The 70,433-nt window shown below is 42.2% G+C and overlaps 5 protein-coding genes and 2 non-coding genes across 7 annotated transcripts in view; 5 read left to right on the top strand and 2 right to left on the bottom strand.

The window, feature by feature from the left end:
• Positions 1 to 194, top strand: part of serpine3 (serpin peptidase inhibitor, clade E (nexin, plasminogen activator inhibitor type 1), member 3) — a 6,964-nt gene extending 6,770 nt beyond the window's left edge. Inside the window, exon 9 of the mRNA XM_085764287.1 lies at positions 1 to 194. This exon is cut by the window's left edge and continues 28 nt beyond it. Coding sequence (XP_085620413.1) covers positions 1 to 25 — 25 coding nt within the window. The 3' untranslated portion in view covers positions 26 to 194.
• Positions 195 to 264: 70 nt separating this feature from the next.
• Positions 265 to 22,697, bottom strand: ints6 (integrator complex subunit 6). Its single transcript, XM_085764286.1, has 18 exons — positions 22,246 to 22,697; positions 22,040 to 22,117; positions 21,219 to 21,368; positions 16,201 to 16,290; positions 14,338 to 14,521; positions 10,106 to 10,231; positions 9,586 to 9,737; positions 8,590 to 8,742; positions 8,097 to 8,229; positions 7,887 to 7,981; positions 7,682 to 7,792; positions 6,846 to 7,061; positions 6,379 to 6,505; positions 6,131 to 6,273; positions 5,844 to 6,030; positions 4,575 to 4,979; positions 3,533 to 3,626; positions 265 to 2,249 (listed from the first exon to the last, which is right to left on the bottom strand). The coding sequence occupies exons 1-18, from the start codon at positions 22,354 to 22,356 to the stop codon at positions 2,150 to 2,152; spliced, it is 2,655 nt and encodes an 884-aa protein (XP_085620412.1). The 5' UTR covers positions 22,357 to 22,697; the 3' UTR covers positions 265 to 2,149.
• A 4,865-nt stretch (positions 22,698 to 27,562) lies between these two features.
• wdfy2 (WD repeat and FYVE domain containing 2) lies at positions 27,563 to 47,928 on the top strand. Its single transcript, XM_085766133.1, has 12 exons — positions 27,563 to 27,853; positions 30,028 to 30,095; positions 32,233 to 32,306; positions 33,886 to 33,940; positions 35,739 to 35,889; positions 37,395 to 37,507; positions 38,844 to 38,970; positions 39,526 to 39,631; positions 40,573 to 40,674; positions 43,219 to 43,349; positions 43,468 to 43,576; positions 44,964 to 47,928. The coding sequence occupies exons 1-12, from the start codon at positions 27,717 to 27,719 to the stop codon at positions 44,991 to 44,993; spliced, it is 1,203 nt and encodes a 400-aa protein (XP_085622259.1). The 5' UTR covers positions 27,563 to 27,716; the 3' UTR covers positions 44,994 to 47,928.
• A 738-nt stretch (positions 47,929 to 48,666) lies between these two features.
• dhrs12 (dehydrogenase/reductase (SDR family) member 12) lies at positions 48,667 to 53,252 on the bottom strand. Its single transcript, XM_085766135.1, has 10 exons — positions 53,071 to 53,252; positions 52,133 to 52,266; positions 51,782 to 51,864; positions 50,947 to 51,039; positions 50,769 to 50,850; positions 50,572 to 50,633; positions 50,325 to 50,429; positions 50,132 to 50,222; positions 49,300 to 49,437; positions 48,667 to 48,855 (listed from the first exon to the last, which is right to left on the bottom strand). The coding sequence occupies exons 1-10, from the start codon at positions 53,124 to 53,126 to the stop codon at positions 48,743 to 48,745; spliced, it is 957 nt and encodes a 318-aa protein (XP_085622261.1). The 5' UTR covers positions 53,127 to 53,252; the 3' UTR covers positions 48,667 to 48,742.
• A 273-nt stretch (positions 53,253 to 53,525) lies between these two features.
• trnal-caa (transfer RNA leucine (anticodon CAA)) lies at positions 53,526 to 53,635 on the top strand. Its single transcript has 2 exons — positions 53,526 to 53,563; positions 53,590 to 53,635. It is a non-coding gene; the product is annotated as a tRNA-Leu (tRNA).
• Positions 53,636 to 55,116: 1,481 nt separating this feature from the next.
• trnal-caa (transfer RNA leucine (anticodon CAA)) lies at positions 55,117 to 55,226 on the top strand. The gene is made up of 2 exons: positions 55,117 to 55,154; positions 55,181 to 55,226. It is a non-coding gene; the product is annotated as a tRNA-Leu (tRNA).
• Positions 55,227 to 56,368: 1,142 nt separating this feature from the next.
• On the top strand, positions 56,369 to 70,120 carry LOC146965329 (uncharacterized). The gene is made up of 7 exons (XM_085764331.1): positions 56,369 to 56,636; positions 57,298 to 57,411; positions 57,504 to 57,610; positions 57,730 to 57,928; positions 58,246 to 58,331; positions 58,404 to 59,449; positions 68,959 to 70,120. Exons 1-7 carry the CDS (start codon positions 56,450 to 56,452, stop codon positions 70,118 to 70,120), a joined length of 2,901 nt encoding a protein of 966 aa, XP_085620457.1. The 5' UTR covers positions 56,369 to 56,449.
• The last annotated feature ends 313 nt before the right edge of the window (positions 70,121 to 70,433 follow it).

Raw genomic sequence — 70,433 nt, 5'->3', positions numbered from 1 at the left:
GAACCCAGCGGACCAAGCGCCATAAAATCCTCATACACGAACACACAAACTCACACACACACACACTCAAACCCTGACCCCTATTTCACTACCGGTATTTATTTGTGGACCAACAGGAGGGTCCATGGACACTTCAGGAAGAGGGACAATATTTTTGTATATATCTGTAAATAAAATTTTAATACATGTTTTTACATTTTGTGTATTTTGATGCTTCCTTTCGTCGACGTGGATTTAAAAGAATTAGAGACCCAGAGTCACATCTTTACAGAACACTTTATTTACATGGCCCTTCACAGTGTAAAATAGAAACTTTATTCATGGAAATACTTACAAAAAGGCCATTTTCCACTGAACATTCTCTTTAAATAGTACTCTAGGGTTATTTACATCTTTACAGTGTATTCAAAATACTCTTTTGGTAGCGGCCTCTTCACAAACAAAGACAAGTATGGCAGATTTTGGTCCCTGTCCAAGGAGGGAGGGAACGGAAGAGGGCTGCCCTCTGAATCGGAAATCAACCCTTGACCTCTAGACCTTCATTCGGTTTATTTGTGTATATTTGAGAAAATTCAAATTTGAACAGGCCTTAAAGGAAAATGTGAGGATTGTTGTTGTGGGGGGAAGAAAAACAACAAATCTGCAACATAAAAAAAGGTAGTTTTCTCTTTTAAATTACATTAAATAAACATTCTCAAATTTACACAAGTGCATTCACGGTTAAGTGACAAGGAGTTGGTTTGAGATTCATGGCGAGGAGGAGGGAGGGAGGGAGGGAGGGGGGAGAGGGGCAGGTGAGTTGGTGGGTTATGTTATTTGGCAGCGACCAGCACATTGGGACAAGCTGGCATCCGAGACCTTGGTTCATCAGCGCTCCGGGGGGGACAACAGTTTGTGTTGCATATCGGCTGTTTCAGGCTAAAATAAGACAAAGATGGAGGGATGGGGTGGGGCGGTAAAACTATCTCCAATGTTATTGCTGATCGTGATGCATTAGTATCAGTTCCTGAGCTTTTTTGTCCCTGTATTTCAGCATTTGTAACCAATGATGTTGCATCATTCATAAATGATTTTACTTTGTACTGCGTTGCCCTCTTGGAGAGCTCGCACTGCAAAAAGACACTTTTTAGAGTTTACCGTCTCCAAGTGTAATGAAAGCTGTGGATCATTACTCCCTCCCTCCCTCCCTCCCTCCCTCCCCCTGAGGGGAACAAATATTATTCATTCTTTAAGTTACTACTCAGTTATATAATAAACTGTCAGTCTGGTAGTTAAACCACAAGTTTGACAAATTCAAGATTTGAATTGAAGCATTTACCCATTTAAGAGCACAGCAGCGGAGTGCTTCAGTTAGTGGAGTGTAGAAAGTGAAAAGTTCAACAGTCACACACAGAACAACAGACACGTCCTCCCACAGAACCAAACGCAAAGAAGAAGAAGAATTGAGAAGACCCAACATGAAAACCGAGAACAAGAAAACCAAGAAGAGAACGAATGAACAGGCATGGGTGAGCCGAGCGTCTCTGCTGGATCCCATCCGCCCCTGAGTTGGCTGAGAAACGTACACACGACTTGAACCCTTCCTACAAAGAAACTGAACATAAACATCTGTGTGTCCCCCCTCACTCCCACCACCCCTCCCCAGAGGTGTCCCCCGTTTAGTCCTCCTCCCCCTTCGTTTGAGAGATCATTCACTCTCATTCCTCGCTTTAAAAAAACAACAACGGACAGTCTATTCAGGGGAGGAGAAGTAACCGAGGTGGAGACGCCTGAGGACGGGTTCACAGGTCGGAGAGCAGGCCCAACAAATCTCATTGCATAAGGAAACACTTCCCCTGCAGCAATAAAATGCTCCCTCACCCCCACCCCACTTTTTTTGATATCTTGCATCATCCAGGGTCAACACTGCTTTTAATTCATACTGTATGGAAACCAACACAACCATCGCTGATGTGGATTTAATGGAGAAGAAGTGGTGAGAGCCGGAGAGCTGGATGCTGCCACGTCGTCTCGTTTCGTCTCCGGATTGGGGTCCCCCAGCCTGGTACGGGAGGGTTTTTTTCAGGTGTTTGGGGTGTGGTTGTTTAGGAGGATGTGGAGGGTTGTCGGGTTTCACTATCAGTAAGTTCAGTCTGGGAATGAGCCGGTCTCAGAGCGTGTCCACGTGGTTCAGGTTCATGTTATTGGATCTGTTGTGGATCTCCTCGAGGAAGTTCTCCAGCTGCTCGATGAGAACTCGCTTCTTGAACCTGTGCAGAGAACAAACACAACAACACATCATAACTCAGACTTAAAACACATCCACAGTCAACAGTTCACATGTTTTTATAATTATATTTTCTTATTTAAGGAAGAAAATACAGATGTTTTGTTGGTTATGATGTCAGCTCATGCACTGAAAAAACTCAAAATCTTTCCAAGAATATTTGTCTTATTTCTTGTCAAAATATCTCATTTCTAGTCAAAACAATCTCTTTCCACTTAAAATAAGACTCATCACCTAAAAATTAACTTGGTTTTGGATAATTCTCACTTGTTTCAAACTAATTTTCACTTGAAATAAGTAAAAAAAAATCTGCCAGTGAAAGCAAGTTTTTTTTTGTGCTTGTAATAAGAAAGAAAAAAACTTGCTCCACTATCAGATTTTCTACTTATTTCAAGTGAAAATATGCTTGAAAGAAGTGTCTAAAACAAGCTACTTTTTTAATGTGACTAGTCTTACTTGAGTATAATTTGATTTGTTTTGACTAGAAATGACATTTTGACTAGAAATAAGACAAATATTCTTGGAAAGAGAATTTTGGATACAGAGGTTCTGTTCACAGCTTATTACATTATATTACATTGTATCAGCTGTGTGTGTTGTTCTGCCTCCTTGATTTCCATCAGTTAAATTGACCCTGGTTTGTTTGGCTAGGGGGAGTTCATTTTCTGATGTGGTGGCTGGTAACAGGAGAACACCTCAGGGGACTGTCCTGTCTCCGTGCCTCATCACCTCAGACTTCCAGCATCAATCTGAATCACGCCCCCTGCAGGCGCTCTGATGACTCTGCAGTGAAGCTGCTACAGTAGTGGTAGTGCTGTTGAAGATGGTGTTTGACTTGAGGAGGAGAACTGTGACAAAACTGCGTGAAGCACTACGAGTACCGAGGTCTCCACTTGAAAAGGGCCGACTCTTCTTTCTGAGGAAGTGCAGATCTTTTGATGCAAGACGGCGAAAATCTTCCACCAATCTTTGGAAGTGGGTGTAATCCACTGTGGTCTGGTGGGAGAGCAGCATCTGTGCCAGACAGGCCAGCACGATCAATACACTCATCATTTGGAGATGCTCTGTTTTTTTTATACCGAACTGCATTTTGAGCAGTTCTTATTCCAACTAAACCTTATTTAAGATTGCACACCGCCCTACCATTCGTGATGAATATCTTTTTTGCAGTTGTGGTGGTTTTAATATTTAATTTTTAATTCCTTCCTGAACCTGAGTCTGATGTAACGTGCCCCTGTCTGTCAGTCAGTCAGTCAGTCTGGTTACCTGGCCGCCTCTTTGATGATGTTTTGGAGGAAGATGAGCCGCGTGTCCAGAGTTCCCTGGATCTGCTTCAGGAGGAGGAAGATCTTCTCATAGTCTGAAACAGAAAGAGGGCGACTGAGGATTAATGACAGCTGAAGCCCTGGGTCCAATTCTCAAAAACACTGAAATCATACAATAATGTAATTTCTTAGAAAAAGTCTGCTTATTGAGGTGTTTGTTTTCAGTTTGCAAATAATGATTATTTTCATTTACAGATTCTCATCTTGATTAGTGGTAAAAAAAAATTACACATAAACTTTGATTGACCATGGTGACATCTTAAAATATTCCTAGTTGGATTAACAGTAGTATTCAAGATATTTACATGATATAAATAAAATCCTCATAATTTTACAGTTTTGCACAATAAATTACTTTGACATTTCATTAATTTTTTTAGTTTTCTTTCTGTCTGTTGACTGAAGCTGATACTAGTTCATCACAGATGAATTGATTATTATTTCATAACATAAGATATGTTTAGACAAGGATCTTAGTTAGTCATATGTAAGGAGAGGGGGTGGGAGTTTATAAGTTTTACTTCTTCCCACTCCTTTTCGAATATGTATTCTATATCTCATGTTTAAATGTTTTGTCTTATTCTCTTTTTTTATTATTTTATTTTCATATTCGAAATAAACACTTCAATCAATCAATCAAAATCAATTATTAGTCCATGTCGGACAATAGTTCATAAGAAACTGCAGAAACAGATCTATTATGATATTAAACTGTAACTTAATTGCATTTATGTTTTTAGTTTAAAATGTCTCACTACATATTTTAGTCACAATTTTTATTGATCACATCTAAGTAATATATTTACCACTAGTTGATGCACAGACATATATAGTTGCCATAAGAGACTGTTAAACATTTTTAAGCTCATTTGGTAATTTTTCTAAGATTATTTTTGTTAATATAAAAAGTTAAAAGCAAACACATGATGATAAATATTTAAAAACAACATGCTAGGTGTTGTATAGGAAGCCTTTCTACTCACGCCTGCCGGGTTTCCTGATCTCCTTGGTGATGAGCGCCCTCAGCTCGTTGTTGACCTTCGCCGTCTCCGTGTGAATGTGCTTCTTCAGAGCTGCGGGTGACAGGTAACGCGGCGGCTGGTCCTCCACCAGCACCACCTCCATCCCCTCCTCGCTGCCCGGCGACAACTCTCCCATCCTGTGCCGCCCGTTCTCCTCCTCCTCCTCCTCCTCCTCCTCCTCCTCCTCGTCCCCGTGCCGGAGAAGGTCCTGGGGATCGGCGGCCGTGTGGTTCTCCAGGTGGTTGACGGGGCCCGAGGGGTGATCGGCCTCCGAGTCCGAGCCGCTGTCCGAGCTGTAGTGGTTCTGGTTGAGGTGGTTGATGATGATGATGTCTGGTTCAGGTGCTCCGTCACTCATGTCCAAGTCTGTGAGATCACAGATTTAAAAGATGATTGTTTTGTTTTTTTAAATTTTGGTGATAAATTAATAAAAACACATTGAGCCAGAAAGGTTTGTTTTATGGTGCGTTCCAGGCAACCCGTAACTCGTGTTTTTCCGCCCCGTTCCTATGGTTACCCGTTGGAACGTACAGTCAAACTCGTAACTTCCCACCTGTGAACTCGTACTAGATCGATCTACTCCCAGTTCCCAGTTCGTAACTCGTAACTTGCCTGGAACGCTACAAACTCGTAACTGGTGACTTGAAGTCGTGACTTACGGGTTCAAAAGCCTGCCTGGAACGCACCATTGTTTACTGTTACGTTAAAGGTCCGGTGTGTAATAATTAACAAGGTTTATTGGCAATATCTGAATATACTTCCAATAAATATATTTGAATAAGTGTATAATAAAATATAAAATAAAATTTGTTTGGTTTTCGTAGCCTTATAATTATTCTTTTATGAATACATTTAGCAAGGGGCTTGATTCAGAGAGTGTTGCCATCTTGCGCCGCCATGTTTGTACGGTTTGTTTCGTGAGTTTCGCATTCAAAAATTAACCAACGAAGAGGAAGGTGGAAGGAAAGAAGAAGGAGCAAGTAACAGCAGACATATCGTAAATCGATTTAGATCTTCACCTCATCGCTCCATGCTCCTGAAATACTCTCAGTCGTCCCAGTCGTGGAAGACAAGTTTTTTTGTCCTCCGAGGCCACCGTCACTTTGCCGTCAAGAGGGGTATGTGTGAGCGAGCAAGTAATTGCTGCGATCTAGAATCTGAACGCTAGATGTCACCCCCTATTTTACACACTGGACCTTTAATGTGTTGTTGTCTCATTATAAATCTCACCTGCTGTGGGTCGAGGGCTGGCCGGGGGCGTGACCGGAGGGGTGTAAGCCCGGCCCTGACGCAGCAGAGGCGACATACAGCGGCGTCTCTTTGGACCTCCGCCCTGCATGTTGTTGCTGTCTCCCGGTCTCTTCCCCTTGTTCTGCGGGCCCGTCACAAACTCATCCGCCTCGTCGATCATCATGCCCTGAGAGAAAAGCGAGAGAGGAAGACGGTTAACGATAAAGTGCAACCGTCGATCTGCGCGATTTTTCCTCATAAAAAGATGATCGGTCTCTGGGACTAACCTTCTTGTCCAGTTTGAAGGGGTTGCCGAACGTGTGCAGGCGTTTGGGCTGCTCGGGGTCGGCGTCTCGAAGAGGCTGAGGAGCAGCTTTGAGGAAGTCCTGGTAGTTGCCCATCTGGGCGATTGGCACGCTGTGGAGCTGGTCTGGACGGGAGACAGGAGAAAGTCACCAACATGGAGGAAGAAGAGCAACTCTTATCTGATCTTCTTATGATGAAATAAATGTGGCGAAACTGCACGGCGACTTACCCGAGTCCTGCCCTCGGACAGCACAGACGCTGGTGTTGAGCAGATTCCTCCTCATTCGGCTCAGCTGGTCCAGCAGGTGGCTGCGGGGGATGTCGTAGGGATTCCTGAAGCTCTGAGGCTTCAGGCCCTGATGAAGACACACGAGGCGGAGGGGAGAGGAAAGTGAGCGATGTGAGTTTGAAGGTTTTCTGTTGATATACTGTCATACTAGCTCTAACAGGGAGGATACAGCCTGAAAGAAGACGGCCATCTTTCAAATGACAGAAAGCTGAAGCGCTCAAACAGGCTACATAAAACATCCCAATAAACATATCAGGAGGAGAGTGGGATGGAAAGACGGGAAGGACGGAAAAGTCTGACACATTCACGAGACTGCTCCAAGGCTGGAAATCAAAATTGCTGTAAAATCAGTGTGGAGACAAACTTTGTTATATGAAGGTTGAATAATAATGTAAAAATAATCTGACCTTGTTGAGCAGTGCCAAGTGAAAGCCTTGAAACTCTTTGGGGTTGAGCTCCAGGGGCAGAGCCGGCGCCTCTCCTGTGAGACTCTGCAGCTGCTGGATGAAGTCTCTGCGCTGGGCCAGAGAGATTCCTCCGCCTCGCCAGCGCACCTTGATGCCGGCCTCGGGCGACGGCTTTTTACCAATCGAGGCGATCAATCTGTCGTACTCGATTTTTGACTGGAAATATGAAAAAAAAAAAAAATCAGATGTTGTGAGATGTAATGCAGTGGAGGAGTGGCAGTAGCATCATAAAAACAAAGCAAACACTTTCCTTTAATCCTCCTATTTAGCTTTTATGTGCAATTTATAAACTAAGATGATTTGTAAGGGTTTATAGTTTTAAGTGTAAGCAGATTTTTGTGTTTATGTATTTGAAGATAACTAGAAATCTGCTAGTTGACACTTATGTGGTGACTGTATACAACAATACAATAAAACAGTTGTAGTATAAAATGTGCTTTCACATGAGGTGGTAAAATTTTAAATTTTTAAACGTCCTTGCTGATACCTTCATTACAGCGCTTTATTAATAAAATATAACATTTTATATACCATTTATTATTGCCGAAGAAGACCGATGATAAAGTATTTCTGATAAAAATACAAAGGTACTATTGTTAAGTCTTTTAATATAGTTGTTAAATTTCTCTAATTATCAAAACAAGAGAAACATGTTAAATTAGTATTAGTACATTAGTATTTAATTTTGTATTAATAAAACAGTCATATAAAAATAAACAAAAGTTCTAATCAACAACTTTATAATAAAAAACGATTCGCATAGACCAACAGCTCACCTGCTGACTGAGCTTCTTCAGGTAGGAGACCACACTGTAGCTCAGGCCGTACTCCATGTTGTCGGCCAGCAGGTTCGGAGCTCCCATGATTCTCAGAGCTTTCCTCAAAGACTGGAGAGGAAAAACAGAGATTGTTTAATGTAAAACCAGATTATTTAATGTGTCAAATCAAAAGCTAAAGAGCTGCAGAGGGACCCCGACTCACCCCAATGTAATACGGAGGCATGGTCTTCAGGTAGTTCTCGAAGGATTGCCGCCACTTGATGGTTGGCTTGAACTTGTGCACTTTGATCAAGTCATCTGCAGAGAGACAAACGTTAAGTGGAATAATTGAGCGCTGTAAGAGAAATAATTGCAGAGGATCACGTACAGAGAAACTGAAGAGGAGGATTAGAAATCGATCCATCTCTCTTACCCAGAAGTGGCAGAAGTACGGGGTAGTTGTAGGGCATCACAAACAAGTTGACACAGTTGAGAGCCGTGCTGGCCTTTAAGTAGCCGAAGGGTTGGCCCAGGTCACTGTACTTGGCACTGTTACATACAAACACCTACGAGACAGAGAGCGAGGGAAGTCAGCACAATCACAAAACAAAAACAACCTTTAACACGTCCGCTAAATAATAATAATAAATGTATGAACAATCCTTTAGAAGAGAAACCTGCACTTGAAGCTGCTCAGCTGTTAATATTCAGGTGTGCACCGCAGGTAATTTACCATCAAACCACCAGGAGACTTGAATACAAATAATGTTACACAGCGTTTCACCTCGTTCCGCTTTAATTCCACCACTCAGAGAAAAATGAAGTAACTAAAAACAAAATGGATTTCAGCTTTTGTTCTAATGCCCTGTCTCAAAAACAATTTCTCGTGTGTGAGTGTGTGTGTGTGTGTGTGTGTGGTGCTGTACCTGCCAGCAGGTGTGTGGGGACTTCCTCTCTAAAATATACTGTGTGAGAGGCGAAGGCTCCAGCTCGTACTTGTCGAAGGGCACCTTGTCTATCACCATGGGCTCAGCGTCCAGGCAGGAGAAACGGACGTGGGGGTGGGCTGAGCGAGGGGGCTGGAGAGAGAGAGGGGAGGGGGTAAATACAGTTATAGTACATGTTAACACACAGGAACAATAAACACTTACTAAAACTGACCATCTAATTTTAGATCTAAATGTCCTTTTTAGCCCGTCTACAAAAAGACTGAATGTTTAAGTTTATATATCTTGAGCGTGGAGTATTGATCTCCTAACATTTATTATAACCTAATGCTGGACAGTTTTACTTTATAAGAAAATGTTTTTAGTTTAAAAGAACTCAAATAAAGGATTATATCTTATTTTAAAATATACACATTTTAGAATAAATAAATGTTCAGCGTATCCATCTATCTATCTATCTATCTATCTATCTATCTATCTATCTATCTATCTATCTATCTATCTATCTATCCATCTATCCATCTATCCATCTATCTATCTATCTAATCTTTGTATGTAGATAAAACATGTGTATAACCTGTCCACTTACTTCTTGTACCTTTATTTACAATTTGTTTGCCTTTATTAATCTAGTTTTGACCTTTGTTATTCTGGTTTATTACCTTCATTACTTCCCTTTTAACTCGATTACCAAGGTAGGAACTGTTTTTTTTATGCTGTGTCCATGTAAACACATAAATAAGCCTGTTATGTGTCTGTTCACTCTTGCTGCTGATTATGTACCGCTTCAGTTTCCTTTTAAAAATGAAAAATAAAAACCTCATGATTTCTCTGCTGTTGCTCTAGTGGGTGATGATAAAAACAAAACAACACAATTCTTGCATTCATATCTTTGACATTCACAATGTACATGGTTGGAACATACAAACAATCTACTTTGATTTGGTTTGGAAGATTCCTCTACAAGTGTCCTACCAGGGTCGGGGAGTTCTGGTCCGGCCAGAAGGCCTCGGGGACGGGCCAGTGGCCGATGGGAACTCCGGTCTTGGGGTTGGGTCGTACGTAGATGAGCTTGTGACAGCAGTGCCACGGCTGCGGGCCAGACTTGAGCGCCTCAGCCGGAGCGTCTGTGCAGCGGGGAAACATAACAGGGGGGGAGGAGGTTCACTTTACAGCGACTACAGCAGCTCCGACAAGAAGGTGTTTGTGAGATGTGACACAAAACAAAACTGTTTTGATAAACTGAAAACAGCGCGTAGGCTGTTAAAGCACGAAGGTGGGGGTTTAAACAGAGACATCCACCAGCTGTTTATGAACAACAGTGAAGAAAAGCTCAAAGAGGATTAAAAAAAAAAAAAAAAACAGTGAGTGGGAGAAAGCAAAGAGCTTCTCCACTAATCAAACAGATGCAGTGCAGCGAGTTGTCAACGAGGTCTTTAGAAAAACTAAAAGCAGGGAATAAATATCATGTAGACAAACAGAGGCGTCTCTTTACCCTCGAGCGGAGGGGGGTCGGGCCCGGTCTTCTCGAAGTTTATCACCACTCCGCTCTGAATCTTCTGCACCAGAGACTCCAGACACTGATTCAACATACGCTGAGAAAACACACTGTAGGAACGACCTGCAACACACAGACACACATATTTAAGTATAAACACTGAAAAATATGAATGAGTGTGTAGGATTGCACTTTACTGAATCTGATGTAACTTAAAACAGTTTATACACTTGTTAATCTGGCTCCTTTCAAATCTAGTTTAGTTTAAAGCAGCATTAATTTGAAACAAATCTAATATTCTGTCTCTTTTCAGCTCTGCCAACACCTGAGAGAAATATCTGGCTCATTAGCTGCTAAACGCTCCACTTTCTTCTCCCGCTAGTCTCCGTCTTCGTGTGTCTGCCGTTTGAAGCCGAGCAGGTAGTGCACGGAAGCGCGCAGGGTTTATCAAAGCTTGTTTGTTGGAAGCAGCGGTCTGCGCTGGATTCACAGTGTTTTATGAGCCATAAAAACAAAAGAATGAGCTAAAAGAGGCTAAAAAAAAAGAGACTCCACAGCACTGAGGGGAGCTACAGAGACGGGTGGGAACTCTCTGTGGGTTTGTTGTAAAGAGCAACCGCCTTTACTGGGTAATTACGTGTTATTTCATCCACACTTAATTTGGAAAATATTCAAAAGTGCAGATTTAAAAGCTGCAAATTACATCAAATTTAACATCTTTCTTGATTTTTTTCATTTAAGTGGGGAAAACACAACTGATTGTTGCTCAGATGTCTTGTACTAAAGAGGCATGTTCTTCCTACATCTGGAGAATACATGTAATTTATTTTACTTTATTTAATCAGGTTATCTCATCAAGATTAAAATCTAATTTCCCAGAGGCCTGAGGGGAAAAAAAGCAGCCGCAACAACAAAGACAACAGAACTACGCAATACAAAAAACAAAGAAAATGAAATATAAAGAAAAGTATTTAAAATACCCATAAAAGACATCAAATAATGAGGATTTAAAATCTCTAAGAGAAATATGGGACTCCAGATTGAGGGTAGTTTGTTCTGGACACTGAGGGTGAAGTAGTTACTGGATCGTGTGCTGATAATATTAGAGATATATTAAGATTTAAGCTTTAACAGCGGAGCTTTATCAATGAATAACACGAGATGCCTGTTTTGTTACGACTGTACTGAGGTCCAACCCACAGTGTTTTTAAAAGCTGGAGCATCTATGTCGCAACTACAGCGCTTCACCTGTGACACATTTTACCTTCAGATAAACAACTTCATCTCCTGCATGTCGGATATTGCACTTAGTCATACTGCGATTTCAATAATATTCAAATTCATTGTTCATTTAAAAAGTCAGGTGCAGACTGTGGTTAGGTGCAACAAGGGCTGCACAGACAGTAAAATCTTCATTTATGAATAAAAAGAAAAATGAAACTGAAGGTGAATTCTGGGAAGAATCCAAAATGTATGATTCAGTTATTATTGTGTAATCCTGATACTTGGATGACTAACCCATTGTTTTGTTTGATACTTTCCTTGTGTGAGAGCGGGGATGGGGGATTTCAGATTAAAACTTAAACCCATCCAGGTGTTTTACCAACTTGAAACCAGGACCCAAACCTGGTGCCAGCTGCCAGAAGTCAAACGTGTACAAACGAGTACAAATGCACCAACCTCTCCCGACAACGTTCCTGGATGAAAGCACACGATGCTGTTGAAATGCAGAGTGCTCTTAGTTTCATTTAAAACTCGGCAGCGTCTGACTACGGTGTAATTTCAAGCGCCCTCTACTTAGCAAAGTGCTTATCTTTTTACGGTGGGAGTTGGTATCAGTCTCTCTACACAGAGAGGATGCAAAAAAGGTGCATTTGCATGAGACGTGGCCGCGGAGCAGCGGAGCCGCGAATCTGCTTCGGTTTTTTAGTCGTCGTCGTCGTCGTCACACACAGGAGGACGCAGTAAAGGTCACACGAGTACAAAATAAAAAACGCTTCATCTTCCCAAAAGCTACAGCTGATTAGTCTAATTCAGCCTTCTGGCCCGGTTCGTCCGCTGCCTCCAACTTCACCTCCAGTGACCTTGTTGTGCACCCATTCACTCGCTCATTTCAAAAGGCCGTGGCTTTGTGTCAGGTCTGCCATCAGCAGTAAAATGGACAGGCAGCATGTACTGTAGACCCCCGTCGGTGACAATGGAGCTGTGTCATGTTCTGCATTCAGCGCCCACTGACTGCCACACAAGCTTTCGGTGTGTGCTCTGTTCTCTGTGTGCGACGTTAATCTTAACCTGCCATCAGCATCATTCTAGTCTGTTCCTCCTGCCAGCTGCTTCCACCACCAGGCAGGCAGCATGAGGACTGGAGACAGCAGGGATAAAAGTCTACCTCTATAAGTGGATGTTCTTTAACAGTGGTAGGTCGGCAGCCAGCGTTTGGGTTTTTCTTTTTCTCTCTCTCTCCTCTCTCTCTGACTGCAGCCGGGGGGATTACAGATGAAAATCCTTGGCCTGAGAGTATGTGATGGGGCCTCTGTGAGTGGGATGAATACAGCTCCGATCCTGGACCAGGTGGGAGAATCTGGAGCCTCAGTCAACATTTACTGCTGAAGTGAACTTGAGCAAAGCATTTAACCCCTCCCCTCCCCTCCTTCTTTCCCAGGCGCTCCTGGTGGTTAAAACACGAGCGTACTCAATAGCGCTCGCTTGTTACGGGATCGGAAAACTTAAGTCACTTTCATTATTGAGCAAGAGGAGAGCTTCGGGCTGTCCCCTGACGATTTTTAAAAAACAGAACAGTTGCCAAGGCGATCTTTATCTCCATCATCAAGTTTTTTTCTCTTACCAAAAAAAAAACCTCATTCTCCCTTTTCTGTGTATTGACAGAGATGATTCATCAGCGAGGCTGCAGAATGCATTAAACAAATAGCTATTTTGATCTGGTGTTATAAATACTTTGAGCTTGTCCCAGCATGTTCCACTGTTGTAGAAATTAGGCCTGTGTCACTCCCAGGAGGAGTTCGTCCATGATGTTGTAGTTCCAGCATGGATGGCGTCTACGCACAGTTGGCAGTTTATAAGAAGTCACACCTAGCTAAAACTAATGGAGTCAAACAAGTCCTCCTTTAATGTCCAGTTTTTATTGGAGCCGTTTCAGAGCAGTGTTGAATTAACTGTATGATCAGTTTGCAGGATGTAGTTTGTTGTTTTGAGCTGTTTGACAGAAACAAGTCCCTGTACACAGCGATGTTTTCACATTAGCCAGCTGTCTGTGCAGTCTGAGTCTACTGACTGAGCATGACTATGTAGTTTTCACTTTTGTTTCTCTTTGCAGGTCATAATTACTTCGACTTCATTAATGAAATATAAATCCTGCAGACACAGAAGCTTCCGACTCGTGTTGTGAGATGTTTTCCTCTCTCCTAATTATCGGACTGTTTGTAATATTATTGGCTGTAAATGATGTAAACGCAAAGGTCGCTGACTGGCTGAGTGATCAGGTTACAAGTTACATCGTTGGTCAGCCAAATGCCGCGTGACTGAGTCATAAGGTTACACCACTGTCAGTCCACTGTTGGGAGTATTTCCACCGGTGTTTGCTCTTTAAGAGTTTATAAATTTGGCACCTTTGTCCGTACATTAACAGACTTAGTTAACAGCTCCTACAGCAATGTTTTTTCTTTCCAAAAAGCGACAAATTCTGCGACTTTTTGGACAAACTTGAGGGTGAAGAGTCGCCAGAGTGAAGTCAAACATTACATGACACTTCTAAGTCAACTAACCACACAATATCTGGCATGAACGAGCTAATGACTTTCTCTTTCAGCCAACCGAAACCACAGAACAGGTGTTGCAACCCAAAAATATGTTAATGACAGCACTTTCATCTGGAACAGGGCTGTATATAAAATTGTATATACTGTATGTGACTGAGTATGAAACAAGTAAACCGATAAAAGGCTGTCACCAGCTGACACCGACACACTTCTCTGCCTCGTCTCTCAAACTCCATTGCCTGAGTTTATCATGTGAAGTATAAAGTCGAACTCTAACCTAGACATTTTCTCAGACTTGATAATGTTCCTCCATCATGCAGCTGTTTGTAGAGGCTGAGTGCTACTCTGTCTAACAAGTACGCTGACCTTTAAAATTGGAGCCTCTTTAAGCGATACACTCTGCAAAACACACATCTCAACCAAAACGCCCCAGCAGCAGTGCAGTCCGCCTACCTCCTGTGACCTCACACATGGGGGTGATGGGAGAGTCGTCAGGCGGGACGCCTCCGAGGGGTTCGGGCTCCACTGAAGCGTTCCCGGGGATCCGCAGCACCAGAGCGAACAGGCGCTGGTCCCAACGGAAGGGCTCCTTGGTCAGCTCGCTCCCCGGCAGCGGCGTGGTCAGAGGCAGGTGGAGCTGGAGGGAGGAGGAGGAGGAGGAGGAGGAGGAGGAGACGGTGTTAATGACAGAGGGAGTGTAGATCATAACCAGAAACAAGGCAGTTTCCTCTTTAGTAGCATTAGTTGTTTTTAGCTGTTGGGGTGATGTTAAAAATAAACGATAATGTCTTTTTATGAGACTATAGACAAAGTACCTTGATTTAACAAGTATTTACTGCACTGAATTATCCAAAAATCATATATTTCAACTTATTTTACATCGACTTTTCTCATTTCAGCATGCAGAACATTTGCATCATGCTGCGATCACAAAATAAAACTTAATAGGCAGCTACAACAAACTGTTTTATGGCATTAAAGCAGCCACTTCAAACTGAAAATGTTAGTGTTCATCTCTTCACAACAGGAGGCTCTATCATTTTGTGTTTGCACATTTTCTTTTCAGACACGTCTCCGGTCAGCCCAGACTTTTAAATAACCATCTGCTAGAAAAGCTGCAATTTAAGTCAGCTGTCCCCGCCGAACGAACGCCACTTGGTAACTTGCGCCGCAGTCTGAACGGGCACAAGCCTGAAATTATCACTGGAGCCATGAATTAGAGTACGGCAGCAGAATCAAGGATTTAGCTGTATGTGTTTGAACTGCACAAGTTTTTACCTCTCTCTCCATCCCACAGGGAGGAGAACCAGAAACATGGACGGCAGATGGAGAGGAGACGGCAATTTACAGAGGAGGATCAAAAATAAATAAATAAATAAATAAAGATGGAGTTTACCGGGTCATGGCTTTAATCTGACATTGTTTGACATGTTTCATGTTTTGAAGCTAATTTCAACCTTTTCACGCCAGGTATTGTTATTTTCTAACTGTACTGTTACTGTATTGATATATGTTAGTGTTAATTGTTTGTTTTGTCTGGTTGTTCTTGTTCTGTTAACGGTCTTGTTGAATTGTGTCTATTATGGTCTGGTTTGAAATAAACTAAAGAGAAAAAAAAGAAAAAAAAGAGGGAATTATTAGCAGATCGCTGCTAAAATCACTGTTGATAAGACAAAATTATTTTAAAACATCATATTTGGCTCTGGGGAACTACAATTTGCCTTTTAGAAGACTACTTAAAAAAAATAAATGATTGGGTTATTTCAGAAAAGCAAAGTATTCAGTGGTTGTTGGTTCAAAAATGTAATTAGATTCTGGTCTTTTCGACTTCAAGGATGAAAAATTGAGGACATAAAACTAGAAATCTGAATGTTTGGGACTTGGGAAATTGAAAGAGGCTTTTTAACCATTTATGAGACTTCATAGATCAAATTCTTGATCAATTAATCAAGAAAATAACTGATGATAAATTGATACTTGCTATCTGACCAGCGGTATAGTTTCTATCATTCATCTTAAGTAGAGATACACATGTTGAGCTGAGAGGTATCTCACAGTGACAGAGGGTCAGACATGATGGCGCTGCTGCAGAGTCATAGGATGAATCTAATTTTAACAGACTTCATTGAGCGGCGTCTGTGTGAATCAGACTTTCAGTCTCAGTGACACAGTAGGAAAAGGAGCGAGTTTGATGCTTGTGTTAAAGTGAACAATGTGGGATGAGACAGGCTCTTGAGTCGTCTTCCAACCAAGCAGGAGTGCCCTCCTGATTGGCCGGGACCCTTCCGGTCTTTTTTACGGAGACATTGGGCTGACCTCGTCATGGACTCCGCTGCTGCCCGTCAACTTGTTGCCGTCGGAGATTGTGATGATGATGGCCGGTTCGAGGAAAAAGGGATTCCTTCCCTGCAAAGAGAAAAAGAGAGAAAAGAAACAAAACATAAATTCACAATGAATTTAAACCTTAAAGAATGAGAGCAGATAAAAGCAGCGAGGCAAATTAAAAACAGGTTAAGTGCATTTATAGAAACCACCAGCAAACTCATATTGGAATTGAGCCCCTATATATTTAAGGCACTTAAAGCATCTCAAGCACAAAGGAGCAGATTTAACCCATCAGTGCATAGATAACTTACAGGAGATCTATTTTAAGTGAGTGGGTGTGTGAAACAGAGAACCTTAACTCCAGGGGATAATAAATAGAAACAGGAAAAGTGCACTCTTTAGTAGAGAGCGACTACATCTACACCTCTGAGACACACACTGCAGTAATACGTTCGCTCTATCTTTCAAGATGGCAGAGCGTATTACCTGAGGATCTATATGAAACCCTCTTTTCTGCTAGACCTCACAATATTTCACGACATCAGCAGAGTCCGCTCGGACAAAAATGAAACTAGAGCAGCGCTGCATTTATCTCTATACATCGGCCCTGTGGGATCTCCACAGAGGCCACGGGGAAAAAAATGTGGTGAGTTAACCTCAACGCAAGCCCGACAAGTCCTGTCAGCAAACGGTCAACGCGCTGCACCCCTCGCTGACTTCGCCGAGTCATACGGACTTCATAAAGGCCATCCTGTTCTGACAGCGGTGCCATTATTAATGGATGTGGACCCCGCTCAGTTTGAACTCTACCTGTAGGCTGCGGTTTCTGCTGAATGATGGATTTGTCCGGTAACACAAACAGCCCAGTGTAAATAGAGCAGAATACTACCAAGATCCACGGTGCTGTAGGTATCCATGACAACCTGGATTTTTTTCCTCCCCCTCCTCCTCCTTCTCCCCCCCCCAAAAAAAAATCACTTTATGATATCAGGCACTTTCTTAGCATGCTAATGAGCGGGGAGATGAGGCCAGAAGACTGATGATGATTTCATCCATGTCACATCAGCTCACTTAGCTTTTCACTGCCGCTACGCGTGCACGCTCCACTCCTGACAGAGCTTCAAACACAGCTATTAAAATTAGATTTTGGGGGAACTGCACCAGCCCATATTGACAATACAGAGCCAGACAGCTCTACTCCTTTAATCTTGTCCTCTACACTCCCGGCTGGTCAGTGCATTGACACGTGCAAACTACTAATAATAAGTCACCATACAGAGAAATAATCAACTATTGATGAGTGCTTGTTTTACTGCTGAAATGTTCAATTTGGAGTTATTTGTCAGAACGAACTAGCTGTTTTTGGACTTGCTATTGCCTATAGACTACATTGATTCATTGGAAAGATGATAAATGCAATGGTCGATAGTGAAAATAATCATTAACTGCAGCCTTAATCAGGTGCAGACCTGTCAATATGGTCAGCTACAGCCAGGTGCAGCTGAAGCAGCAGAATGTGTGGTCTGCTAACACAGTGGCAGACTGATGGAGATCCATTAGAGCCTTGTTTACCTCCCCCCGCTGACACGTTAACTGATGGCCAAACATCACCAGGTCATATCATTTCCTCGCTCTCATCCTTCCCTTGTCCTCTTTCTTGTGCTCTTTCACTCTGCTCTTAATGAAACCTTGATCTGTGTCAGGATTCCTCTCCTCCTCCTCCTTCATACCCTCTTCCATCTCCCAAGGGACAGTCGTCTCAGATGCCTGGCAACCTGGAGGGCTCTTTGTTACTGTAGAGAGAAGCACTCCAGGGCACTATCAGCTCCCCTATAGGGCCTTCCTCCTCCGTCTTCTGCCTCTCTCACTATCTGCCACACAACATCTTCACACCTTCAGCACTTGGGAGCACGACAATGACTAAATCAAACTTGACTTTTCTTTACGAGTTAAATTGGAGAGACACAAGCGAAAGATATCGAGTTATTAAACAGGGCACTTCAAATACTAGGGCCGTCCAAGCCAGACCCACTGCGTCGCTATGGATTGGCTTTGATTTACAGATGTTGAGGCAAATTGAGATTGAACAACACATACGACAGGAAGCGTGTGTAGTCAGGGTGCTGATGAAACCTCTGTCAGGTCTGACTGCTCAAAGAAATGAACTACATCGTGGGGAGAAAAAAAAAAAAGAGGGTTCAGCCGGTTGCTCCCTCGCAAACATGAACATGACACGGAGTTTCAGATCACGAGATTACGAGTTCATCACTACTAACATCTACTCACCGTGACCTGTTTACAGTAAACCTGGCTCCTGCTCTCAAACAACAGTTAGCTAATAAACAAAATCACTTTAAAGACGCTGCGCCCTCGAAAAATCCTCTCCAGCAAACTGGACAAAGCTTCAATTAAAAAGAAACAAAAAGACAATAAGAGCTCACGGGAAGCGCGGTGCACTCACACAATTAGCCAATTAATCAATGTGTGGAAAATGATTAGCTCATTTATCAAGCGAAAAAGTCGAACTTTAGCTGGACTCTAATGTGAAGATTTGTGGTTTTTTATAATCTTAGAAACTGAATATCTATTTAAGATGTGGGGAAAACAGTGGTGTTGTCCATTTATTTTCTCATCAGCTCTGTAACAACGGTTATTACAACACTTCCTTTGTAAACGAATGTACTGGATACTAGTAATTACAATTATGGTTATGATGTCAGAGTCAAATTGTGGATTGAGGGGAGTGCGCCCTCTGTGCTGAAATTGATCTTCTGCCAGCTGTGAGGAGGCCGAGGAGAGAAAGACAGAGAGAGAAAGAGAGAGACAGAAAGAGAGAGAGAGCTGGTCATTAAATTATAATCATTGTCAAATCCACCTGTCATTAGAGGTCAGCACAGTAACTAGTCCAGGACACTGTAACCTTGACCTCCGCATGTTCTGTTTGCGTTTATAGACACGTGTGCGTCCATATCATATCCAACAGCGCGGTTGGCAATTGGCATTCAAAACTCATGGAGAGCGTCAGACGAGCTTTATGTTGTGCTGTGTGTGTATGAATTACTATGGATGGTGGGATGGGCTCGACTTGTTCCAGACTGGAAATGCTGGTTAAACATTCATTACTGCTCTCCCACCCCTCCTGACTTACCTCCACAGAGGGGAAACAAGACATCCAGATTCTGTACCAACCACATGTGTGCAGACTCTCCTTGCAGTCAAGCTGGATGTGGACTAGACTTTTAAGCTTACGTTAATAATATCTGACTGTTTCCCTGGCAGGAAAAAAAAATATGCTGGACTGAAGTCAAAAAAATATTACAAGGTGATGTGCTACATCTCCTGAAAGCTGTTTTCTCAGATTTGTTCTTTCTGATGAGACTCAATTTTGTGTCACACTGCACAAGACACAGTCACGCGTTGCAGATAAATAAGGCTTTAACACTCTGAAAACTGCACAGACTCACTATTTCTATCTATTGTGGATACAGAGGAGTGTATCCACAATAGCTTTGCTTTCAATAACTGCCTCCCTGAACTGGAAATTTGACCACAGAAACTAAACTGGTGATGTCATTAGGCGGCACTCTCTGGACTTGCACCAGTAACACTGAATTAGTTACAGACTTTTGTGGGCTCAGTGAATACTTGTTGCAGCCCCCCCGCCCCCCCTCAGCCCCCAGCTGTGACTCAGACCCACTCCGCTGCTCGGCCGAAGGTGAGACGTGTTTCTAATTCACAAATCGCAAATGTTGTTGTGCAATATAAGAACAATAACATCAGAAAAAAGTTAAGTTTAAAGCTCAATTTCCCCGCTAACTTTCTCTACCATTGTAACAACTGTATAGTTTTTCCTTGAATGGCTCGAAATCCACAACTTTGTGTAAAACAATACATAAATAATTCAACCGCTATCTTGTGAGAAAAAATTCTGATGTTTGTTGCCGAGCTGCACGGAAAGAAAAAACAATCTTTCCACACTGGATCGCAGCACAAGACAAGAAAACAAAAAAAGTCTTCTGGAAAAAGCTTGGTAGCAATGCTTAATGCAGGACAGAAGACAAAGACTTAAACTTAAATTGCCATAAACATTTTAAAAACGGCCATGGGCGAGCTGGAAACTACACTAAGTGACTGTTTATTAGACCCATCTGGGTTTAAATAATAATATGACTCAATCCTGAAATAAATCCCATCTTCATGAAGGTTTTAATACTCAGTTTGTTTTAAACTCACATGGGGAGTCACTGATTCAACTTCATGGTCATTTTGAAAAGTTGTACCGATGATGATGAGGTGTTTTGAATTTTTATGTTAATGAGGGCAGACTAAATATTAGAGTCACGTCTCCAGTAAAATGCAGCACAACCTCCAAACTGACCATTAGGTTGAAACATTTCTCTAAAACGGTTTCAATAAAACTCAACATAATAAAACGCCAATAAAAAAAAAAAAGAATGATGATATTTAAAGCAAATATGTTGCATTAGGGTGCATTAGTTTTAGCAGGGAGTGCCTAATAAAATATCAAATATCTGTAAAGACCTCATTAGCCGTTTATACCTCTATAGCTGCAAGAGATATCATGCAGAGCTGGGTCTTAATAGTTTAAAGTTGATACAGTAACTGTTTAGAAATGTAGCATAAGGATATCCATGATTTAAGAGCATAATTCAAATGGTGACATCAACAGCGGTTTCTGACATTAAGTAGTTCCTGTTTTTGTTTTTTTGTCCCCTTGCACTTGTTGCCATTATGTTTGTGTCTTGAGCACATGACTGAAAGTGTGTGGGGGTCACAGTATGCAGGTGGTTGATGCTTGTAAGACTGGGGGATAGGGGAAGAAGGTGTAGGTGTAGGGGTCTGTGGAAGGAGGAGGAGGAGGAGGAGAAGAGGGGTGGTGGTAGGCGCATACAGCACCTCGCCCAATAGTACTTTCTAAAAAAAACCCAAAACAAAACAAAAAAAACCCCTGCTTTTCCTTACTCTGTGTCCTCTTCAGGACTACGTACCTGTCCATAGTTGTCTATCCCAGTCACTAATCTATTGAGATTGAGTAAATCAAAAGCGGTCCTCAAGGACTGGCCAATAGTTGTGAGTCCGGTTGCTTGGAGGTTCCTCAGCTCTGTCATGAAAGTGGCGTGGCTCTCTTTCCATCCAGCCTTTAAGGGGAAAAAAAAAAAAAAAAGAAGAAAAAACAAACAAAACATTTAGTTATTACCACCATGCATGAAGCTACAAAGCAAACTCCCACTGTTGTAAACATAAGACAACTTCTGCATATGTCAGAGTTTTTTTTTTTTTAATTATTATCATCATCATTATTATTATTATTATTCAGAATTGATAAACACTTATATAAATATAGGTCGCTTCCTCTCTCTCTCTTTGCCCAAGCCAGTAACTTGACAGCACAGCAGCCAAAGACCTTGATCTGTTTCACGCAGGCTAATGCGACCGGAGCCGGGTTCATAAATCACAAAGTGAAGCAAAAGTCGCCATGTGCGCCGTGACAATTTGGTCTAAACAATTAAAGTAGGCTAGTCTGTCACCCGCCTCCCCTCTTCATCCTCCACCTCCTCCTCCTGCCCTCACCCCCCTCCCCAAAAGATATCACCTCGCTGTATAAATAACACCCAGAGTTCCTTGCTGCTCACATTGAAACAAAATGTCGGCCATGTTTTAAAAGGGGTATGAAAGCTCCTCCTGAAGATTTTTCCTCTACACAATTGATGTAGCGATCACAACGTGGTGGAGCGATGGAGGAGGAGGAGAAGGACAGTCAATCTGCGCAATGTAAAGATGATGGACATGACCCGAAAACAAACTCTACCTTTATCCCGAAGGGAACGTCTTCAAAATTTACCAACATATACCGGTCCCCTCGGCTCGCCGGATCTCTCCCTCTGAGCTGTGGAAATAGTAGAGAATTATTTACGGTTATCGAAGAGATCAGGTTTGACAGGCTGAGCTTTGCAACAGTAGTACAATGATGATCTGGGGGTCTCCCAGTATTAATGTGTCCCGTGGTTACAGTACCTTCATAAAAGTCTCAACAGCGCCTTTTGCTATGTCCAGATAGGTAGTGCCCAGATGGGTGCGCTGGTTCATTGAAGCGGACGTGTCTATCAGAAAAAGTAAAACGGGCATTGTGATGGTAATGACACGTTCTGCATGGACTTGGTGTCAGTACAACCGGTCAAACGCAAAAAAAATCTTTTGTTCTCCTGCCGCCTGTATCACCTCTCAGCTAGCTAGCTAGCTGGCTAACTGTCTGTCTCACACATTCTTTCAAAAAAGTGTAAGAATAGTGAGTGTAGAAGCCCTTTCCGGGCGAACTAAACTAAAAAACTCAAACCCTAGGGGCAGGTTATTGATTCACGAGGGATTTTGATAATTTTTACAATATTTTGCAAATATTCCTAAGTTTCATAGTAACAAAGTTCCCCCTCACAGAGAGTCCCTGCTTCTCCCTACACTGAATGCGCTGTGTCTTGTCCACCGCTTTTAACCTAAGCTCCGCTTCTGGCCCCGCCCCCCAAGCGGTCTTTTACCGTCACGTGTACGATCGCTCGCTCCTCATTGGCTGTCCCGAGCCACTCATTACCATATCCAAATAAGGCGAAAGCTGAGAGTCTCATGCGCATGCTTGCTTGCCCGAGAGGCAGGAATGCAAGGAAAATATCCTGTACATGCATTTTGTGTTAAAGAATACAACATATATGGCGACGCACGGCTTTTATTGAGCATTACTGCAGTTGTTTGAGTGTATGTCGTTGAGAAACAGGCCTGTGTCCGCCCTGAGAACGGATTACATAATCAACATTTACTTCATCCTAAGGACGGGCGTGGGCTACTGTGAAAGACAACCCTTGAAGACTATAGAGAGGAAACTGAAGGGGAAGATAGACAATATCAAACTAAAATAAAAAACAAAACAAAAAAACAGTGAAACATTAGACAAGCAATGCTCCCAGGGAGCTCATGAACTACTCGCTGGCACCAGGGCACCTGGTTTTCATGTGATGACCAAATAAAGACAGCTATTCTGCGAAGGGATCTGAAGGAAAACAGGTTTAGCTGAATAGTCGCTGCGAGGGATTGACATGCGCGCACACACTCACACACCCTGCAGCTCGAAGATGGCCATACTTTGTCTTTCTTTTCCATGTGTGCCATGAGCTTCATACTTAGGTCAAAGAAAGAAATTAAAACCATCTTTCAAGCAAGAGATTTGATAAGTGACATTCATTAAAGTAGTGGGCAGACTTCTGCTGGTGCTTCCCACACAAACATAATTTCTTATTATTTGAGATAAATATGTTTCAACTCATCTACTGTCTACACTTGAGAATCATTCCTATTGATCTTCCAACAGGCTACACAACAGCCCGACTGATCTAGGTCCACTCTTAATGCCACATGACACTCAGCCCGACGTGCACGATTGTGCAATACAATTTACATAATGTAGCTCCTTGGAAAATATCATCACTTCCGCAAAAATAAGAGGAAACCATCCGGTGGCTAGTGATCGGAAAGGGGAGGAAGGTCTCTTGCCTCTTGTTTGACAAGAGTTGTCTGGAGCAAGACACACACACAACAGTTCATTTTCCGGTGTGTCACTCACACGTTTTTCAGAATAAAATTACGGATGGCGTTTGGCATGTAAGGGCTTGGGAAACAATGCAAGACATTCATTGCCATTATATTTTATGTACTTACAGTCCGTGGTGGGAAGCAGAATAACAATCAGCCCACACTGTAGGTCTGAAGCTTATCATTTCATTTCATTTTTGATAAATGTGAAATTGTTTTTGTGAATAAAATGTCAGAAGCAATATAATAAAAATGCTTGTTACAATTGTTGACACCTCAGTGTAATGTCTTCAGGAGCTTTGTTTTATCAGAGGATGGATTTATCATAAAGAACAAAGAAGTGCATAAAAACTCCACATTTGAGAGACTGCTACCGGCAAATATTTGCCTTTTTACACTTGAGCACAAATCTGGCATACCAGCTCTGACTATGTATTTAAAAACCATTCTGTTTTCACTTCTCTGCAGTTATTTTATACATAAGGATTTAATCAATATCTCCATTTGATGTATAATATGGCATGCAGCAGTATAAAGTAGTCAGCACATCTCTTTGACCAGCTATAATGGTGCTTACATGTTAATAGCTTCTTAATGGGAAAATGCCCTCTGAAATAAGTCAACATGAGTAGGCCTAATTGATGATACAAAATAGGCTACTTTACAAACAGTACTTATCTTATTGAACTTGCAAAGGATATGAATGGTTTTTCATTTTTGCATTCATTTCTATAGACTTGCTAAGTTACTATGTTACAGTTACATTTATTTTTTGTTTGTCTTGTTGCTGCATTATAATTTAGGCTACTTTACCACTTTTAGACCTTTATTCTGAAGTCCAGACAAACAGTGACCGGAAATAATTGTTCTCGTGTTTCACGACTTTTTGTAAACAACCTCCAAGACATAGATCTAGCCTACTTGACATGTTTTTAAATGTGTCACATTGTTCTGCTTGTTGACTTTTTCACGCAACACTAAGTCACCTGCACAGATCAAATGTATTCACAATTTCTTTATCGACGAGGCTTTGCTTGGCTCGAAAATGTTAGGCTACCAAAACATGACAGTTGGCTGGTCAGTAGAGTTTTATTATGAAAGTCATAATTACTACTTTCTGCGATAGTGAACATGTGTTAAGTTACCAAAAATAACTAAAACTGGACATGAGGTTGTTTTATTTTCAACATAAGAGCACCTGAAGGCTGCAGGGGTCACATTCAGTATACTCGAAGTTGGACTCAGTGGAGTTTCCTTGTTCTATGATTAATACATGGAGTTTGATCAACTTTAAATGCAGTGCTTGAGATAGTACAAGTAGTAGGGAGAGCAAATGGGGAAGAGTTATAATTTGTCAGATAGTTATTTGAATAAATAGCAGTGTGGTTAATGCATCAGTGTGTTAATAACAGACGTTTGAATACTTATTTGAATAGGTAACACTGTATAGGTGTCTCACTTTCTAAAGTTCTTAATAAAGGTAATGATGAATTTTCTTATTTGAACTGCCATTACAAAGCTTTATTCAGTCAAAAGTATTTTGCACTGTATCCCATCAAGTTTGCAACTGTATACAAAATTGTCCCTGGATTACAGCCCATTTCTCCACAGGGCAAGTGTTGGGTGTGCTAAACAGACAAGGAGGAATTTTATGACTCAAAACATGTTTCACTAAAACCTGATTAAATAATTTGACTGTGAACTGCTCAACTTGAATAATTGCATTGATCATCTGAAGTTGAACTCACAATTAAAACTGGACCTGACATTGCTGAAAGGACTCTGCCTCCTATGAAATGACCTAATTTCTATGTGCTGGAGATGTTGTTGAATCTGAGTTTCGCGAGATCGCACGTGATTCACACGCGGTGGAAAGGGCCTGGATAGTGATTGGTGCATTTATGAGTCTGTCTATAGTCTAACCAATGAGCGCTCAGGAAACCAGTAAACGGGCCCCGCCCAATATTTTAGCCATGTGGTTGTGTGCAGAGCCATCGCTCTGGCTGTGTGCAGTCAACAGTAGGAAGGTTTGAAAAGTGAATGTTTTGTGAAACGACACTGTAAAAGTAAAAACAACGAGGATGATGGAGTTTTAGAGGCTGAACGGTTTGAGCCCTATGATGAGGGGGAAAGCATTTTTTTGTTATTTTGTAGATAATAAAGTTTTAATCCAAGTAATTTCCTTACATAAAACCGAGATTAACTCACATAACTGAATGGGTGTGTTTTGATGAATGATTATTTTTTCCTCATATGCATAAGAGACTAAATCTTTAATAGAATTTTGTGTGTCTGTGTGTGTCATTTTATACTGAGCACTGTTCAATAGGGTTGTGAAATGAGACAGAGGCAGAGAGAGAGAGAGATAGAGCATCCCCCACCCCCACATCTCTCTCAGAAGTGATTTCCTTTGATTTGTTGGGGGTGGACAGGACAGTAGAGGAGCAGTCAGAGCGTCACACCTCCCCCACATTCAACTTTCTTTCAGTGAACATAGTAGTTAGTAGATGTCTTACTTTGTTCCACAGTTGGCAGTGGAATGAGCCACATGAAGCTCCATCAGCCAAGTTAACAAAACCCCAGACACATAGAGCTTTCATGGGGGAGCTGATTGCTGAGCTCTGAGACAAGCCTCCTGACACAGTCACCCGCTGGATTTATGTGCCATGTGCGATGTCCATGCTGCAAGCCACAGTTCAAGCCCCTCCACAGGCCACAGGAGGTGTGACACATTGCCACAGTCAAAGCCAAAACCAGCAAAAGGACACACTGTGGAAACACAGGGAGTGTGATGTTGCCCTCTGGCTGCAGCTGGACAGGAACAGTTTTGCTGCATTGGATGACAGACAAAAAAATGAAACAAAAACATGGCAATTTTGGCAACATGGCAGATGTTGTAAACACTGTTGTGGTATGATGTATGATTAAGCACATCATGGCCATTTTATTGTTTTGATTTTCCCATATGTCTTTATAGCCACTTAACTACTTGACAAAATTGTGTCCTGTTCAACAAAGGCACTGTTATAATTTCAGTTATAACTTGTTATTAATATCATAGTTCATTTAAGAGCGACTTGTATTATATTTGTGAATCTGAAGGTTATACTAATGTAAAGATTAAATATCTCTTTGATAAAGCCATTTATTTGAACATTTTAAATATCTAAGTCTCATTTGAAAGTTGCAAGATTTTATTTAGAGTTTAATATAATAAAATATTTGTTGTTTACAAGACAACACTGTAGGCTAACTAATGTGACTTTTTGAGATATAGTAATAAGCTATTTGTTTACTATATAACCACAGAACTCTGTAAATAATATGACCTTTTTAGATGTAATAAGATATTTGTTTACTACCACAACACTTTTAAACTAATGTGACTTTTGAGATGTAATAATTAAGCTATTTGTTTAGGCTACTATATAACCACAACACTTTGTGATTGTGACTAATGTGATTTTTTGAGATGTAATAAGCTATTTGTTTACGAGATAACTACAACACCTATAGGCTAACTAAGGTGACTTTTTGAGATGTAATAAACTATTTGGTTACTATATAGCCACAACACTTTTGAACTAATGTGACTTTTTCAAATGTTGCTTTTATGTTGGAAATACAGAGGCAGAAATTGAGCCGGAAGTTTTATTTTGTTAACCGGAAGTGCTCGCTGTCAGTGGGAGTGTGTCTGTGTTGTCAGCTGACTAGCAGCGTCTCTGGCAGCCGTCACAACACCAAATGTGTGTGTATGTGTATGTGTGTGTGTGTAGCCTGCCTGACAGCTTAGCCTAGCTAGCAGCCCTTAGCAGAAAGCTCCACAGCCTCAGCCGCAGCCGTCGGACCGGTCTGGGTTATGTTTCCCGGAGCCAGAGAACCGTCCACGGAGGTTCGCGCAGCACCGATCCATGGCGGCCGAAGTGCAGCCCCAGCCGCAGGCTCGGAAGCCATGCCTGCTGAGCAAAATCGAGGGTTTTCAGGAGATAGTGACCGCGGCGGTTATCATTCCCAAAGAAGACGGCGTTATCAGCGTGTCTGAGGACAGGTAACGTTAACGTCCAAATCCCGATTAATTTCTACAGCCGCCTCCTCCTGCCTCGTTTTGTCTCGTTAAAGATCACCACCGGTTGGTTCTCCGGTCGGTACGTTAACTGCTGCAGCTCGCGCACCGCCTGGGTGTTTAAACTTCATAATAACCGTTAGTTTTTTAAATGATCGAACGTTTCCATAAAAGTGTCAGGTGACAGTCATTCGAACACTACACCTCTGCTAACGGCTGTGCGCGTGTTAATTGGACCTTATATAAACATTTAAACCACTGACTAAGCATGTAAACGTCAATAAAAAATGTAGTTTATCAGATTTAGCCGATAATTTAACAGTGGCTAACATCGGTAAGCTAGCTACAGAAGAACCCATTCAGAAACAGTGTAACGTTACGGTCTCTGTGTTAAACATATTGCACTGAGAACGTTTTTTGAGTGTGTGTGTGTGTGTGTGTGTGTGTGTGTGTGTGTGCAATAGAGCACAGTTTCACAGCCATGGTGTTTTAAAAATAGTCATTTATGTTTTCCCCTCACATTATCCCAGTTTTACCACCTGCTCGGGGCTTTGTATCTCTGTGTATGTGTGTGCTGCCAGGAGTGTGTCTCCAGTGTATTGACATCTGTATACTTGAGGGTGTGTGTCTGTGTGTTTGAACCTGCCTTTTTGCATGTTCAAAGGTTGTATGCCTTGTAATGCCTGTAACCTTAGTTACTATATGATGTATTTTCTTACAAGTAGTCATTTATTGCACTGTGGCCAAGCTGCAGTATATGATCCATATGATCCCTGATTTAGTACCATAACCACCCATCACAAACCTGCATGGTTGTTGTCTCCTGTAACATTTTTATTAGAGCCAGCAGATCTGCTCATAAAGTTTGTTATTGAGGGGAAAATGTTAAGAATATGGACTAAGCATAATGGATCCACTTGGCACAAACTGGGAAAAAGAGACTGTAAATCAGCAGCAGTCAAACTTTTCATGCCACAGGGCCACATCGGGTGAAAAAAATGTATTCCTGACTCCTGACCCATAAGTCTGTTTTAAAATGTGCGTATTGAAAATAATTTGTGCTTTTCATTTAATTGATTAATTGAAAATTAGTGGCTTGGGCTGAATAATCAGTGTCAGGTCTGGTATGAGGTGACTGTCGGTCATTTTCCACCTCAGCCTGCTCTGGTTCAGTGTTGTGAGAGCAAATGTTTGCTCACAGATGTTTGTAGACACAAGTAAACTGAGTGGGATATTTTTTTATTCAAGGTTAATCTGATCACAACATCCAGTTTGTAGTCACATGAAACAACAAATCCTTACATTGCATAAGCAGGCAAAAGCTAATTTGAGCTTTTAAGCTTCACAGTTAACTTCAGTGATTAATTCATTATGAAAACTAGTTGCTGATTCTCATAGTTTTTGCTCAAAAATGGAGCATCTCATGGAGAAATTTGGAATTCTGTAAACCACAGGTGTTGGTGGTGACTTTGGAGAGTATCACACACATTGTATTTCACTGAGCTCCAGCTGCACATCCTCCTGCACATATTTCCCCCTATTCACACACGATTATCAACATGTAGGCAAGTTTAACCTCTTCCCACAGAGTTGAGAAGTGTGCAGCAGCTCTCAAAATGTTGAAGCTGTAGCCTACAACATGTGTGCATCATGCATACATACATGCAGCTCTTTTCCTTGCAGGCTACAGTTTTAGTTTCAGTGTGCTCAGGTGGCTGCTGCTCCCTGAGAGCAACTAAACGCTCAGGGTTGCTCAGTTCAATGAAGCTGTGACATTGACTTTCAAAAAGTGTTGTATCAGAGTATAAAAAAACACTCTAGGAGCACATCCGAGTGGCAATTTATGTCCTTGATTAGTTAAAGTTTATTGTTACTGTTTCAGTAGTTGAGGTTTTAGTATCACTTACATCATGATAATATTGTTGTGGAGGTGACAATAAAAGCCCCTTGCCTCAGCTGATTTCAGCTGTTCTTGTATGGACAATGGGGTGTTTGGCATGAACCCAGAGAAAGTGTTTACTGGATGTGCAAATAAAAACATATTCCCCAATAACCCTAAGTACCCTAAGAATGGGACATGTGACAAATCTAGCTATATTAATTGAGTGCGCTCAGTAGCCTAATGCAGAAGCTTAACCGTTATTGGTCTCACCACACAGGGCGATCCGAGTATGGCTGAAGAGAGATAGCGGTCAGTACTGGCCCAGTGTCCACCACACGATGCCATGTAAGTATTCTTACTCTCTCTGTTTGATCTCAGAGTAAATTTGCTGTGTGAGTAAGTCATGAATGTTTTAGTTTGTAATTTTAGTCAGCAAAGTGGTCCAGATAACACGTGTTCTTCTTGGAAAACAGACCCGTTGTTCATTCCTCTTTTTTTTTGTCCGCTCTTCCTCTGTGCGGGCGTCTTTCTTCATTGTGAGTAACACAGTGAATCACACAATGAATTCGCCTCTCAGAATGACACAGAAGTGTAGAGTTTACATATACAAATCGAGACTCGGTGTCTGGGCTCCTCCAGGATCGTTCACTTCTGCTCTGATCAGTTGCTGCATTGCTGCACGTCTGTGACACTGTTTGTCCTTGTTTCCCTCCAGTTGTGCAACTGAAGGAAATCCTACGCTACCATCAGCAAGATCTGTAGCTCACAATAGCTGAGGCAGAGGCTGCATGCAGTGTGTTAAACATTTTAGTTTAACAGAAGAACAGAATGAAAACAGCAGTCAGGAATCTAGCCATTTAAATTAAGGTATAGACAGAGGGATTTTCATCAAATTTGTTTAGGTTTTTCCATTCATCTTTGCATTGGCACATCAAAGGTTTTTCATATTTTCTTTTTTCTGGAAACCTTCACATGAGGTCAAGTTTCAGGGACTCTGGTCCCACGTTCAGTAGGTTTTTTTTTTGCCTTCTAAATCTCAGCCAACACGTCCAGGAAATTGCGACACAGCAAACTGTTTTCCAAAATAGTTCAACGGTTAACATAGCGGTTCACTAAGTTATCTACAATAAATTCATTTTGGGGTTATTGCCCTCACATAAAATCAGCCAACAGGCTCCCAGCAAAGATAACATTCTTTATATATTTGGTCCATTTCACCGAACCCTTCAAAACACTAAGTATGCCGTTGCTTCTTGTGCAAGAGGAAAAAACAAAAACATGTTTGTGGTTACGTTGTTGTTGAGAGAAGTATGCTTACTATAGACTAGTACAGATGTATCAATCTGACAACTGCAATGCAAAAAAATACACTATATAAACCAGAATACATTTCTTTGAGTTAATTTTTGTTTTAATGAAATATTGTAGGAATAAAAACCAGATGAGCAGAGGCCCTGAGGCCGAACAAAGCAGAGTACTATTCAGTGTGCTGAGTGATTAGCCCAGAGGGGAGGGCAGAATAATAAAGGCACCTGTATCTGACCATTGTGTGTGATGCTTTTGAAGCCTTGGAGTCTTTCCTGTACAGCAACATCACAGACACAGAGGTTAATAGCCGCGTACATAATTTAACAGTGGTCTAGGTATAAAGAGGAAGGAGAAGCATCAAGCTCAAGTGATGAACATTGATTCAGAACTCACGAAGAACATGCAGTGATGAATCTGACTGATATTATGGGCTGATTTTAGCGTACATGTCAGATGATTAGCAGAAAGAAAATTGCACAACAAAAAGGCCAAAGTTATGTAACATCAGAAAAACATCAGTTTTTATATAGTTTTTTCCACCATGGAGCACAGAGAGGTTTCTTTCTGAGCTGTCAGATCTGATGCTTAATTTAGAGGATTGTTAGTTAAAAGAAAATTTAAAGCAGAATTTTATCAGACATATTTTTTATCAGATTTCTTTGCTCTTGATATCTGCCTCAAATGTTCATCCAGTTATATTTTTGGAAGTTATTCAGCCCACTCTCTGGCTTTACCAGAGCTTTCAGTGGCATCTCATAGTCATTTTCAGTGGTAATTCAGTCAAATATGCAAAGTACATTCACTGAAGGTGAAATGGTGAGATGGAGCTGAAAGCTTAGTCAAAGTAGGGAGTGACAATGCAAATACTTCCTTTGACAATCAAGTGTCTTCAAGGTCGAGAATGAACTCAAAACTCCTCTAGTATCATCGCATACTATTTGTTGTTGGTAGGTTCACTGCTAGATTTCTTGTTTGATGGTTAACTTTCAGGACAGTAATGCTGAGAAGGGCACTGCAGCAGAACAGAAACCACAGGGACATTGAAATTACCATAACACTGCACATTTACTAGTAAAAATAGCAGTTTTTTTAGACTGGTGTGTTTTCCAGAAATAACAACAATAGCATGCAGGAGAGTGTTCACTGTCACTGCTGTTTGTTCTTGTTTCTCCAGCGTCGTGCTCCTGTATGTCCTTTAACCCAGAAACCAGGAGGCTGTCGGTGGGCATGGACACTGGAAGTATCTGTGTAAGTCCAACCAGCAGCCTGCTTCCCCTCCACACACACACACACACACACACACTCACACACACCTCTGGCCTCTCTTTGTCTTTTCCTCACTCACCTCAGGGCTGTACTGTTGTTTGCTGCTGTGGTTGTGTCGGGAGGATACGTGTCGTGGCAGTCAACTTATTGACAGGAAGCTTTTGCTCTGATAATCATCATCTCGCTTTTGACAGATAAAATGGATCACAGATGTAACTAACAGTGTGTGTGTGTGTTGTTTTTTTTTGCTGAGAGTCTTGGCTGCTCTTTAGTGCAGAGTGTGTTTATTCAGTTGGAATGAGAGTTTTGTCAGGTCACTGCGAGCTGCCAGAGAGGAAAGCCTCTTTCAGCTGTGTCCAGGTGGTCTGGACGGATGCTCAGCACTTTTTTTTTTTAGAAAGGAGTCCGACTATTAGTCTTTAGTCAAATATTAAAGTATTTTTTATGTTTTATAGATATTTTGGGGCAGTTATTTTACTTTACTTTGCTACAGTGAGGGCAGGAGGAGAGCCTTTGTCCTTTGTTCTGTCCATCCAGGTCACAGTGACATTTACTTTATCTCCCCAGAGGATGATCCTTAAAGCTTTGGCACTGTGAGCGATCATCATTTACCACCACACTTGCATGTCAACATCCAGGATATATATCAGCGTTTAGTTTGCAGATTTGGTTTTGATCTACTCAGCACATTCATGGTTCTCAGAGGATTATTCCTGTTCATTGTGGATATGTCATAAAACGTTCCTGTAGTGCTTCCTTTTTCAATAAATAGGCACATTAATGTAAGAATAACATTCTTACTTCCCAGATGGTGAAACAATTTGATTTTAATGACCCGGTGGCATTTCCTGTCCAGCCTCATAATCAAAATAACCAATACTTTGCAAAAGGCCAGACTGATGATGATCTGGTTTGTTCTAAGTACTTTATCATTTGACAAATAACTCTGAACATGATACAGATCAGGTCATTTTGTTCAGAGAGATAGCATCGACTACTTTACACATTTTGCTTTGTTGTTTTATAATTCGGGGAGTTGGGAGTCATTTGTTTTCACTTTAAACCCTCAGTCAGACTCAGAGATATCAGAATGTTTCCAAGGACTTTCATCTCAGACCAACCTTCAAACTTCAAGTTCCTACAAGTGATTAATCAGGGGTGGTGGCCTCAGAGGAAATAACACTGTCAGACTTAGAGCTCTTCTGTTTTTTTTGCTGGCCTATGCACAGGCCTGTATTTTTTTTCCCACCCCAGTCATTTGCATTTACATTTTTAGATTGTGTTTGAACAGTGTACTTCTACTTTCAAGCCTGACTGAACTTTAAACAATGACATTTTAAAGAATCATCTCCCAAGTTAAGCATGTTTTGTTTAGATACTATATACTGTATATAAACGTTCAAGTATCTGTATTCAAACTGAAATGTAAACACACATGAATGGGTCAAACAATATTATGTTATGATTGTGGCAGAAAGTATAGAAAATGGGGGTGAATGTGTGTTTTCCTATTCATAGATGTACTTTCTTTAGTGTCTTATCTTCGCTTCCTGTCTTTCAGGAGTTCATCCTGTCAGAAGACTACAACAAGATGACCCCAGCAAGTACCTACCAGGGTGAGAGAGGAAGTGTGTGTGTGTGTGTGTGTGTGTGTGTGTGTGTGTGTGTGTGTGTTTGCGCGCATGCATGCATGTCTGAGTCAGTTAGTATCACACATTTGTAAAATAAAAACAAAAATATACCAGTGCTGGTGTTTTGGCTCATTTTTATTTTTCAATCATTAGATCAATTTATTTGCAAAATGAATCACAGTATACTGTATATAGTTTTTTTTTTTCAAGGATGTGCAGGTAAAGTAGAGAAACCCATCTGGGGCTTATGTTAAAACCTCACCTCAGTGTAAAAAATTTAGAGAATAAAAAATGGGGAGAAGAAAAATGATAAAAGAATAATAAGACTGTAGCCACATTGATTTTGATATCTTGAAGTAAAATCCAAAGCCAAAGCCGACCTGCTCTGCTTACCACCACATTAAACCTGGTAAAAGCTTTTGGTAAAAAAAAAAACAGAAAATGCAGAGGACATTGGACATAAAAAGAACAATATGATGAATGAGCAGTGTGAAGACTAGCAAGGCTGCTGTGATTCAGTTAAGAAAGATTTATTCAGAGGGCAAAATGGCCTATGAAGTATTTGATGCACTGGCTTTTGGCAGCACTGGAAAGAGAAGCTGATGCTGCTCATCAGGAGACAAATGATTCTGATCCACAGCCCTTCTCACTCTGGGGATCACTGTCGGCGCAGAGGGAGAACACAAAAGTCTTTTTGTGTCTAAAAACTCAACCAGTTTTAGCAAAGTTTAACTCGCAGTTTTCAACTTGTGCAGATATTGTCGAGCCATATTAAAATCCACCCCAGTATTGTTAATGGATGATCATATTATGCACTTAAAAACAGTTAAGTTTTAATATTTCATATTGTGTTATTGTTATTGACCTTAGAGTCAAGTATCTGTGTGTCTGTGTGTGTGATTTGAAATGATTTTAATACATATATTTTTTTTTTCTACCATAGTGTTTATTTCATAGAATAATCAAAGATGCTATAATTAAAAAAGGGGATTCAAGTTACCATATTTTAAGCAAATAATACTCAGTCTCTTGCCCCCAAAACCCCCCAAAAACCAAACAAACACATCTCTATCAGATACACTTTGAACTTTATTTCTCAGTTTTGGTAATTCTTTGAAATCTCTGAATCGCATTATTTATTATTCTGCAGCCCATTGTTACTGATGCACTTTAAGGACAGTTCAGCCCTTCTAAAGTCTGCTTGGCTCTGTGTGTTTAAGGCTTTGAAATCTCTGCAGCCTGAGGATTATTTGCTCTCTGGCAGTGTTCATAATTCATTTCTTTCTTTTTGAGAATAACTCACTCAGAAATAACTGGACCAGAGCACCACTGATCGATCCCCGAGTGTCTCCTCTGCAGCCGCCGCTGCTACATTAGATGATTTTTTTATGTGTGAACGAACGCACATAAGGAGGAATTGATTCTTTGATGAATGCAGAGCGATATATTCATAGTTGAGCTTTCATGATGTGTGTTTCTGTGATCTGGTGTGTAGATGCATGCCTTTCTCTCATGTGTGGCTGTGTGAAATTTTAAGGTCTTAACACATCACTGAAAGCAGGGTCGATTTTCCTTTAAAGAAGGCAGCGATGTGATGGAAAACTGTTGTTCTTCACGGTAGCCCTGTTCGAAACAGGCTGTTAAATGTGAATTTCTGCTCAATCACAGGCCGCAAAATATGTGTTTTGATTGTTGGCGTCCCAGGATCTCTGCACAGTCGCCTGCATTGTGATTGAAGAAAATCTCATGTGATGCATTTGTGTGTTTGTGTGTGTATGTGCAGCTCACCAGGGCAGAGTGACAGTGGTGCTGTTTGTGCTGGAGATGGAGTGGCTTCTGAGCACCGGCCAGGACAAAAACTTCACCTGGCACTGCTCGGAGAGCGGCCAGCAGCTGGGGACGTATCGCACCGCTGCCTGGGTTTCTGGACTACAGTATCCTTTAATGCCCACTCCTCGGTCTGTTTGTTGTCTCTGTATTCAGGCTTCCCGGCCCCTTAGAGGCTGCTCGACCAACCTGACGGATAAAACCTCCAGCTTAATGGAGTGGAGTGAATGTAGCTAAGTGGGAAAATAACAAACCATCTTTGGTGCTCTGAGAGAAATCTCTGCTTTTATTATGACAACGCAGTCTATTTTAAGGCCACAGCAACATATAAGAGGGGCAACTGAGATTAGCTTCCAGTTAGTTTGTATTACTCGGAGGGGCTAACAATAGGCATCAGTCATGCTGTTGTCAAGGAAACGGGCTGAGTAGGTTTCTGTAATGGCCAGATGAAAGGCTGTGAGTGCTCGGCAGCAACACTGATCCATACCAATGAGGCCGCCATTAGGTCATCAGAGTGCCTGCTCGTGTCCTGCTAGCCTCCACATGCTAACCTGTCTGGCCTGCTCGGCTAGAGCTGAGCTGAGCGGTGACAGTTAGACTTGTTTTGGTTTGTAGTGACTCTGAAGGTGATAATGACTCATGTTGGACTGAATCTAATGGGTGTGATGTTTGATTAGTGGAAGTAAGGATGAATGAGAGGGAAACAACAAACAAGAGGGTTTTCATGGTTGGAAGGGAACTTGGATTTATTTCTATTCCATCTATTCAGACAGTGAAGTATATGACTTGATACTAATTAGTGAAATAAACTGCAAACTGCTGTGAAAAAAAGAGCATTGTTGCTCAAAACGTCACGCTATTAAATCCTCTGAAGGGAGCTTCTATGATGTGCGGATTTTTTCATTGATTTCTCCTTTATCCAGCACCCATCCCAACTGGGCCTACCTGATGTGCGTGTTTTTCTCACAATTTTGATACTAATTAGTAACTTATTAATACATTTATAAATGTTTAACTCTAGCTTGATAAACTCAGCTATAATGGGTTTAATGATTATATTTTATACTTAATTCTTAACTTATGCTTAATAGTGTATAGTTATAGTGTAATTCACTTTGTTGCTTAATTCAAAAATGATTGTTGAATAGGATTCAATGGGGCACAAATTGTGTATATAGGCTATTTTAGCTTTAATTTTGAAGCATAATTCAGATTTCCATTCAGATGATCAAAATTGAAAACTTATTTTCCAGTATTAAGATTTGAGTTTTTAGATAATATCCTCGGGTTACGTCCTGTGCAGTCATCGTTATGGTCTTGTACAATGCGGACAGTGTTGCATGTAATGATTTTGGTCTGCAGTGACTGAACCAGGTCAGAAGACGACGTCCAGTGAAAGGGTGAGGAGTCATCCACTGACACACTGCTGCTACACTAACGCCGCCCAGGGCTTCCACTCACATCATATTGGTTTCTGTGTTTTCCTGAACGATGCTGAGTGGAGGTGCAGTGGGAATTTGCTCGGTTTAGTTTATAGTAACAGTTAAAAGTCTGAATCCATGCATCAGTAGGATGTGGTATCTTCTCTTCTTCGACCTTAACATGAACCCAGATTCGACGTGGAGACCAGACATGCGTTTGTCGGGGACCAGTCTGGTCAGGTGACCATCCTGAAGCTGGAGCAGGACAACTGCAGCCTGGTCACCACCTTCAAGGGACACACTGGTAAACTACACACACATTCATCTGTTTGCTGGTTTATCTCCTTATGACTAAACAACAACAACAAGGAGTTGAATGATTCATTTTATTTTCCATTCAACAGATTGAACCATAATGAAATTTATTGTCAGTTTCATCCCTGGTGTGCACACTGAGGAGGATGAATTCTCACAGCCAGAGGATACAAGTTTGCTGAATAAAAGTGGCATCAATTTTTCTTGCATGCTATTTGAGATGTTTTCTGTACAAATATTGGCCATCTAAATTGCCTTGCAGCAACGTTTGAGATAATTCCTGCTTCCTGCTCTGATTTCGTGCACCTGCGACTCGTACAAATATTAGTTTGTGAAAATGAACAAGTGTCGCTTCCTTGTGTCCCCCATGGGCTGCAGGCTGAGATGACACAGAGAGTAGTGGGTAACTGAATAATGCAAATTACATAACTGATCATTTTGTAATTACATGTTACAAGTGGCTTTAAAAGCGAACATAACCTACAAAATAAACACTGTGACATTTGTACAGTGTTCCTACGCAAGTATGGAAAGTATGGAAAAGTATGGAAAATGGAAACTATTGTATGGAAATATATTTATCTTTATACTTTTCTGGGTTTGGACTGGGTTAACCCTATCTGAAGGTATTTGGGAAAATTATTTTGTATGCGCTATTGTACCTACTTAGCTATACTCTCCTGAAAATTATTTGCTGACATAATGGCATACAAATTCAGAATAATGAAAATAAATAAATAATAAATACATAATTCAGATGCCACAAAATATTTGAATTTTTTTTTTACCAGAAGTCTGGAAATTAGGGTCTGTAAAAAGTATGGAATTTTGAAATGTCAAATGTAGTAGGAACTCTGATTGTACTTTAGTAAAGAACCTCAATAGCTGCAGTAAATCCATAATAGTTGCTGCCACATTGTCCTCAGACAGGTTGCAGATTTATCGAACCAGTTATGAAGAGTTTTTTTTTCTAAGGTCTAAGTCCTTGATGGTCTTTACGCTCAAGAAAATCCTTTGTGGTTGTCAGTGGAGTTCACTTCAACAAAGGCGACACTGAAAAATGACTTCCAGCGGGTGCTGAATGGGAATTAAAGTCTTTAGAAACAAGTATGATGGTTGGTGTTAAATTATAAAGAGACACGGTTGAGCTCAGGGTCACTAGAAAAGATCTCAAGTGTTAGTGAAAGGACTTTTGTAGCATTCGAATCATTAGAATATCAGAACAGACATGACATGGAGGAAAGCCACAGGGTGTCGTGTCTATTAACGGCCTCACCTTTCTATGGCTTTGTCCCTTAATCTCTGTGTGTGTGTGTTTGCCGCAGGTAATGTGACGGCGTTGTGTTGGGACCCGTCCCAGAGGGTGCTGTTCTCCGGCAGCTCGGATCACTCCATCATCATGTGGGACATCGGAGGGCGCAAAGGCACCGCCATCGAGATGCAAGGACACAAGTAAGAAAGAAACGAACAAATAAAACAAACAAACCACTGGTGAATAAATATTTCTCATTCTCTCTCATTACTCATCTCACTGCACCACACTGATAAGGTGTAATTAAACGCTCCACTGCTTTGTGTTGATAGATTTCTATTGTCTTTTTGTTTTCATTGCTGAGCTATTTAAAGTGCTGCTGCTATTCTGTTTTAATGTTTTATTGTTGTCAGCTGTTAAAGTAGAGAAGTCATGGAAAAAGCTCATTCTCTTTTTTGCTAAGAGTTATGACAAGTGCTCTCATGTTTATAAGGTCATTAAGAAGCGAGAGCCCTGAGCATTTAGAATTAAGATTTGTACCATTTTGTGCCCAGGAGATGTTCATTTAATTATTGTGTGTGTTTTTTTTTCCCCAATTGGAGTTTACATTTATTTTATGAATTCAATTAAATTTAATATGTAGATACATTGAGAATGGAATTAATTGTTATATTGCAGCTCTATTCCAGTTCATATTTGCAAGGTAAATTGTGTTTATTCAGTGTGTGTGTGTGTGTGTCCGTGTGTTGCCACAGTGACAAGGTTCAGGGCTTGTGCTACGCCTCGCACACTCGCCAGCTGATCTCCTGCAGCTCAGATGGAGGCATCGTCATCTGGAACATGGACGTAACACGACAAGAGGTGATGGAGTGTGATATCAACCCTCAACACACAAATACACATTCATACTCTGTTCATACTCTCTCAGAGACACACTGAGAAGAAAATGTGGGAAAAAAATAAGGCGCTGTGTATGTGTGTGTGTGTTTTCATCTGTGTGCACTTACATCACTGTGATACAGATCTTTGTGCTGCTGATATTCTCTCCAGAAATCTATGAAAAAATCACCAGATTAACATAATGTTCCCTGATTTCCTCCTTTACAAACACACTCAGGCAGTTTAATTTCAGCCTGCAATCGTCTGCTCTCCCTCTGCGCCCTGCCAGTCTCCTCTCAGTTAGTTAGGACTTGATTGCTTCTTTATTTACCCAGAGTCACTTTCATTGTGGCTCAGTGTCACTCAGTCGTGCCTCAGTCTCAGTTATTTGGCCCCAAAATTCTCATCTCGATTTTATTTTCTGACTCGTTGGATCGAGTCGAGCCGACGTCCCTCTCGGCGAGCTTTAAAATAAAATCAGCAGCTTGCTGTTGTTCCCCAAACGATCTCTCACAGTTGTTAAACTAAACCCTGTTCGGTGCAGTAGGATACTCGGGGACAGTTGTTAACAGGCAGATTCATTAAAGCTGTGGGAGTTAAAGTGAGAGGAAGTAGAAACACTCATTCAGAGTCATTTAATTCCTCCTGTGGATCAGGGCTTTAGTGGCTCGTTCGATCCTTGAATTGTTTGCTCAAGTATCAGAACAGTTGTTCCAACGGTGGCGCTATAAGGAAAGCTACACACACCGGTGACTCGTCCGGATCAATCATTCATTTCCCATAACTTTATAAAGCCAGTTAAAAGCCTGACACCTGTGGGTTTATAGAGTTTGTTAAGTAAATATTAAATTGCTTTTCTTTTAAGTGTTTTCTTAGTCTATAAAGAGGGAAAATGTCTAATTTAAAAATGTGTGTTTGCACAGACGCCCGAGTGGTTGGACAGTGACTCGTGTCAGAAGTGTGAGCAGCCGTTCTTCTGGAACTTCAAACAGATGTGGGACAGTAAGAAGATCGGCCTGCGACAGGTATTACACACACACACACACACACACCGATCACTTATCATCTTTTATTCACATCACTGATAAAAGCACTGGACCTGAGACGTAACAGTTGAGACGTCAGTGGCTCTAGATCTGTGGCTCCAAACACACACACACACACACACACACACACACACACACACACACACACACCTCACCGTCACTACTGCTTCACTAATGACAAACAAACATCCTGCGGCTGTTTTATTGTCTCAGTCTCAGGAGGAGTTTGATGCTGCTGTTACTCATTTCAAGTGAGTGTGGGTGTGTGGGTGGGTGGGTGTGTGTGTGTGTGGTCTACAGTTCAACGACACCGATGCAGCTGTTCTTTGACTGCGCAACAATTTTCAGAAAGATTTTGCGGCATGAACCAAACATCATGCAAATGCAGTTGTTTTGTGTTTGTGGAGATGAGTTCCATGTTTCTCTCAATCACAGAGTTTCCTGTTTCACATGGAAAAGTCTGAGTGTAAAGCAGCAGTACACAACTGATAATGCCGACCAAACAAACCCTATAACCTAACCCTCCTATCTAAACTGTAATTCTATGAAAATGGAGGAAATCCCTCTTTTTTTATCATTATTATTTATTCATTTACTTATTTAATTTCCTCTTGTTTTTTAATGTATTTATTAGTTGAACTATTTATTGATTAATTTCCTTCCTCTGCTCCTCCACATCCTCTCTTTTACTCTCTTTCTTTTCTCCATCTATCGCATCTTCCTCAGTCCTCACCCATCCACACACACGCGTGCACACACAAACATGCAGCAAATATTTGGTCTTAAATTGTTTCGTTGATAGTTGTTCTTGTCTTGTTTGGGTAATTGTCTGGTATCGTGTCTCCTTCTTGTTCGCGTTCTCCTGTTTTATAAATCTTTGTTGTCGTGTTGTTAATTTGAAAATAATAAATGGAGGAATTGTCATGACCCTGGTTCAAGTAGCCACAACAAAAAGTAAACACACCATGATTGAGAAAATAAAGAAGGTTTCACTGAACCAAATTAGACCAAATTGGAAAATCAAATTACAGTATGAGATGAATGAGATAAACCGAAAAATGAAGCCTAAACAGACATAATCAAAACAAAAAGGACATAGGCAGCCAGGCCTTAAATACTCTGAGACTCAGGTGTTCCAGGTAAATGATCAGCTGCAGACAGGAAGTCAGGGCTGTCAAACATGATGATAAAAACACAAAAGGCAATAACTGTGGTGGTATGTGACAGAGGTGCGGCCTCTCCAGTCTCATGACCAGGACAGACTCAGACTTGGATCTCATAACTTTGGCCTTGACCTGAAAAAAAAAAGGAAGATAAAAACTTGTAACTTCACATGGAGTAAACTTCATGTTTCCTCTGTTTACCCCGAGATACAGGGATCATTTTCTCAAGATCTTGAGAAAGGGAACTTTGTTTTCCTCGAGATAACGACATAATTAATCAGAGATGTGCCTGAGATGTCCTTCGCACAGTAGGTCTCTCAGTCATCATCCCGTATCCATGGAGACGCCCGGGGCCTCGGAGAAGGTCAGCTATGTAGTTAACAAGACATCAGGCTGCGCTGATAAAGCCGAAGCCTCTCTGACCTCTTCTTCTAACGATGACACACGTTATCGTGTTTAGTGTTTACAAAGACGTGAAGCTCTTTCAGCCGGTGGCAGGTCGGGATTGAAGAGCTCTGATGTGATGTGTCATGATATGATGCCTTGATCAATATTTTCCTTCATATCAATGAAGAGCCTTATACAGGGTTCCTACGCAAGTATGGAAAGTATGGAATTTGATTTTATACATGTCCAGGTCTGGAAAACTATTGGAACTATTGTATGGAAATATATTTATCTTAATACTTATCTGGGTTTGGTTTTATCTGAAGTTATTTGGGTTAATTATTGTATTGGCTACAATCTCCTGGAAATTATTTGGTGACATAATCGCATACAAATTCTACGACGGAGTATTAGGGCCACAATGACATAAAAAAAATCACAAACTTAGAAAATAAAGTTGTAAATTTATGACGAAGTCTGTATTTTTCTTTTTTTTCTCAATGTGGCCCTAATACTCTGTCGTACAAATTCAGAATAATGAAAACAAATGATTAATTGAATCATTTATTTACATGAGACACATCTAAATACTCAAATGTCACAAATTATTTGAATGTTTTTAAGTCTGGAAATTAGGGTCTGGGAAAAGTATAGAATTTTGAAATTTCAAATGTGTATGTGTCATTATCTCAAGATTTCCAATTGTTGATATCTTGGGAAAATAAAGTTTTATTTTCTGAAGATCTGAAGAAAAATGGATGAAATAAAATGTGTGAATGTGTGGCTCCTTAGGGCTTCGGTAAAACACAGCTGGCTGCCAAAAACAAGGGCTTTTTTTTTCTCCACTTCTCTTTCACCTTTTTTTTTTTACCCTCTGAAGCTTTTTCCCCTCCGACTCTCCTGCTGCTGCTGCTGAGAGATCACAGTGTTGCTAATGTAAGCTGACATGTTGAAGTCCTCTCGTGTCCCTCAGCACCACTGTAGGAAGTGTGGCCAGGCAGTGTGTGGCAAGTGTTCGTCCAAACGCTCCACCATCCCCCTCATGGGCTTCGAGTTCGAGGTGCGTGTGTGCGACAGCTGCCACGAGTCCATCACCGACGAGGAGTGAGTAACAATCGACCTCTGTTGTTGACTTGTGCTGACCCTTTGTGCTGCCAGCTTCCTCGGCGCTCGCAACCGCCGCCGGTGAAGTAACCGGCGTTACCCTTTTGTGTCTCCGCAGCCGCGCGCCCACGGCCACCTTCCACGACAGCAAGCACAGCATTGTTTACATGCACTACGAGCCCACCACTGGAAACCTGCTCACCTCTGGCACCGACAAGGTTATCAAGGTCTGGATGGGAACAAACACTTTCTGTTGTATTCCTGAGTCTCAGATAAGACAGACACGCACAAAACAGGAACATTTACACACTCACTCTTGAGGTTTTAATCCATCTTTGCTATCAAGAACAAGTTTTAGTTGTTTTGTGTTTTTATTTTCCTGGGAGGCGACCCAGCCTTGACCGCTCTATCTAAAAACCTGATAAATTTTAATGAAATTTGGTAGAAAGCTAATGACAAATCACCATGAATTACCGTAATGCGTTGCTGTTTTTTTGTTTTTTTTAATCTAACTGGGTGTGTGAGTTAAAGGTGGATGGAGATAATTTGGGCTTTTTCTTTGCACCATTTCTAACAAAAATAAATTAGGCTATAATTCCCTCTGGAGTAGCACAATTTAGATTAAATTCAGAGAACTCAGCTTGATACACAATGACTTATCGTTACAGCAGAGTTGAAGCTTTATTCATATTCTCATTATTATTCAGTCAAAGCTTTGGTTTAAAAATGTGCAAGTGCAAAAACTCACAGAAAGACTTCCTTTTTGTCCATCACATCTGGATCCAGATGTAAATTTAAAGTAGAGTTACACCAAAGCATTAGCCCATAGTGAATGAACATTTTGCAGCTTTAAGCCCCTTTTAGCTCATTTGTTTTGATTCTGCTCACAGCCACAAACACTGTTGTAGCTGAGTCTCTGATAAACACATGGTGCTGCTGATGACTCGGCTCTAAACAGCAGAGTCACAGAGTAGTTGAACATTTAGCAGCTAATGAGTCAGATATTTCTCTCAGGAGCCGCTGGAGAGAAGATCAGAGACTTGGGTTCATAAAGAAGACAAAAACGCAATTCAATTCATAATGCAGCTCTAATAGGTTCTGTAACTGAAATAATAATGAATAACAGTTGATAAAATAATAATAAATCAAGACATTTTAATTAAAATATTCGGTAAAGAGAGGTTTTAGAGGTTTACACTCATATTACCTAAGTTATTTTTCACCCTGTGCGAATATTTACTGTTTCACAGCAAATTATAAATCAGCCAATCATGTGATTCAGTGGATTCCCCCATGTTTGTTTGTAATGTAATATTTATGAATTTGTTGTTCGTGTGGTTGATAATGCATGAAATACTGTAATCATTTTTGAGCATTTTCCTTAATATTTAGATTCTTTTTTTCTTGATTATTTTTCAAAACAAAATGTTAAAGTTTATAAACCAAAACCGACGGAATCATGTCTGTGTCTGGTTTTCATATGTAGGTCACATGTAGGTTTCACTCCTCACCTGTCTGAACTTTAAAAGAGCAGAAAAGCCTCTTTAACATTGAGCTCATCAGCGTCGTCTGTATTTGAACAACAAGCTGATTATGTGTTGTGTTTCTGTGCAGCTATGGGACATGACTCCTGTGGTGTCCTGAGGTCTGTGGACGAGCGGCCGTCAGCAGGAACCTGTGTTCGTCCAAACCGCGAGGCTTTAACAGCAACAGCCGCACTCAGAAAAAAAAAAAAAAAGACAGAAAGACAGACAAAGGGCTCATCCAACAGTATCGATGTCAGCGGGATAATATTTAACAGCTACTCAACAACAACAAGCAGCGGCCGCTGCACGTTCACAGTGAGGACACTGCAGGCAGTGAAGCCTGGGAACAGGACAGGCCTTGGTTGACACGAGGTTACAGATGGTTGTGGGTGTTTGCTTGTGTGAAAGGTTGTGATGGGTGGGCATCTTCCTCTGTGTGTGCGTGTGTGTCTGTGGTGTATATGATCGTGTGGGAGGGGATGAGGCATTTGACTTTGTAAACATTTGACACACTTTATTTACTTAATCTTCAAGCATTCCTCGCCACACTTCATACTGGAAACAGTCGCTGAGATTTTCCTGCACTGTCTGTGAGAGCCCTCAGAACAAACTTGACATTTCTGTAGATGCGAAGCAGCTTGTGAAACTGGATCGCAACTCTCTCGCTGATCTAATCTCATGTTCAACAGATTCTCCACAAGAGGGAGCTCTTTAATCATTGTCAAACCAGATTTACACCTGCACCACCTACAGGAGAGCGAAGCAGCAGCTGCAGCAGTTGAGGTGTGATGTGTTCCCTGGAGACTAGTCGTTGTGTTTTAGGTTTCATATTTGACTAGTGCACAGTTGGTTTACTGAAATATCAGACAACTGATCTCCAGGGGCTATTTAATGCTAAGATTTGCATACAGTCCAGGCTGTGGCTGTGAAACACCAAATGTTAGGATGTGCATTTGTGCATGAAGATTTAGTAACAGAATCAAGAATAGTTACCTGTTTGAACATTGATAAACCTTTTATAACATCAAACCAAGTACAAGACAAAGTGACCCTGTAGAAATTGCCTTCTCTAAACAGCAAACTCTAAAATTAAGTTAACTCTACATTATAACATGTTTACTCAGTGCTCATTAGATGGACCATGCCGAGATTCTCACCTGTAAAGTTTCGTATCTTGCAGGTTGTGTCAAAATCTCTCTAGATGCACCATTGTGCAAAAGTCTGAGACCATTTTTTGATGTAATCGGGAACTTTTTCACCTTCAGTGTAACTAAGAGAACACGTAGTCGTGACACTGCAGTTGTAACTCGTTGCCTGCAGGAGGCGCTACTGTCAGCGCTGCAGGAGCTGCTGCATTTCTTGCCTGTAGGTGGTGCTAATGAGCAACATCTGCAAGTGTATCTGCAGATGTTTTGTTGCAGGGGTCTGGCACAGTTTAGACTGAATCTGCATGTGTGAAACTGCTGTAGCAGCACATCTGCAGATTACACAGCATCAGCTGATCCTGTGTCCAGGTGCCTCACATCACTCACACTGTGTGTTTGACTTCCCGGGTTTCATAATCAAAAACAGTCATATCTTTGGTTCGGAAACGGTTCATACAAGGCCACAGATCTGAACAAATAAGTCCTTTATTGGAGTTTCTGTACAGGCTGCTGTGTATGTAGATCTACAACTTGTCTGGTATCAGGATATCCACATTTTTCTTTTAAGTTAAAGTGTGTGAGTGTCTACTCAACTATAATGCCCACTCCACTGAGCATTACAGATAAAACTGGATTTCAGGCAAAGCTCCCAAACCCTAAAAGTTGGTCCACGATTACAAACTTTAACTTTATTTTTATTATTCAGGCATCTGAGATCTTCAAGAATCCAAATACAGCATCTGAGACTTTCACTTTATTGAGATTTGCTGCAACTGTAAGAAACTTTAGCATCTTTGGTTTGACGTTTACTCTCAGTGTCACATCATAAAGCTTCAGTATCATGTGTGAATCAGGCAGATCTATAACATATCAGACAATGTAAACAGACTCTGATGGGATTTCAAGCATCAACCAGTCGATCTGCTCACTGGTCTTTGAAAACAGTTTTCAGTACGTTGTGTCCTGCTCTCAGTGGAGCTCTGTGATGAGATTATTTATTATTCACATATCATCAACCTAATCAGAGGCAGCACATTAATACTGTACATGTACCAGATTTGACGGGGAGCTCATGAGCTGTTCTCATTGTAACTGTTATTATATTACTGTATACTGACTTTTATGTCATTGCACTGGAATCGAGAAGCAAGAAAACACATCGAATCGCTGCTGTAAACGAGGAAACATGTCTTTTTTATTATTATTATTATTATAATTATCATGTCTGTGCTTTAATGATCAGATAGTAACTGAGCTGATTTCTTCTGATGTTCACAACCCACTGAATATTTTCCAAAGATGTTTGATATTAAGATTGAAGAAGTGAATCATTGTAGTTTTGATTGTTTTCAGAGACAGCACATCCACAGCTCCTCCATAAAGGTACATTCACAGCAGCTGTTAACTGAGTGTGAACCTGAGGGTACAGATATTTTTAAAGGACCATACCAGTGTTTTTCTGACGTTTCAGCTCCCTAACTATAAATCCTGTACGTTTAGCTTTTTTTTTTGCTGATCAGTTTCTAATGCATGGTGAACTGATTTCAGTTCTTGCATGTATTTATCCAGTGTTTCCAGCTAATTGGCTAATCACTCTTTACTGGAATTAATGTGAAACTGTGGCTACCTGGAGGGACAGTTAAAAGAAGAAGATTAGAAGAAAAAACCCATCCCAGAGCTAAATTACAATAGAGATCAGATCAACTGTGTTTGATTTAAATGGGCAGAGTTGCTGGTGCAGTCCTTTAAATGTAAAACCCAGACTACAACATGACCAGATAAACAATACTTACACTTTTGTTGCAGTGAAAAGAAAACTCATCTGAGGCCAGTTGTGACTGTTATTGTAATTTTGTATGTATAAATAATATATTAAAAGAGCCAGGTGTTTTCACCTTCCTGACCAGATTTGTGTTTATTTTATGCTTCTTTGAAAACATACAGTACTTTGTCTCAATGCTGGTGAATATCAAAGTTATTTAAAGTACATTTACATTTTCATGAATTAAGCCAAATTTGTTCTAAATTGCTGAACAAAATGTCCTTTTAGTTCCAAATTAATACACACGTTGTCTTTTGGTTCATAATGAAACAGTAAGAACTACAGTATTTTGGCTATTTGACACATTTTCATATCATGTAAGTCCAAATCAAAAAATGAATTTGGCACAAAACTGAAACAAAAACAGTCAATGCTCACTTTTAAACTGCAAGATGTTTGATATTTTGACTTGATAAATTACAGAAATGATTAACTGTTTGTTAAAAAGTGTTCATTGATGAAATTTATGTCACTTGTCTCGTCAGCTACAGATTTTTTCAAGGTTTTACACTAAATTGTCTTCATCGAGTGAAACCTCTTGAGTATTTTTGTGAAATATAAAAATGAGGAAACTTTGTCTGTGCAGCTTGTTGAAGGAGACAGACATTTATCTCAAGAATTTAGTGAAATTTAACAAAATATTGTTATGTTAATTAGCATTTTGTTAAACATACATTAAAGCATCTCTGAATAACACATTTCTCCCCATAGGCTGTATAAATACAATATGCAGCATTTTATATTAAGAGAAAAGGCTGCAGCATCTGTACACAATTGTTCTTTGAGGTATCAGAAAAGTAAAAAAAAGTCTCTTGTATATTGAAACAATTGCAAAAGACATGATTATGTAAACATTAGTAACTATTAATGAGGAGTGCTTGGTGTATGTTTGGAGTGATGTTAAGGTTTGAACTTGAGGGCGAACTCCTCCAGCGCAGTCAGAAGTTTCTCCTCCTCCTGCGGCGTGGACCTGGACGAGGCCAGCGGCAGGTGTGTCGCCACGGCTTTACGATCTGGAGGAAACGAGACGACAGGAGAGACAATAAAGGTATAATGCAACTAAATGAACTGATCACATAAACAGGAAGGCATTGTTCTTCATCGCTGTACTTTTACTTTAATGTTCTTTGAGCTAAGATACTTGTAGGTAATTTTGAATGTTTTCAGAGCAGGACATTTACTTAGAACAGAATATTATTATTATCTGGACATTGCTGGACACTTGGGGACATGAACTGTAGCTGCAAACACAACATTGGCATGAATGTTTGATCTGAAGCAACATATCATTTATCTCCTTTTAAGTCTAGTTTGGTCTCTTCCATCTCCTGATGTAAACATCTGGCTCTCTAGCAGCTGGATATTTCTCCAACTGCTTTTACACTTTGACATCCACCTCTCTGACAGCTGTAACAAAAAAAAGAAAAGAAAAAGACAGAAAGTGATTTGTTTCTGACCCTGGAAGAAGAGTCCACTGGGCTGCTTCGCGGCAGCAGCAGACGCAGCGAGCCACACAATGGTGTCGGCGCCCATGGCCTCCGTCCTCAGTCTGGTCTGCATCTTAGCGTGGAAGGACGGCATGGACGACTGGACGGCTACAGGAGGAGAGGAAAAGTGAATCAAAGAGGAAACATTTTCTCTCATATTTAAGTTATTCAGCTACAATTCTTTAGTTTCAGTAATAAATTAATTGAGGAGGAAGAGATGCAAAGTACAAAATGGAGATTTTTTCAAACAGGGGTTGTTGCTTTGGTATTTTCTAGGGCTCTCAAAGTTAGCTCAGTGAAAATGTGTTAATGCAAATTCCTTCAAATGCCACTGTGTTTTTGATGCATGATTAACGCATGTTAATTAGTCACTGGAAATTAATCAGCTGCAGTCAAAAGCTGAACCTTCTCTCCTGACAGTTTCCACTCAAAAGGCACTTATTTGAGCAAATGTTATTCTTTGTAAAAAGCCTTTGAGGGTTTCTGGAGCCTATTTGTCATTGTTTTTTCTTTTTTTGCTTAATGTGTAATACGACTTAACAAATAAAAACCTGCAATTAATTTGCAATTAAACAGGAGGAACTGTGTATGTTTTTTTTCTTTCATGATGAATATTATTAATATTGTCATAGTTTATTCTACTCAGTTGTATTTAGATGACCCTGCCTATTACTGCCACTAAAAAAGACAATGTAAGTATTTGCTCTATCTTCTAATGCACTTTATATTCCTTTACTATGCTAAAAATAACACAACATATATGATATAACATAAAACAGAAAATGATAATCCATCTGTTTACCTGGTGTGTCGGCCCAGCCTGGGTGCATGGAGGAGAAGTGGATCTCTTTGTGTTGAGAAGCCCATCTCTCCGTCAGGATCACCTGCTGCCTCTGTCATGGCGACAGACAACACAACAGACACATCTCAACAAACACGGATACACGACACAATCACATCTGTTCAAACAGCTGCTGTCAATCAGTCTCCAGTACTTTGTTCTGAGCGTAGGCCATGGTGCCGTCAAACGTCCCCTTCTCAAACTGGAGGTCGTCCACGTTCAGCTTCTGTGTGAGCATGCCGCCCGACGACACCGTCACCTGAGAGCAGGTGGGAGCAGATATTTGATTTTTTACTTTTAATAAAATGTAACATTCACATGTAAATCTGCGTCTTTATGCAGACAGCTGACAATGTCTGTGAGGCCTAAACTGTTCAGCTGAAATATGAAACTGAACCAACCACTCTGGGGTCTTCAGCCTTCTTCAGTGCAGGTATCAGTGCAGTGGTGAGGACGTATGTACCTGCAAATACATAGAGGACAGTTCATTCACACTTTACTCTTGACTTCATCTTATAGAGTCTGACTTTTTCTTACATGTATTCTTTATTTAGACAAAGTCATTTTCAGTATTAAAAAAACAACAACTGTTCATTACCAAGTGTATTTGTAGCAAAGTTCTTCTCCAAACCCTCCTCTGTTAACTCTCTCTGGTTGACCATGCAGCCTGCATTGTTGATCTGGTGAGACCGACAAGTGATTTACCAAAATTACAATAAAAACCTGTGTGTGTGTGTGTGTGTGTGAGAGAGAGAGAGAGACAGAGAGAGACCCACCAGCACATGGACACTGTTGTCTTGTGAGAAGTTGTGGGCGAACTGCCACACCTGCCTCACACTGGACATGTCGACCACGTGGACGTGAACGTCCTGGGAGTTAAAAAAAAAAAAAAAAAGGGAAAACAACAACAACAACTGTCAAACCTCGGCCCATACACACTGAAATATGACTTTATAATCAAATGTGTGGTGTGAATCTGTTGATTATTCTACTAAAAACCAGGGAATAGTGAAAAATGGCCAAGTTAAGCTCCTGTGGATTAATGTGATGTGCACTACAGCCTCTTGTTTATCCAATCAATGGTCCAAAAATCAATATTCAATTTACAGTGGCAAAATTTGGACAAAAGCAGTGTATTCTCAGACTTTCGATGCAGGGAACACAATAAGTAAAAAATGTTTTGCTTGCTTAACAGTTACTTAATTGTTCAGTTTGGACATTTTCAAAAGAAATTAATAGTTTTTCACCTTTAAATGATTTATTACCACAGCAAAAAACCCTGTAGATAGCTAATGATGTCATTAGGTCAGTTCATTTAAACCTTATGATAATTTGCTGTATGCCTTTGTTTGAAGCTTATCTTGCTTTAAAACTCAGTTAGATCAATAAGAAGTGCAAGTGCATGCATCAGTCCCTGGTCCACAGGGACCTCTGCTGGACAAACCATGTAACAGCATCGCAGTCTAAAAGACCCTGCACATGTTCAGTTCCCTTTAGAAACATGGAAAGAAAATCCACAAAATCTAAAAATCCCAATTAGCAAAGAAAAAAAAAAGAAAAAAAAAAAGAAAAGAGAGGATGACACACCTTTTCATGTGACTTATTTCTCACCTGATTTTTACTACGTTCCACGATTTCATCTTTGGCTGCGTCTGCTCGGCCTTTGTTCCGACACACCATGTGAACAGTTCCTCCTGAACACAACACAACACAACACAACACAATATGAAATATATAACTGATAAAACAGGTACAAGTCAGTTATCTGATATAATAGTGATAAAACAAAAAGCCAGGGAAGAAATGCGAGTCTGTTTAGTAGAAGATAACACTGTGAAAATATAAATGAAATACAATCTATATGACCCTATTGATAAAACACTTCCTAGTTGTTTAAGCAAACCCAGCTAATGTTTAAAAAAAAAAAATCCTGACACATGACTCCTGATGATGAACACTCACCTCTGTTGGCGATTTCCTGTGCTGTGGCTTTTCCGATGCCACTGTTGGCCCCTGTTATCATGAAGGACCTCCCGCTTAGGTTCACGTCCAGGTCTGAGGGAGCAAAATGCTTCGCTGCAGCTTCATAGCCACCTCTGTCAGGAGCAAACAGGAGGACAGTGAACGCACCACACAAACACACACACGCACCAGCACCAAGGCAGAGGGGTCATTTGGGGAGACATTAGGACATCATAGCAGCACACGAGCAATGAGCACTAACAGCAGCAGTGCCATTAAAAATCATTTCAAAGTGTCATGTGATCATTTCTGAAAGTGCAAAAACAGTGCACTCAAGATTTGTCTTCTTTGTCCGCTGCAACATATAAATGAAATGTAAATGTAGCATTGAACAAACAAAAATATGTGTGTGGTATTTGGAAACTCACTTAAATAATACAAATGGTACAACCTGCAGAGGCTTTGTTTCAATAATATACACACTATCAATCCATTTAATGAAGTGATGTTGTCACATGTGTAACACTGTTGCTGTTGTGAGTGTTCACTAATGAATGTGCACTTTTGTATATTTGTCTTATTAGCCTATAGATATGGCATGCATTTTTGTTGTTTACACCCATGTAAAAACCAATAAATCAAAAATACCAGCAGTGTTTAACAATAATTCAGGAAGTTGTAATTCATTGATTGACTTACAATCAACAACTTTCTGAGGCTTTTTTATTATATTTTTTTCTGAAGCCCTTTATTTCAACCAGTTGCAGTCATGTAAAACTAACACAGGTAGCTAGGCCCTATTATCACTAACTCAGCAACATATGGTTTCAACCTTGTTCTCAGGCTTAAGAAAGAAGATTAGGTAAATGTTGCGCAAACCTCAAACACTACAAAACCTTAGTTGAGACATCTCAGTGGAAATGAGTCGCTGCACTTACTTGGTATATTCCTGGAGTCCTTTAACGAACCACACCGCGTTTCTGTAAATCGACATTTTGTACAAAAAAAAAATGTAAAACGCTCTTCTTCTCAGATTGCTGCGGCGTTAACGGCGTGAACACGGAGGACACAGTTCAATGTTTACGTTTCATAAGAATGACTGAGGTTGTTATGTAGTAATGTGGGCGTGGTGGGTGTCACATGCGCGCGTGACCCCCGGAAGTAGACGGGAAATAAACAACAACGTGGTGGTAGCGCCGCCCAGTGGTTGCCTGAGTTTCTTTGTTTATTACTACTAGTAACTCTCGTATTGTAAGCAGCCGCAGAAGCAGCTTCGTGCGTGGAAAATAAACACAAACATTAGTGAATGATAATTAAATACATGTCGTTACAACTACGTGGGCACATGCAAGTGTAGATACTTAAGCCAGTGATTCGGCGGAGACCGACAGTTGTCAGGATGGCCGAGTGGTCTAAGGCGCCAGACTCAAGGGTTACACCTTCCTGTGAACAGGGACTTCTGGTCTCCGAATGGAGGCGTGGGTTCGAATCCCACTTCTGACATGACTTTTGTTCACCCATAATCCATCATGTTTCTGACCTATGAATAACAACAAGGGCGCACACATAATACATAATCCGTTTTTTTTCTTTTTCATCACGAATACGTTTTACAGCGTCGGCTAACTAATCCAATCTGAGCTTGTAGATGTTTACTCTGTTATACTATATTATTTACAGGATATTCTTTATGTTTTGAATATTGGGGGGTTGTATTGTTATATTCTTATTTTTATGATGTTTCTATTTGTGGAATGCAGCATTGTAGCACTGATCCATCAGATCAAATAAGTATTTCTGATTCTCACTCCAATTATTATAGCCTACTGTAAATAATTTAACCTCTACAAAATTTATTCTATATTTTCAGCTAATTTTTGATATTTTTGTCCCAAAATCAAGTCAGGATGTGTTAAAAACTTAAAAATAACTATTCTATTGAATTCCTTGGCCCCAAATTGTGTAGGAAAATGTGTTAATTTGTCTCTGTGAGTTGTTTACTTAAAGAGCTATGCCAATTTAATTTTCAGTTTTTTCAGCTTCGAATTTGGGATAGGGGCAGTAAAGGGTTAAAAATAAACACCATGGGACATTTTTTCATCCTGTTACCTGTCAGAATCTTAAAATAGACACTTTAAAGATTAAGAAAAAACAGGTGGGGGAAAAAAATCCACTATGTGCTCGTGGACCCCTGTTTCCATCTAGACTATATGGCTTGTTGTTAATATTAACCATCTAAATATAGTTTATTGCTATTGACAGGATTTTTTCAGTTTGTAAAAATGCAGAATCACATAGCCAAGTTTCCCTGTTCAAAACTTTGAGATGTGTAGACAAATTCATTATCTTACAAAATTTCGAAATTAATTTTTCAAGGCTGTAGTGGGGGACTTAATTTTATGTATTATCAAATCCAGAGTCTTTAAGTGTAAGTGACTAAAATCCATAGACAAATTGATGAAAAGGTTTATGTAAAGCTTGTCAAGTGGTAGATGTGGCGATACTACAGCAGCAGCAGCAGCAGCGCCCCCTGCTGACGACGGCCGGGAAATAAAAGCTTGGAAGCGGTCTCCCATCTAAGTATTGACTGGGCCCGACCCTGCTTAGCTTCCGAGATCGGACGGTATTGGGCGTGTTCGGGGTAATGTGACCGTAAGAGAAAACTCGAGATATGGAGGCATTTTATAGATGACAATGCACTACGTTACACTACTTCCTGTGAACTATGTATTCGTGTCGACAACGTGACAGTGCTGCTGGTGGTGATACTGTTTGTTCATTCGACATATCAGATCCAATAAATTAATCAGTCGCGATCGATCCTTCAGTTTAACAGTGGCAAAGTGTCGCTTCATTCAGTTTTCAGCGGTGTTGTCACACGAGTTCATAAAGAGTTGTTAATAGTATCCATTTAAAAACGTGTATCGATGATCATTACCGAGCAGAGAGTCAAACAGGCTTCGAGCGGGCGTTTGAGCACAATTGTCAGGATGGCCGAGCGGTCTAAGGCGCCAGACTCAAGGTGACAAACCTTCCTGTGAACGGGACTTCTGGTCTCCGAATGGAGGCGTGGGTTCGAATCCCACTTCTGACAATACTTTTCTGTCCCATTATGTGTATGTTACACAAGATATAAAGACCCAACCAATCAGCCTCACAACAACGTAGTACCAACACGTGTAGGCTACATGTTTTCTGTTCTTTGGCACATTGAAACCATAACATTTTCTATTTCTTTAATAAAACAACCCTAACCCTAACATCTAGTAAAAGAAAAAAAAAAATCTAGTCCAATTTGTAAAGACCTCAAAAGCAGCAATTAATACATTAATTTATGATTAAGAAATATTTTACAAATTTGCAGCTTTCTCTCTTGCTATTACGAATAAAAACAAATTACAGGTTGCTGAGTTGTGGGAAATCATCCAGAGACCAACATGATACCCCATAGAGTCCCATCTGAAAAAGGAATAAGAGAAAAGAATATACGAACGGTTATTTTTTATCCATATATTTCTGCATACAGCATTTTTTGTTTTGTTTTGTGCCTTCCCCATATTAAGGTGAATTGCAAACAATTGAAGACACAAACACAAAATAATAGGCCTATATACATCAACTAATTTTTTCTTTTTCCTATTTTACTTTTATTCTGTCTTTCTTTTATTATTTTATTGTGCTTTTATGGCGATATGGATCCCCTTGGGTCTGAAATAAAGAAATGAATGAATAACATACAGTATTAAACTATTTGCATTTTGTATATAAAAAAAGTTATGGTGTGTGCGATGTAGGCCTACTCATCATGTTTTTACATATTTACAGCTATGTAGTGTATGTAGACACGTGTTATTTTTATTATTTTTAAATAGGCTAACAGTGGCTGTATGTGTCCAAGAAAAATGATCTCCATGAAAAAAAAGTTATTTCTCTTCTTCTACAACCAATGTTTTATGCTGATGTTCCTGGTCAAAATGAAATATCTTCTTAAGTAGGACTACATCTGCCTATGGCAAACCAAGAAGAACAACAGCTGCAATAGACACAACAGTGCATTTTTGGAGTTGTTTCATCAACCTCCTGGAGCTCAACATTTGGAGACTGTAGTAGCTGAATGATTCCGGTAGATGGCAGTGATGCATCCACCTTAATGTCAGTCAAAGAAGAAGCGGGACAGACGCACCTGTGCAGGTACTGGGTCTAATTAACCCGTATTTAATAGCGCAGCTGTGCAGCACCGTCAGGTCCTCAGTCACTATCTTTGCCTTCTGTGTCGTTTGACGGCGTGGACGAGGCAGAGGCAACCGTAGAGCTACCATGGCGTCCGCACTGATGGCTTGGGTTTGGATCGTTCTGTCTCTAGCCCAGCTCAACAACGCAGAGAGCCACCGGGACGCACACGGACGTCTGGCCGGGCCGGACGAGCTTCACGACGGCAGCGTGCAGGTCAAGACAGCTTCGGTAGACCAGGGTTTCCCAGCGCCGGTTTGGTATTTCCTCAAAGGTAAAACCTGCAGCTCACACACATTAGCCTACTGCTTTACAGACACATTTAGGTTTTCAAGTTTGGAAAATTGGGGGTAAGCAAACAAACTTGGTCCAAGAAGTAGTCGAATTGATATACTTTTCCTTTTTGTTAAACATGGCACATTTTAAAATTACCCTTAACCTATTTTGTTTCTCAACATCGGTGCAACATTCAATGTGGCATTCAATTATGTTTTGAGTTTGTGTTGTCCTTTTAGATAAGAACTTGGGCAGTATAACGCACTTAAAAAAAAAAAAAAAAAAAAAGGTCCATATTGTAATTAAATCCCTGGCTAGAGCTGCCATGTGTTATATCTCCTGACTGCCAATTAAGGCTTTTATGAATATGCATTAGGCAGGTGGTTGGTGATTTTACTTAAGATGACTCCCTCCACAAAAACCACCTGTGGTAATGTTGATGTTTTATCACTTATTTTTGTATGGACTAAACATGCAGTATTCCTCCTTTCATTAATGATGTTTGGAAGTAGAAGCCAGATGTGTTAGGCTACTGTTGGGGAAACAACAAGATAAGTAAATGGCAGTTTGCTTTTATAGTTACAACCTCTCATCAAAGCCTTTTCAAATATGTTTGCAAAGGCTTTGTAAATTGGCTTTAATTGTTTCTCTTGTTGCAGGGGAGGGGAAAGGTCCAGAAACATCGGATTTAAACCAGCTGAAATACCGCTGCACTAACGAAGCGCTCCTCTTGCGCTTTTCACTCATCCGATACACAAACCTGCATCTTGAAGGTAAGTTTGACTCAAAACAACTCCTGCAGTAGCCTATGTTTGAGCCTGAATGGCTCATCAAAAATCTAATTTGTCTTCAATCTTTTCCATAGATGGGCCCCATTTGTTGTCGCTGCAGGATGACTGTCATAGTTCGGTTCAGATCTATAGGCGGTGGATGTTGGTGAAACTTCCATATGGTTGCCACACAGGAATAAAGGTAAAATGTATCATTCTTTTCTCAACTAATAATTGACAAATTCTGAGGAATTTTGATGGTACTTTGCATTAGTTATGGGTCCAACTTGACGTTAAATAATAATTTCATCAAACCCACAGACTGGGGAAGGAGTTGATTCCCATCCATTGAAGCTCCATTATTTTGACCAACTGCTGAAGGAGAATATGACAGGCATGGCTGTCTGTGATGATGCAGAAACATCACCTCAGGCAGTCTCACCACTGGTAGCTTGTGGAGCTGCACGAATTACTGTGGCATTGCCACAAGGCGCAAAACTGAAGAAAGTGAATGACCTCGGTAAGGACCAGCCAAACAATACACAGTTGGAGGTTATGATTAAACTGACTGTTGGTTTGAGCAGCATTTTACAGCAATCTGCACACTCTGTCTTGTGTAGATTTTTGATCATAGTTAACTGGAAATACCATGGCAATTTTAGGAGATGGTTGATTAGAGGGGCATTTGGGGTGGTAATCCCCACTGAACATCAACCTGTGGAGGCCTAATCTAGATGATCAGTATGCAACCAGTAGAACTATGAAGTTAAATTTCTGTCAAATTACTCAATGTGATGTGAAAACAATCTTTTTCTTTTTTTCCCCCCTTTTTTGCAGGTCTTCTCACCAGTGAGGAATACTTGGTCAGACAATGGAAGACCTCCAGAAAATTATTTGTGGTGATATCAAAGATACCAGAGAGAGTAAGTGAACTGCAAAACATTCCAAAAATCATGTTAAAAAATTACCATGAAAACTAATTGAGGATTTCATAGGATTCTGGCTTTGAACTGATTTATGTCGACGCTACTGGGAGGCTGTATGCAGTGCTGGCAGCTTGTTCTTCACTACCAAAAAAAGCTGGGAAAGAACGTGTGAGAAGAGCTGCACAAGAACCAGATGTATACAACACTTGGGGCTTTGATGAGGTTCCCACTGAACCATATAATCCACAAAATCCACAAACGACGGAAACGACACCAACCACAGCCAGCTCGGAAACAACCACAACCAGCTCGGAAACAGTTATTGACATTGCTCCAACAGAGGGAGAGGGAGACTTCAATGAATTTTGGGGTTTTGAAGAGATTCCTGAGGGACCATACACTGGAACAGATGTAGAGATTCCAGGGTCTCCTGCTACACCAACTACAGCCGTTACAGAGACGACCACCACCTCGGCTGCGCCTGCCACGACCACCACCACCACCTCGGCTGCGCCTGCCACGACCACCACCACCACCTCGGCTACGCCTGCCACGACAACAACCACCACCACCTCGGCTACGCCTGCCACGACCACCACCACCACCACCTCGGCTACGCCTGCCACGACGACTACCACCACTTCTGCTACGCCTACGACGACAACCACCACCTCGGCTGCGCCTATGACAACCACCACCACAACCGCGCCTACAACGACAACCACCACCACCTCTGCTACGCCTACGACAACCACCACCTCTGCAACGCCTGCCACGACAACCACCACCACGTCCGCGCCTACGACAACCACAACCACCACCACGGCTGCGCCAGCCACGACAACCACCACCTCGGCCGCGCCTACAACGACAACCACAACCACCACCACCACGGCTGCGCCTACGACCACCACAGCTGCGCCTACGACCACCACGGCTGCGCCTACGACCACCACGGCTGCGCCTACGACCACCACAGCTGCGCCTACGACCACCACAGCTGCGCCTGCCACAACCACAACGGGCACTGGTGCTTCTGCCACATCTACAGCAAGCGCCTCTACTACACCACCAAGCGCCTCGTCCACCACGTCAAGTGCCTCCTCCACGACAACATAGGATAGAGATAGTGTACCTCAAGATTTTTAACGGTGGGGGGGGGGGGGATTTTATGTTTGTAAAATATGACAGGAATATGTTTGTAATAAAATGTAATAAAGTTAATGTTTTGAGAAAAGTCTGTTTCTGTGAGTTGCACTACTAATACAATGTCTACACTTGCATAGATTTTTGTGGTAACTTTAGTGTCATTTATGTACAGGTGCATCTCAAATTAGAATATAATGGAAACACCTGCTACAGATCCATGAAAAACAGACTGAAATGTCTTAATTTTATTTAATTGTAGTGATTATGGCTTACATGCAATGAAAACCCAAAATTCAGTATCCTCAAAAGTAAGATTACATCAGACTAAATAAAAAAAAAAATAAAAAAAATTGTTAATACAGAATTGTTATGTGCACTCAATACTTGATTGGGGTGGCATGGAGGCAAATGGCCTGTGGCACTGCTGAGGTGTTATGGAAGCCAGGTTGCTTTGATGGTGGCCTTCAGCTCGTCTGCATTTTTTGGGTCTAGTGTGTCCCATCTTCCTCTTAACAATACCCCATAGGTTCTTTAGGATTCCAGGAAATTTCCTGGAAATCTTAACGGGAAGTTTTCTGGTAAATGGCTGCGCTGACTTTGAATTTCAGAAAACACAGATGTTGTGCCCCAAATCATCACTGACTCACTTTACACTGGACTTCAAGCAACTTGGATTCTGTGCCTCTCCACCATTTCTTGTCTGAATAAAACATGTCTGACCGTCCTGGGTGAGGGATCCCTCTTCTGCTGCTCACCCTGAGGTTTCTCCAATTTTTTTCCCTGTTAAAAGGGTTTTCTTGGGAGTTTTTCTTTAATGTGAGGGACTAAGGGCAGAGGATGTTATCGACTCTGTGTAAAGCCCTTTGAGACAAACTGTTTGTAAAAATGGGCTATACAAATTGCCTTGCCTTGCCTTCCTCCAGACTCTGGATCCTTGGTTTCCAAACTTTCATCTGAAAAGAGGACTTTGGACCACTGGGCAATAGTCCAGTTCTTGTTCTCCTTAGCCCAGGAAAGACAACTCTGACATTGTCTCTGGTTCAGGAATGGCTTCACACTAGTGTTGCGGTCACTTTTGTAGGTGAGAGGGGGGGCTGCCATGTTGTGTGGTGTTTTGATTGGTTGCCTGGTTGCCTGGTTGCCTGGCTGCTTGGGTCTGACGTGAGCGGGGAGGCTGGGAAAAAGCCAAATAGAGAGACATATTTATGGGGGCTCGTCCGAGGATCTAAACCGTTTGTGAGTTAGTATATTTGGGATGGTATTAGCATTAAACGATAGCATTAGTGGTAGGTCAGGGTTATTCGGTTCCAGGGTGCCATTCCGAAGGGCCGCCACTCCAAACATTTACTTTAATTTGTCGGAATGCCGACCCTTAATTATTTATGGGAAAAGGGTGCCATTACGAACCTGATAGAAAGGGTGCCATTCCGAACCTGAAAAAATCTTGAATGGTTTACGGCACGGAGGAAATAAGTCTAATTGTGGAGGCAGCGTAATGGTCAGAGCATCTGCTTTTGACGCGGTGGATCAGGGTTCGACTCCTGGGGGAGATACATATTAACTGCGATTTTATTGGCCTCTACCTAACCTTTTTACTAAACTTAACCAACTCCTTTCTACATTGCCTAAACCTAACCAAAGCACAGAGCAAGGACATTTATTTTCAGCAGGAGTGCCGCGGCTGCATCAGACCATGGATGTAATGCATCAGACTCGCACCTGGGTGAAACTTTGGAGGCGGAGGGGGAGGGGCCGGTCGGGCGCTGTCCCCACGGCGCGTCGTGTCAAGCCGGGCAGGAAGTGAAACCACGAGAGAATCCGGTCAATTTTCAAAATAAAACACATTCGGAACGGCGGGGGACAGCTCTCCATTCCGACACCCCTCCACTTCGACACCCCGCTGTTCTGAAATAGCCCCACTTCGAAACACCGCTACTCCGACACCCCCCCCCTCCTCCCGCAGCTGTCCAAGGTGCTGAACCGCGTGACGTTGTTTACATTCTGCTTTGTGGTTTGTCTGTGAAACGTGCGCTGCTCAGGGACTGGGCAGATCTGTCCCACTTGCTTTCTCCCCGACTCCGTTGTTGGAGATCTCCCACACAGTAATAGAAATACACTTTTTTTCTTTTTCTCCCCCCCTGCTCCGCTCGAGCACGGCTGAACCCGGCTTGAGCTCACACGGGCGCGAGGCTGCAGCAGCCACCGCTCGCGCTGACAGCTGACTGAGGGAGATGCTTTGGTTGGGCTTAGGCAATGAAGAAAGGAGTTGGTTAAGTTTAGTAAAAAGACCAGGTAGAGGCTAGACAGGCTAGAAGCATAATGAACATTATGTCATTAATATGAAGTATTTGCTTGTTTTGCAGTTAATTATGCACATGATCCGTTTGACCCCAAAAAGGAAAAAAGGATCAATGCGCACTGCGCGCTGGGGGTTTCCCCCAATAGCCTTTTCGGAGTAGCGGGGTCTTTAGAAAAAATAGAAAACCCCGCTATTACGATGAATGGAAGTCTATTGTCGGAAAGGCGGGGCTTCGGAAAGGCGGGGTGTAACCGGAACGGCGGCCCCTCTGGAAGTTCGAAATGACGGACCTTCGGGAATTTTCGGACTGGCAGACCGTCGGAATGGCGGTCCTTCGGAATGGCGGTCGCCCCCCGGGTTATTCTGTTTAGCTAAGTTTTGGCTCTGTTTTTGAAACGGGAAAGGCGACTGTTTCTATCTAACCTGGATGTGTACGCTTTTTGATGAGCTGCGCAAAATAACTCAGAGGGGTGTACACTTGGGCTCGGACCAGCCGAGCGAGTCTGGACCTTTTCATCGGCAGAGCCGGTGGTGTTAGCGATAGCTTTAACAGTGGCGGGAGTGCTTTGCTAAGTTCAGGACAGTGGACTGGGTTGAAGTGACAGCATAGGTGAGTGCGTTCACCCGTGTGTCGTTTTTTTTTTGTCTGGCTTAGCGGTGTTTGTTAGCGGAGCTGGCGGAGCTCATTGGTAGCCGTATATTTTTTCTGGTGTGGTTGTTTTTCCGCTCTGACCCGTTGTAATGTCGACGGACGTGGTTGATGGCGTGTTGGCAGGCGTGGACCTGACCCGAGAACAGTTCAGAAAGCTAAAGAAAGAGCAGCTGATAGCGTTAGCCGAGGAGGAAGATGTTTCATTGGAGGATGGCATGAAAAAGCCGCAAATTGCAGCTTGGTTGATAGCGGAGTTGGGAATGGAGGAGGTCTGGATAGAGCAGAGAGAGAGGGAACAGAGAGAGAGAGAGAGGGAAATGGCTGAGAAGAGGGAGTTGCGAGAATTCCAGGAGAGGGAAAAGGAAAGGGCCCATAGAGAGAAGATAGCCAGGTTAGAGGTGGAGAAAACCGCAGTTGGAGGTCGGCAACCTGACCTGAGGTTTGATTTAAATCGAGCTCGCCCATTCATGCCTGTGTTTGAAGAAAGTGCTGTTGATGTTTTCTTTGAAATGTTTGAGAAAGTGGGTGCGGAGTGTCAGTGGCCAGAGGAAAAGTGGCCGTTGTTAGTACAGAGTGTTCTGACAGGGAAAGCCCAAAGAGCTGTGGCCGCTCTGGACGTTAGAGTGGGGTTGGAATATGATGCACTCAGGAAAGCTGTTTTGGAGGCCTATGGAAGTATTCCAGAGACGTATAGGAGGCAGTTCAGAGAACTCAGAAGACAGCCAGGTGATTCTTATTTGGATTTGTGGCGGCGACAGGAGGTGGTTTTTGATCGCTGGGTTAAGGCATGTAAGGCTTTCGACTACCTGCAGCTTAGAGATCTGCTCCTCCTGGAGCAATTTAAGTGTTTCTAAGGAGGTTGAAGTTTATTTGAATGAGCGTGATGTGTCAACGCCCAGGCGTGCAGCTGAGCTGGCAGATGGCTATGAGGTGGCTCATGGGGGTGCCCCAGCCATGGTCAGTAGGAGGAAGGGATTTGAGGACAGAGGAGAGGAGCGATTTCCGAGACAGAGTGAACGAGGAAATTGGCGTTCCTCTGTGACTGAAAGGAGTAGTTTCCCACATTCGGCTCCGCTGAGAGGGCCAGCTCAGGTCCCCAACCGGCAACAGAGCTCTTTTGGCGAGCTACGTTGTTTTTGGTGTCACGAGGTGGGTCACAAGAAAACTCAGTGCCCTCGTTTGGCTAACAGGTATGGTGCAGCTAAGACTGTAGGTGTTGTGTCTGTGGAGCAGAGGCCTGAGGAGGAGTTACGAGGTTATGAGGGATTCATTTCAGAGGGTTCCCTGTCTGAGTCAAGTAGGGGATTGTCTGTGCCCATTACTATCCTGAGAGACACCGGGGCTAAGCAAACACTAATCAGAAAGGGGGTTGTTGACCTGCCCAGCTCAGAGTTCACTGCGGTGCTAGGAGTAGGAGGTGGTTATGAGTGGCTACCGATACATCGCCTCTACCTACGGTTTGGGTTGGTGAGTGGATTTGTGCTGGTGGCGGAGGCACCAGACCTCCCATTTGGGACCATGGACTTTGTGATGGGTAATGATGTGGCCGGAGTTAGGGTTTCGCCTGGGGTGTCTGGATGTCCTGTTGATCCTCCTGAGACTGGGGAGTTGGAATCGGAGTTCCCTGGGGTTTTCGCCGCCTGTGTGGTTACTTGTGCGTGGGCTGGCAAGGGAGTGGAGGAAACTGGTGTGCCGCCGGAGCTCGCGGATCCTGTGTTGGGTGACCTGTCTGACTCCCTGCTCAGCCGGGTGCATGACAGTTTGCCGTCGTCAGTAGCAGCTGTTGAGGAGGACGGAGTGAGCAATGTTGGGGGAGATCGGGGGCAGCGGGGAGTGGATCCCAGAGAAGGCGCTAGTGAGGGGGCTGAGAGTGAGGACCAGGTACTGAGAGTAGGAACTGAGGAGGTCCCTCTGAGCCGTGAATCACTGGTGTGCAGGCAGCGTAGGGACCCTTCGTTAAAGCATGCACTAAGACTAGCAGTGACAGTGCAGGAAGCTAGAGAGGTGCCTGAGTGCTGTTTCCTTTGAGATGATGTGCTTAGTGGGAAGTGGAGACCCCCTACTAGACCTGCAGATGCCCACTGGGCCACCCTGGAACGGGTGGTTTTGCCCCAGTGTTAAGACAGGAGGTGTTGAGGCTAGCTCATGGGTCCGTGCTTGGTGGGCACCTGGGTTCCAAGAAAACCATAGACAAGATTTGTGGTCATTTCTTTTGGCCTAGTATTCGGAAGGATGTGAAGAGATTCTGCCAGTGTTGCCATGCGTGTCAGATGGTGGGAAAGCCAGGGGTTGCAGTACCGGTGGCTCCTCTACAACCTCTACCTGTGGAGGAGGAACCATTTGCACACATAATGGTTGACTGTGTAGGGCCGTTGCCAGGGTCTGAGAGAGGAGATGAGTGTGATGTTTTGAGCTGTGTGTCGTCTGTGTGTCGTCTTTCAGGGCCAGGTTGCGGTCGGCGGGTGAGGTAGCTGGGAAGCACCTGTTTGCCAGCAAGGTTCGCATGAGGGTCAGATGCGATCGAGGGGCTGTGGTCGGACGGTTTGACCCAGGGGATGTCGTTTTGGTTTTGAGCTCTCGCCCAGGGGGACCCCTGGGACCGGGATTTAAAGGTAAAGGTAAGGTACTTTTTACAGTGAAATTCTTTCTCTGCATTTAACCCATCCCTGAGGAGCAGTGGGCAGCCGCGGTGCAGCGCCCGGGGATTTGTGGGTCCATGTAGGGTTTTGAGGAGAGTCGGTGACTTGAACTGTGTTGTGAGCACCCCAGATGGAGGGTCGAGGACACGGCTGTGTCATGTGAATGTACTTGGGGCTTGCAGGAGTCCTGTGGCGACAGTGTGCTGTGCCATGCCAGTTCGGCCTGATGCTGGTGGGGTTGGAGGCTGTGGGGATTTGTCAGTGGGCGCTCTGGAGGTGGTTGGTGCCAGGCTGTGCAGTACTGGGGCTCATGCAGTGTTGGAAGAACAGTTAATGCATTTAACTGAGCCATGCGGTCTCCAAGTGGAGCGTATTGCAGGCGGGAACGGCGTCATTGCGGATGCCCTGTCCGGAGGCTGGGGAAGGGGGGATTTTGATGTTTTATGTGAGAGTTGAGTGAGCCTAGGTTTCGGGAAGGTTTGTAGGTGGGTGTTGTAAGGACAGTGGAGAGGAAGGGGGAAAAAGGGAAGAAAAATGGAGAGAGGAGTCTGTTGTGTGTTGTCCGGTGTGTTTTCTTGTTTATGGAGGGGAGGAATGTTGCGGTCACTTTCGTAGGTGAGAGGGGGGGCTGCCATGTTGTGTGGTGTTTTGATTGGTTGCCTGGCCGCTTGGGTCTGACGTGAGCGGAGGGAGCGGGGAGGCTGGGAAAAAGCCAAAGAAAGAGCGGCGTGCTCTGACGAGGCGCCCCGCAGAGAAGTGAAGAAAGTTGACGAAGCTGCCTACGGAGAATCCCCTCCACCGCAAGTTTGAATTATCGTTTTAGTTATTGTCTTGTCTAAACACAAATGAACTGACAAAGCCACGACCGCGTGACGATGGACGGAGGTCGATACACGCAGGACGCTGGAGCTGGTGGCCGGTCCGGTGCCACTGAAGGACGCCCGCCTGCCTGGAAAGCTTGCCGACCAAGCTATAGGTGGGGAGCGGAAGCAACCGGTGAGTCAAACATTGTACCATATGGCAGCGAATCCCACCAGACTCCAGGGTTCCAGTAATAGAAATATGTGCACCTGTGTCAGCCCTGAGGCCTAGACTTGTTGGAGCCTGTTCTATAAAACTTTACTGACCAGGGTGGCGTAGGTTGCGACACTAGACCCAAAAATGCAGAGGAGCTGAAGGTTGCTATTAAACCAACCTAGGCTTCCATAACACCTCAGCAGTGCCACAGGCTGTTTGTCTCCATGCCACCCCAAATTGATGCAGTAATTCAAACAAAAGGAGCCCCAACCAAGTATTGAGTGCATATAAATGGACATACTTTCCAGAAGACCTATCCTGTATTAACAATCATTTTTTTAATTGGTCTGAATTTTTTGAGATACTGAATTTTGTGTTTTCATTAAATGTAAGCCATAATTATTACAATTAGGCTAAACAAAAATAGAGACATGGAATATTTCAGTCTGTGTGTCATGGATCTATGGAACTTTTTTAATTGAACTACTGAAATAAATGAACTTTTCCATGATATTCTAATTTACTGAGATGCATCTGTATAAGACTGTGTAAAGCAGTGAACAATGAACTGCCATCAATGAACTCAAGAAAATGTGTGGTTACAGCACCATTGGATTGTTTATGAGTCATAATAGGAGCTCAATACTGAAGACTAAACATATGAATCTATGTCACAAGACAACAAAAATGCTTCTATGCTTCTAGCTAATTAAGTTGAAACACTATAGCCTACTTAAATAACTAGCACATCTGAATAGCATGTAAAGCTAAAAGGAGCAGAGACCAAAGTGCTGGAGCAGTACTAGGTTTCAATGTAAAGTAGTTGGAGTTGTGTAATGGTGAGGAAAAACAAAAAAACAACAACAACAAAAAAGCAGAGCAGGCAAAAGATAGATTAGCCATAAACTACCAGTAACTGGAGTTGAGTAAAATGTACAGCCACTAACCAGAAGTGAAACCACTGTGTAAAAATCAGTTTAAATAAAAGTGAACTCCCACTTAATCACTACTCTCCATGTTGCACCTGTGCAGCTTGTGGATCTAATTAACTGATTTAACAGCACAGCTGTGCAGCGCCCCTTGTTTCTCAATCCAGGTCGGGCCTTGGTCTGGTCTGTTGGTGGGGACGAGAGGAACAGACCGGAGTACCATGGCGTCTGCACTGATGGTTTGGGTTTGGATCGGTTTACTAGCCCGGCTCAACAGCGCAGATGGCTACCGGTACACACGCGGAAGTCTGGGCGACCAGGACGAGCTCCATACTCGCAACAAGCGGGTGGAGGCGCCTTCAGAGGACCGGAGCTTCCCAGCGTCAGTCTGGAATTTCCTCCAAGGTGAAGCCTCTTTGTTTCTGACCTATGCACCTTGTTATCAGTAGCTCATTATCACCTTAACTACTTCCATTAAATCTCCTTTTCATAGGCTTCTACCACAGGCCTAATTTTTTGAATATAATTACTGTTGTCAATAATTTTGTACCATATTTCCAAGCATTTGCGATGCACTTAAGTGTAAACCTGTACAGTAACCTCAGACTTGATGGGTTTTCTATATTCATTGCATTTTTATTTAGTTTCAGGGGTATCAGATTTCAACCAGCCACAGTATCGCTGCAGTAATGATGCACTTTACCTGCGATTTTCACTCATCAGGTACTCTAGTCTTCGCATGGAAGGTAGGCCTATGTTTGATTTATCCACCTGCAGTTATCCGTTTGCCTTACAAAAAAAAAAAATGTTAGAAGCCTGATGTATCTCCAAATATTTTTTACAGATGGATCACGGTTGTTGTCGTTGCCTGAAAGGTGTCACAGCTCGATTGAGATCTACAGGTGGTGGTTGTTGGTGAAGCTTCCATACACCGGCTGCCACACAACAATGAAGGTAAGATGTTGTATTATATTTTGATTTATATTGTTTATAGGAGCTTTAACATTTCTGACAGATCGGTGCCTCTTTTGATATCTCTCTCTCTCTTAAATTTTCTTTGTTCCCAGACTGATGGAAGTGGATACAGCGCAGTGAAACTGCATTATTTTGACCATCTGCTACAGAAGCATATTTTGGGCATTGCTGTTTGTGACACTCAAGTAATGTTATCACAAGCAGCATCACCACTGGTGACTTGTACATCAGGACACGTCACTGTGAAGCTGCCTAGGGGAACAAAACTAAGGAGGGTGAAAGAGCTTGGTAAGGATGAGGTATCATCAAAAAATATTACAAATGGAGTAAGGTTTTTGTCCATAAGGGGGCAGAATAACTTCTCTCTTAACTATACCAAGATCTATATAAATGTCATTTTCTTTAGATGTTTTCAATACTGATCATGAAGAATACTCTGTGAGACAAAGGACCTCCAGGGCTCTGTTTGTGGAGATATCAAAGTTACCAGACACCGTAAGTCATGTTAAAAATGAAAAAGGCACACCAGTAACAATGTCAAATTGCTAATTTAATCTGAAAACTAAATCTGACAATGTTGACAGGATTCTGGCTTTGAACTGGTTTATGCTGACTCTACTGGGAAACTGCGCTCAGCGTTGGTAACCTGTTCACCAATGTTGCCAAAACACGTTGGGAGGCACCGTGTTGTAAGAGCTCCACAGGAACCTGATGTATCCGAGACGTGGGGCTTCGAAGAGATTCCTGAGGAACCTTTTGATCCGGATACAACACCGACAACAGCACAAACTCTGACTAGTTCTGCTGATGATGAATCAACACTGGATTCAGACGTCATAGTATTTGATACGGATGATGAATTTGAACCTGATCCTGAGTTAGATGAATTGTGGGGTCTTCCTGAAATCCCTGAAGATCCATACACTGGAGTAGATATAGTAATCCCAGAACCCGGGGCTTCCACTACAGCGACCACTACCACAACAGCTGCCCCCGTCACAACGACCACTACCACAACAGCCGCCCCCGCCACAACGACCACTACCACAACAGCCGCCCCCGCCACAACGACCACAACCACAACAGCTGCCCCCGTGACCACTACCACAACAGCCGCCCCCGCCACAACGACCACAACCACAACAGCTGCCCCCGTGACCACTACCACAACAGCCGCCCCCGCCACAACGACCACAACAGCCGCCCCTGCCACAACGACCACTAGCACAACAGCTGCCCCCGTGACCACTTCTACAACAGCTGCCCCCGCCACAACGACCACTACCACAACAGTCGCCCCTGCCACAACAACTACAACAGCTGCCCCCGCCACAACAACTACAACAGCCGCCCCCGCCACAACGACCACTACCACAACAGCTGCCCCCGCCACAACAACTACAACAGCTGCCCCCGCCACAACGACCACTACCACAACAGCTGCCCCCGCCACAACGACCACTACCACAACAGATGCCCCTGCCACAACAGCGACCACAACCACTACAACAGCTGCCCCCGCAACAATGACCACTACCACAACAGCTGCCCCCGCCACAACAACTACAACAGCTGCCCCCGCCACAACGACGACTACCACAACAGCTGCCCCCGCCACAACGACGACTACCACAACAGCTGCCCCCACCACAACGACGACTACAACCACAACAGCCGCCCCCGCCACAACCACTACAACAGCTGCCCCTGCCACAACCACTACAACAGCTGCCCCTGCCACAACCACTACAACAGCTGCCCCAACCACAACCACTACAACAGCTGCCCCAACCACAACCACTACCACAACAGTTGCCCCCACCACAACAGTTGCCCCCACCACGACGACTACCACAACAGTTGCCCCCACCACAACGACAGTCACAACGACAGTCCCCACGACAACCAGGTCACCTTCTACCACCACACCCGGGCCACCGACCACCACACCCGGGCCTCCGACCACCACACCCGGGCCACCGACCACCACACCCGGGCCTCCGACCACCACACCCGGGCCTCCGACCACCACACCCGGGCCTCCGACCACCACACCAAGGCCTCCGACCACCACACCACCAGGTGCCTCATCCACCTCGTCAAGTGCCTCCTCTACAACAACATAGGATTAAGAAGGTGCACCTCAAGACTTTAACATGGGGGGGTTTATGTTTATAAAATATGACAGGAATATGTTTGTAATAAAGTTAATGTTTTGGGAAAAGTCTGTTTCTGTGAGTATACACTACTTATACTGTCTACACTTGCATAGATTTTTGTGGTAACTTTAGTTCAACACTTTAGTGTAATTTATGTACAGGTGCATCTCAAATGAGAATATAATGGAAAAGTTTATTTATTTCAGTAGTTCAATTCAAAAAGTGAAACCAATACCTGCTACAGATCCATGACAAACAGACTGAAATGTCTTAATTTTGT

This window comes from Trachurus japonicus, chromosome 21, assembly GCF_045865225.1.
Source record: "Trachurus japonicus isolate A0001 chromosome 21, Traja_1.0".
NCBI lineage: Eukaryota > Metazoa > Chordata > Actinopteri > Carangiformes > Carangidae > Trachurus > Trachurus japonicus.
The sequence above is the reverse complement of the archived record's forward strand: the minus strand, read 5'-3'. Positions and strand labels throughout refer to the sequence as shown.

Bases quoted from the DNA above. Each gene is read 5' to 3' on its own strand.
- ints6 (XM_085764286.1), bottom strand. From the start codon at position 22,356: ATGCCCGTTTTACTTTTTCTGATAGACACGTCCGCTTCAATGAACCAG. The intron at 7,062-7,681 runs GTGAGCTGTTGG...TCATATTTCCAG, and splicing joins TGAAGAAGCTCAGTCAGCAG to TCAAAAATCGAGTACGACAG. The intron at 3,627-4,574 runs GTGAGTAGAAAG...TTTCTGTTTCAG, and splicing joins GATCAGGAAACCCGGCAGGC to ACTATGAGAAGATCTTCCTC.
- wdfy2 (XM_085766133.1), top strand. From the start codon at position 27,717: ATGGCGGCCGAAGTGCAGCCCCAGCCGCAGGCTCGGAAGCCATGCCTG. The intron at 37,508-38,843 runs GTAAACTACACA...TGTTTGCCGCAG, and splicing joins CACCTTCAAGGGACACACTG to GTAATGTGACGGCGTTGTGT. The intron at 43,350-43,467 runs GTGAGTAACAAT...GTGTCTCCGCAG, and splicing joins GAGTCCATCACCGACGAGGA to CCGCGCGCCCACGGCCACCT.
- dhrs12 (XM_085766135.1), bottom strand. From the start codon at position 53,126: ATGTCGATTTACAGAAACGCGGTGTGGTTCGTTAAAGGACTCCAGGAA. The intron at 50,634-50,768 runs GTAATGAACAGT...ATGTATTTGCAG, and splicing joins CTTTGCTACAAATACACTTG to GTACATACGTCCTCACCACT. The intron at 49,438-50,131 runs GTAAACAGATGG...CTCCTCCTGTAG, and splicing joins AGGCTGGGCCGACACACCAG to CCGTCCAGTCGTCCATGCCG.
- LOC146965329 (XM_085764331.1), top strand. From the start codon at position 56,450: ATGGCGTCCGCACTGATGGCTTGGGTTTGGATCGTTCTGTCTCTAGCC. The intron at 57,611-57,729 runs GTAAAATGTATC...TCAAACCCACAG, and splicing joins GTTGCCACACAGGAATAAAG to ACTGGGGAAGGAGTTGATTC. The intron at 57,929-58,245 runs GTAAGGACCAGC...CCTTTTTTGCAG, and splicing joins GAAGAAAGTGAATGACCTCG to GTCTTCTCACCAGTGAGGAA.